The 66,934-nt window shown below is 40.1% G+C and overlaps 1 protein-coding gene across 4 annotated transcripts; it reads right to left on the bottom strand.

Annotated features, from left to right (window-relative positions):
* Positions 1–11,797: 11,797 nt before the first annotated feature.
* PHF6 (PHD finger protein 6) lies at positions 11,798–61,262 on the bottom strand. Of its 4 annotated transcripts, none has more exons than XM_053201705.1 (11): positions 61,117–61,262; positions 59,285–59,347; positions 54,137–54,320; positions 53,811–53,912; positions 39,898–40,031; positions 39,585–39,628; positions 26,907–27,076; positions 26,586–26,729; positions 25,120–25,224; positions 22,429–22,562; positions 11,798–15,438 (listed from the first exon to the last, which is right to left on the bottom strand). In XM_053201705.1, exons 3-11 carry the CDS (start codon positions 54,272–54,274, stop codon positions 15,309–15,311), a joined length of 1,101 nt encoding a protein of 366 aa, XP_053057680.1. In that variant the 5' UTR covers positions 54,275–54,320; positions 59,285–59,347; positions 61,117–61,262; the 3' UTR covers positions 11,798–15,308. The 4 variants fall into 4 exon arrangements, with proteins under 4 accessions (XP_053057680.1, XP_026910199.1, XP_026910198.1 ...); XM_027054398.2 differs by lacking the exons at positions 59,285–59,347; positions 61,117–61,262 and adding an exon at positions 58,265–58,475 and having other exon boundaries at positions 11,798–14,449; positions 15,309–15,438; XM_027054397.2 differs by lacking the exons at positions 59,285–59,347; positions 61,117–61,262 and adding an exon at positions 58,265–58,474 and having other exon boundaries at positions 11,798–14,981; positions 15,309–15,438.
* Positions 61,263–66,934: the final 5,672 nt, after the last annotated feature.

Genomic DNA, 66,934 nt, shown 5'->3' with positions numbered 1-66,934 from the left:
GGCTCAAACTCACCAACTGTGAGATCATGCCCTGAGCCAAAATCAAGAGTCTGACATTCAACCGACTGAGCCACCCAGGTGTCCCGAGCATGGGACTCTTGATCTCGGGGTTGGGAGTTGGAACCCCAAGTTGGGAGTAGAGATCACTTACAAAAGAGGGGAAAAAATTAAAAAATGTAAAAACTAAGGTTTAAAGCTTAAGTAATGCCACCTATCATTATTTACTATGTGTATGTATGTTTAAATTCATATATTCAAATATGTATATATTGAATTCTTTTTTGGAAACAGAACCTCATGTTCTGATCAGGTCATGATCTCCCGGTTCGTGAGTTCAAGCCCCACATTGGGCTCTGTGCTGACAGTTCAGAGCCTGGAGCCTGCTTCGGATTCTGTGTCTCCTTCTCTCTCTGCCCCTGGCCCGCTCACACTCTGTCTCTCTCAAAAGTCAATAAACATTAAGAAAATTAAAATACCAAGGCCTGGTGACTTTCATGCTTCTGTGCTGCATTTGAGTGTTTCTGCTAGAGCCAATGGTAGAAAAATCAGCAAATAAAACAGGATTTTATAAGGGTTCTTTGCTTCTAAAGAAGCTAGAAGTCCCTAAGGCGAGGTCACCTCGTGTCAGGGCTTTAAGGAAGCACTGTTACTCTGGTTATTAATATAGCTAAGGCCGTGGCTACTTGGGGTTCTCAGGTATCAGTATGCTGACGTCTCTTTCTTTTTTTCCCCCCAAGTTTTTATTTACACTCCAGTTAGTTAACACACACCACGTGGTCTCACAAGCAAAGGTGGGGGAGGGGTATGTTAGAAATAATTAGGTATAATAGGTATGCTTCATATATTTTTAATGAGATCAACAGTAAACTATCTTATAGTTGAGGCTCACGGTATAGGCAAAGTTGTCAAGTACAAAGCAGCTCAAGTGACTTTAGGTTACTTTTTATTAGTATAGGAAATTGTGCATCTTTTCAAGCAGAGTAGTGACAGGTTCCCATTCACGTGTGTAAGGGCTAATGAAGGGACTGTTAACAAGTTGACTTGTAACAAAGATTTTACTGCCCAGTTTAAAATAGCTCTATTGTTCCATAGCGATTGTAGCACACGACGTACTGGACAGATTTTAACACCCTGAACATTTACCCAACGCCTTCTCTTCATAAAGTGTTCTCGCCTCAGGGTTATTGTACACTAATAGTTACAAGCTGGTCCGTTCCCTCGTGTACCACTCCCTAATAAGATATTCCGCTTTCCTCCATTCTGACACTTTTGGTTACTGTAAGAAACGAACAGAACAATTTGGTCTTTCAACCTGTGGTCTCTGCTCTCCCTTCAGGCTTGCCTAAAGGTCCCTGCTATCATTGAAAATTTTCTTTTAGTGTATCTACTTTGGGGGGAGAGGAAGAGAGAAAAAGAGAGAGCATGTGGGGGGGGGGCAGAGAGAGAGGGAGAGAATCCCAAGCAGGCTCCATGCTGTCAGCGCAGAGCTCGAGACGGGGCTCAAACTCATGAACTGTGAGATCATAACGCGAGCCGAAATCTAGAGTCAGACGCTTAACTGACTGAGCCACCCCCCGGGCGCCCCAAGGTCCCTGCTGTAGTTTAGATAGAGATGTGCCATCCAATATAGTAGCCACCAACCACACGTGGCTATGTAAATCTAAGTTTAAGTGAATTAAAACTTGGGTGCCTCAGTCCTACTAGCCACATTTCAAATGCTCAATAGCCACTTGCAGCTGGTGGCTACTGTATGAGCACAAAGAACATTTGCAACACTGTAGAAAGTTCCGTAGATTAGCTCTGGGCTAGAGAGTGAGACTTCCAGAAGGAATGACAAAGAACAGTCTCAGGGCATCGGTGGGAAGGGCTCTAGTAACCGAAGCCGGCTTCTCTGTAAGCTGATACTGTGCATAAAACTGTCAGACTGTTCCAGTACTCCTAACTCTTAGGATTTCCAGGATTATCTTAGCCCGGAGGCAGATGACTTCATGAGGGTAGACTGCTACTCTGAGTAGAAAACGGAGTAGGACTGAGTGAAGGTGATGAGAAATCTAGTCGCGGTTTGTCTTAGAATCTTATCGGAATTGTTTTGAATGTTCCGTTTCTGGCAGGCATGGGCAAAGTCTCCTTTCTCTTCTCTCTCCTCTAACCCTGTTTAGCAAGCTGTATTGATGCCATTGGGGTGCACACATTTGCTCAAAGTTCATTACCAGTGGACTCCCGACCTAAACTTCTAAACCATGAGCATACCTCTTTCCTTGACTGGTAGGTTATTTCAATGATCTGATTTGTGGAGGGGTGCTTTTAAGGAAAACCTTGCAAGGGAGGAATCAAAGCAGGACAGGGACAGGGAGAGAGCGGAGCAAGGGTAGGGCCTCAGGTGAGGTCTAGCCCTGGTCAACTCCCAGGACCTACTCACGTTGGTCTCCTTTTGAGCTAGGGGACAGGGACTTGGTATCCTAGTACCATTGGTTCCCTGGGAAGGGGGAGAGTGTAGCCTCCCAGGCTCCCATAAGACAAGGGCGAGTAACCAGAGATCGCAGGCGTCAACCATACAGCAAGCAGATGTGGGATGAGGGCACTAGCTGGTAAAGGGACCCAGAGAGGGCACCAACACATCTACCACACCCATGTCCACAGGCTACACGAAATAGCTACTAGTGAAAAGGAGTTCTCATGAAATTTGTTGGAAACATTTTCCTAACCTAGGAATCAAGTTTAAAGGAATATTACATTATCACGAATATAAATAACTTTAATAATGACCTTGTGTGCTACAGAATTAAGACTATGTCTACTTTCCACCATTTGTGAAAAAATTTATTTTTTTACGTTTATTTATTTTGAGAGAGGGAGTGCACGCAAGCAGGGGAGGGACAGAGAGAATCCAAAGCAGGCTGCACTGTGAGCGTGCACCCTGATGCGAGGCTGGAACCCACAAATTGTGAGATCATGGCCTGAGCCAAAATCAAGAGTCAGGTGCTTAACCGACTGAACCGCCCAGGTGCCCCTATTTTTTTTTTAATGTTTGTTTTTTTGTTTGTTTGTTTATTTGAGAGAGAAGGAGAGAGCATAGGCGCATGCAGGAGGGGCAGAGACAGAGAACCCAGAGCAGGCTCTGCACTGACAGCAGAGAGCCTGATGCGGGGCTCGAACTCACAAACCGTGAGCTCATGAGCCAAAGTCGGATGCTTAACCCACCAAGCCACCCAGGCGATCCCATTTGTTAGAAATTTAAAAAGCAATTGATCAGGCAACAAATTAATTGAATTTTCTCTGGTAGCTGGTTAGTAATAATTTGTTTAGCTGAATCCAGGTAACATTCTGAAATTTACATGAGTATCTAGAAATGTTTCCACTCGACTTTGTGTGAGGACTTTTAAAGGCATACTATCTGCTGTGTGTTTGTAAAGATCATTTAGCAACAGTATTTTACCTCTATTTTATATCTCTTAATATTCTTAAGTGTCTTCGGGGAGTTCCAATCAGTATAAAACTACATTAATAAGCATCTAATTTTATACAGTCTACTAGGATTGCCCGGAATGTATGCCTGTATCACATATAATATAGAGACACTAATAATATATAAAGTGAGTGCTGAAATCAGGATTGTATTTTAGAGATATATAATTATCAATAAATACATAAAAATGCTATGTCTGTGATTTGCTTTAAAATTAATTATGGTGGGGGCGCCTGGGTGGCGCAGTCGGTTAAGCATCCGACTTCAGCCAGGTCACGATCTCGCGGTCCACGAGTTCGAGCCCCGCGTCGGGCTCTGGGCTGATGGCTCAGAGCCTGGAGTCTGTTTCCGATTCTGGGTCTCCCTCTGTCTCTGCCCCTCCCCCGTTCATGCTCTGTCTCTCTCTGTCCCCAAAATAAATAAACGTTGAAAAAAAAATTAAAAAAAAAATCAATTATGGTGTATGGGAGGGGAACAGGTAAGGGTATATATGAAACAAGTCTGGAAACTGGTTGACAACCGTTGAAGCTGGGTCATGTGTTCATGGTGAAATCTTTCTGCAGGGCATTTCGCAGTATGAATTAATGGACTTTTCGAAAAATGTGCCCAAAACTTTAACTTGGGAATCTCTGTTTAGAAATGTATCTTAAGGATACAATCAGACAAGGGCAGAAAGCTATATGTATAAGAATGTTCATCTCAGCATTATTTATTTTTAAATATTTGTTACCCATGCTTCCTATAAGAAGAAAGGAAATGTTACTTCAACAAAATGAAAAAGGAACCTAAGATAGACGAGGACATTGAAATATAAACAAAGCGGTGGTATCTGAAGGGTGAAAACAGCTTGAAAGGTCAATTTCCTGTATTTTGGGTGTACATCAGCAGAAAACATTGGGGATCACCCTGAGTCATGGGGAGGGAGAGAGTTCTGTCTAGGCCACTTGATCCAAATATAGTTCACGCTCTTTCCTCCAGAATGTGGTTCCTCTCCCCTCCCCAGACCGTTGTTCCGAGTTTGGACCTTCTTCAGGCTCCCTTAATAATTGCTGCTATTTCTGTTGGTGTACTTGAAGGCTTTTTTTCAAAATTATAGAAAAGTTGCAAAAATAGTACAAAGAGTTCTTGCTTTATCTCTTTACACACACACACACACGCACGCACACACACGCACACATTCTTTTCCTGAACCAGTTAAAAGGTAGACATGACCCTTTACTCCCAAACACTTCAGTGTATATTTTCTAACAAGAATATTCTCTTATATAACCACCATTATCAAAATTAACACTGACATAATAATATCTGATCTTCAATCCGTATTTACATTTACTCAATAGTTCCCCAAATGTCCTGCCCAGCAAGAATTCTGTTTTCCCGAACCAGTCCCCGATTCAGGATCACACATTACTTTTAGTTGTCACGTCTCCTTGTCACCTTTGCTCAGCGTGTCTTCGATCTTCAAGACATTCACTTCTTTGAAGAGTACCGGCCAGTTGTTCTGTAGAATATTCTTCTCTGCTGTTTCTTCACCATTGCATCAGCACCGTTTTTGCAAGAGCAAAGTAATAGCAACCACGAAACCTGGAAACGGAACTATCTAATGATAGGGAAATGGCTAACCTATCATACATCCACAAAAGGGAGTCTCATGCAACCAATGGAACTGTGAAGATATTTCCAACTTTTAAATGGAGACAGCAGGATACAACTTAGCAGGTATAACATGCGCCCATTTTATATAATTACACATACGCACAGAAATGTTCGAAGGTTTTACGGGAGAGAGAATGGTGCTTATGTGTATTTTCTCATTCTGGTATAATGAGCGTCAAGTCAGGTGTGAATAGTGAAAATCTAAAATGTTCCAAGTGACAGGATAGCTTTACTTTCATATCTGAAGGATCACGTGTGGAAAGGGGACTAGGCGTTTCCGTCTTGGTCCCTGTCATCTAATGCGTTACTCTTATTCCCGGGTTAGCTGCAAAAGCAGACTAGCAGAGGACCACGAGACAGGGCTTTGGCCACTCGGGGACGTTACAGTCAAGGGGTCAAGGAAATAAGAACCGAAGAGTAGCCGCAGGCTTTGGCAGTGGCCACGGGTGGGCTTTGCTGGAGCAATTCCAGGGTAGCTGAGAAAGCGGAGGGGCGTGGACAGAGGTGAGTGTGGCGAAGCTGGGGGAACGGGTCAGAACAATATGGAGGTGGAGACGCCACGTGGGGACTTGACTTTCGAGAACATCATATGAGAAGAGGAGAGAAACAGGTCAAACTAGAAGGGAACACAGGAACGAGGGCCGGCGTGTCAGGAGACGGGAGAGTCTCGAGTCTCTGTTCCCTCCTTTCATCGCCACGAGACTGTGCATGGGCTACTATCTTTACCTGCATTTTGGACACGGGATCACGGAGGCGGAGATCCCGTTCACTTAATCAAGGTCACGCAGGATCCGCGCCAAGGCCACCAGAACCGAGAGTCCCTACGCTTATGTGTGTCACAGTTTTCTAAGTATAAAAGGAAAGACAGTTAAGTAAAAAGGACTGAAGACCAATGTGGAGAACCTGAGATGAAACACCAATATCTGTCGTGGCACCGGTCCACGCTGTTGCCACCACCTCTAGTGGGTCACCTTTCCCAGATGGAACAGTAGACTGAACTCCAGGCACGGGAGAGGCGAAAGGATGGCCGAGAACTGAGAGAAGCAGGACGCTGAGGGAGCGAGGCCAAGAACTGCCCCCTCAAGAAAACGAAGGAACGAAGAGTCTGACGAACACGGGTGCACCGTGGAAACAGAAGTTAGGATTCTGGGCAAAGGGGGAAAGGGAAAAACCAACAAGCGAACGCCGAGTAAAATCCAAACTGGTGTGTCAGCAGCAAGAATGGAGAGGACGGATCCAAAAGGCAGAACGACAGATCGCGACGAACTTGGCAAGCTGACGTGGACCAACCGTAGCCCTATCGACTGAGGGCGTCGTTGACAAAGAGAGAAAACTCAGGTGAGGACAACTCAGGGGGGGACTCGCACCGAACGACAGATCGCGACGAACTTGGCAAGCTGACGTGGACCAACCGTAGCCCTATCGACTGAGGGCGTCGTTGACAAAGAGAGAAAACTCAGGTGAGGACAACTCAGGGGGGGACTCGCACCGAACGACAGATCGCGACGAACTTGGCAAGCTGACGTGGACCAACCGTAGCCCTATCGACTGAGGGCGTCGTTGACAAAGAGAGAAAACTCAGGTGAGGACAACTCAGGGGGGGACTCGCACCGAGCAGCCAGCAGATCGGGTAGACGTGTCCGGGAGAACACGGTGGAGGCTATTCAGCGGGTGGAGCCGACTGTGCTCCGGGATGGGGCCTCATCAGCAGAACACACGGCGGACAGCTGTAGCAGATCACGGTGATAAGTGAGAACAATACGAGAGGGCAAAGACTGGAACAGTGTGGAACACTCACATCAGGCTAGGGAGAATAGTCAGGAAAGGAGTAGCGTTCATGGGGCGGGGGGGGGGGGGGGAAGATCACGGGAATTAAGGGAAGAGCGTTTCCAGGAGGGCATCAAAGGAAGAAAATAAGGAAGCGGAATGTTCCAAGTTCTGTGTCGATCTTTCTAGGAAGTGGCCCACGGCTAGCTGCATTTCCAAGTTTCATGGAATGAAGTGACCCCGGTTATGAAATGCCGTGAAGGCTGCCAAGCCTTTCCCTTAAGCAACATATGTTTTCTTTAACCCCTCTCCCTGTGTCCCCACCCCCAACCCCCGCATACTGGATAGCCGCCCTGAGCGGTCTGGGCACACGGATAGGCTGAAATGCTTAAGAACAACTCTTCTAAGGGAGGTCCGGAAAGACTGTCCTATTTGAGGATAATGCCAAAATTCCAGCTCTGTGATGTGCAAACTTTCCAGAAACTGCTTATCTTTTGTGCTTGCTCTCTAACCGAGAACATATGAAACCAGGGTCCGGAGAATGATTGCTTCCTGGTAATACTAAATCAATACTAAATATAGAACATAAGCCTACTTGGGCTTTAGGATCAGGAATGTTTGAAAATAAGCCTTTGTGTTAAATTGTCTGGCTAACCTCTGAAATGAAAATAATAGCAGTCTCCATGACCACCGAAGTTCAAAGTTACAAGAAGAACTCTGTAATGCTACCCCTCTTTAAAGACTTCATTACTTCATACATATATGAATAAAAGGGTGGAAGGAAACATGATCAAAGGTTATTGGTAAAATATTGAAAAACTATTTGTGTAAGGTTACACATAGGATTAAATCCTTTTAAATAAAATGGTTGTTTGGCTAATATCATAAATACCCAATTAGCACAAAATGTGATTTTGAGAATTAGGAAAAACTAGTTTTCATGTGGTATCAATCATCTTTGACTACATTCAATTTATTCTTTACTTAGCAACCGGCATGTTGACTGACCGGCATAACTGAATACTTGTGTTATTTTTACCAACAATTTATTTTCAGACGTGCAGGTAACTTGCTTGAAATTCTTAAGTGAGAACAATCTTTTTTTTTTTTTTTTTGCAAATGAGCTGAAAGCATGATATAGATATCTATATACAGATATCTATAGATACATCTATATATCTATATACAGATATATCAAGTCAATTTTTCTGGTTTGTCTTACAGTTTATTCATCCAAGGACAAAACAACTAGTTGAAAAGTGAAAAGTTCAAATGGTTTCATCTTGTTTGTACATAATTGACTAGACATTAGACACGTTCATGATTTGGGGAGTAAGAACCATCACGACACATAAAGGTCATAGGAATTCTTCAACGAAACACTACACGACCCCTTCAAGTGCACTGAAGCAAGACACGCATGACCCCGGACATACAGAGAAGCAGATCCATCTGGCCAACAATGAACAGCTATGAACAATCTGTTACTTTTCAGAAAGCTGGAGGAAGGGAGAAGATTCACCAATTACTACTGTTACTAATACATATGAAACAAAACCTTTTGACTTAATCGATGGTTTCCCCCAAATAATCCATATTCTACTTTGAGATACAGTCTCTATGGGCTTTACCACAAAATCAAGACCCTACAGAATTTTCTATAAGGCATGTATCATGTTTTTTAAAAGAAGGTACCAGAACGCTTTCCATTAAAACGCATTCCTCGGGGCACCTGAGTGGCTCAGTCGGTTGAGTGGCCCACTTCAGCTCAGGTCACAATTTCGTAGTTCGTGAGTTTGAGCCCCGCGTCAGGCCCTGTGCGGACCCCTCGGAGCCTGGAGCCTGCTTCGGATTCTGTGTCTCCCTCTCTCTCTGCCCCTCCCCCACTCACGCTCTGTCTCTGCCTTTTTCTCTCTCAAAAATGAATAAATGTTAAAAAATATAAATAAAAACAAAAGGCATTCCTTTTGGAGTGGAAAAGCAGGGAAGCTTAATCCCTATAGATGACCTTTTTAATTGGTGCAAATTTTTTGGATGGCAATTTTTATTAAAACTGCTGGAAATTTGGCCTAATAAATGCGCCCCTCATAAGGGCATGAAGAAGTATGTGAGACCTGACGGAACAATTTCAGTCCAGCCACACACTGCAATGGAGCGGAGCCTCTAAACAGAACATGAGAAATCTAGTTGTTCAAAGGAAAAGGACAGGTGCAGAACTGCGTGTATAGCATGATCCTATTTACTCTAAGAAGTATGTAAGTTATATATGTACACAAGCATTTAGAGGGATACACGTCAAATACTGGGGAGTAGACTTGTGGAGAACGGGGATTTTCCCGTTTTGCCCTATAGATCTTTGTAGGTTTTAATTTTGTACGATGACTATGTATTATTTTTAAATGGAAGTAAAATTCATAAAATATAACTCACCCTTTCAAAGGGTAGAACTCATGGTTTTTAGTATATTCACAAAATTGTGTAACCACCACTGCTGCTTAATCCAGCCATTTGCATCCCCCCAAAAGAAACCCTGTAGCACCTGGTAACAGTCACTTCCCAGGGCCCCCTCTCCGCATCTCCCCCGTAACCACTAATCTGCATTCTGTCTCTGTGGATATGCCTCTTCTGGACATTTCATGTAAATGTCATCATACAATATGTGATCCTTTGTGCCGGGCTTGTTAGCATTATGTTTCCAAGGTTCGTCTACATTGTAGCAAGGGTCAGTATTTTCTTTTTAAGGTGATGTGTGACTTTAATAAATAAAAAAAAATTTGTAAATAGCTGATTTAAAAAAAAAAAAACTCAGAAAAGGAAAAGCCTCATCCTTTTGTACAAATCACTTTACAGAAAAACTCAGTACCTCTAAATCCAATGTCCATATTAAAGTTTACTTCTACCTTCCCGCCCCCACACGTCCTTGAATATGCACACTCTCGCACGCACGCGCTCTCTCTCTCTCTCTCTCTCTCTCTCGGGTCCCATTTCAAAGGTTTGTCCCTTCAAACAGTATTTTCGTTTCCATGTTAAGTCTGTTTAGTAGATCATTATCTTTCACACAGCAGACCTAGTTAGCTCTTTGCCCAGCTGCACCTTCCCGATCTCCCTGGCACTGCCTCCACCCACAGCATAAGAACACATTTATAGCCAGAGAGGTAGAGACGAAGGCATAATTTGGATGTATATGGACCTCCTATCTTTTGACAAAGATCCAGGTCTGAATGACTTCAGTCCACTAACCATGTTGCAGAACGTGTCTGCTACAGGGTCACACATTAAATGCTGTCATTAACTTTCATAAGTAACTGGCACTTTAGGTTTTTCATCTTCTGAATAAAAATCAAGAGTAAATTTTTACCTTATATCCTTATATATATATGTACGTATGTATATATATATAGATACATATATGTATAGACACATATATAGATATAGATACATATCTATATAGATCTGTATCTACAGATATATCCACAGATATATCTATATAGATATAGATCTATATAGATATCTATATAGATATATAGATAGATGTATAGATAGATATAGATATATAGATAGATACCTAGATAGATAGATATCTATATATACTGGGTAACTGCCCAGATATTTCATTATCTCAACATTGCAAAATTATGTAACATTGGTTTATATATAAAGCAGCATTGTCTCTGCAACCGAGGACTCTAATATACAAACATAGACGGTTTTCCCTTAAAAATATGGACCGGCCATAGAATTTTGCTGGCCATAGAATTTTCCTAGAAAATTCTACCAGGTTTACGCTTTGGAACGACCTGAGCAATTGCTGATGACTGCAGCTGGAAAAAGAAAACAGAACTCCCCCCACCAAAGTCCCCAGCTGTCAATAGTTTCAGTTAGCTAAAGAAAACCACATAACCCCCTTCTCCATATTTTTATGGTGGTAAAAAAGATAAAATCTTTTGTTAAAAAATTAAAAAAACAAAATGAGAGTAAAGAATGGATTTTAAACACACACACGTTGGCACATGGATGCATGTGTGATGAGTAATACCAGGTAACATTTGCAGTGAGGTACACTATCCCATAGTTCTAGCATTAACCAGACCTGTTACATAATGTGTAAAAGTTATTTATTTATTTTTGAGAGAGAAAGACAGAGAGAGTGGGGGAGGAGCAGAGAGAGAGACAGAGACAGAGACAGAGACAGAGACAGAGACAGAGGATCCAAAGCAGACGCCACGCTGACCGCAGACAGCCCGACGTGGGAGTCGAACTCAGGAAACATGAGATCATGACCTGAGCTGAAGTCGGACGCTTAACCGGCTGAGCCACCCAGGTGCCCCTAATTTATTTTTCCTCTAGAGTAGGAATGCAGGTTAGGAGTTGTGTGTATGGAATGAGCACATTCCACTAATTAAAACTTTCATTTCTGCCCTGGATACGACTACCTCAATCTCCAAGCACTGTACAAGAAGTAAGCCGTCCACGATAGAGGGAGTCAATTGAAACCTGTAAGGTGGAATGCCTTTATAAAAAATATTAATCCTCCTCCGTATGACCAAACAGATAAACCGCACTAGGAGTTTTGGCTTCTTTTCAAAATCCCCTTTGAACTAGCTTCCAGAGGACCCAATTCAAGCCAAAGGTACCCGAATCCTGTTACTAATAAAAGAACCAAGGGGTAACACAGTTCCGTTGTACTCGAAAGACGGATGTCTCGCTCCCTGATGAAACTCTGATGTTGTGAAATCTTGAACTGGACTCAAATGCACTTTTTGTTCTCTCTCATTCTCTTTATTAACAAGTTACTAAACAAACTGGGCATTTCGTCTTGAAGGAAGACTAAAGGGAACACAGTCTTGCTGCTGCTACAGATGATACCCTTCATTATACCCTTTGACAAAAAAGACATACATACAAACATGAAAGTCATAACTCATTTATTGAATGAATAGTATATGCAAGAATACCAATAAAAGGAAACTAATACTACAAACTACAATTTTGAAAATAAAGCCAATATAACAGGAACAAAATATACATAACATGAGAGGAATGTTTGATTTTGACCCATAATGCATTCCTTATCTTTACAGTTAACCTAAATGTCTGTTAGAACAAAACTGTATACCTTGGTCTAACCTTTAGTGCTTTTCAAAAAAGCAACAACATTCTAGAACACTTTTCTTTTTCTTTGAGATATTTAAGATTCACACATTTGTTCAAGTACATAGATTCTGATTCAACAGTAGATCTACATATCTTGTTATTCTCTTAATATCTTGAGTAGCACGTACTCCTGAGCAAGTACTATCTGATATTCTAAAATTGCTGATCTTTGAAATAAAATGTATTTCAGCTGTGGGTATTTAATAAATTGAGATGAAAAGTAAAATTCACACCCCCTCCCCCTCCCCCCAGGAACAAAGAGCTCTTATTAAAGTATAGAAACTCAAGTCTATCTTTCTACTCTAAAGAACATTTCTTACTAACAGTTCTGGTAAGGCAATAAATGCTCCAGAATAATCTTCAATATACGCTTGCAAAGATTACACTGTTGAATATCAATAACGAAAACAAAACAAAACAGAGGGGAAAAAAAAGGAAAGAAAAGACGCTTCAAAATTTCAAGCTAAAATATGCGTAGAAGACAGTCATGGCAGTATTTTTTGAAATGACGTACGTGTTATATACTTATCAAATAATGTCATGCTTATTAAAACTACGGTTAAGGACTTAAGAGATGAACAGTAAATACACTGCTGAGGTCCATTTTTCTAAATATTCATACCACAATGTAATTACTACCCAGAAGATGATGCTGCTACTTGGGAACATAAGTACTGTACAATTTTTACATTGTAAGGCACTTTTTACTCAGCATGTGACGAAGACATGGATGGAGAATCAAAGTATCGGAGGTTTACAACCAAAGGTGATTTTTCATGTGACTTCAATTTACATTTCATTTCAACTTTTAATGAAAGACTGTTTAGCCAATCACACCACAGTGAGAAAGATAGGTAGCCAGCCACTTATTCTAGCCAACCAAAAGGTAAAGTGCTATTCTGGTTGCTAGTGGCAGAGAAAGGGTTGAAGACACCCATACAAAGGTATACACTTGATTACATAGCAAATCCATCGACTGACAGCTAAGTATTTGAAGTCCATGATATGATCATCGACTGGCCATGTTTACCCCGGCACCTTCCATTTTTCCTAAGAACATCATTACAGTAGTTGTCCAAAAATGAAGGTGCTCTATTGTTCCGTGGGTAAGTGTATGGCACACCATGTAAAAATGATCAAGACACAGTGATTCAAAGATTTAAAATAACAGGTTTCAAGCTGTTGTAAGGAAATAAAGTACAGATCCTTTGGGAAAAGTCACATAGCTTGGTAAACAAACATCTAGATCTGTCGTTGCACTTCAAGTCATGGTGAATTTTGAAAATTCATCACATACACACAACATAAAAAAAAAAACAAAAACACCCAATGGCATATTTAGAGCAAAAGGAGAAAAACATATAGGGCAACCCCACTAAAGCTAGTTTCCTTCTAAAAATAATAAAAGATGGTTAAAATAAAGCAATCATCAAGTCCCTTGACTTAAGTGAATACACACTCGACAAATGTGACCTTAAGGGACTAGCGGTTAAAAAAAAAAAAATCAGTCATTAAGCACAGTGTAATTTTCCACCTGTTACATTTTAAAAATGCTTTTCCATAAGCTGCAGAATATCTCGATGCACAGTCAAGTTAACACGGTATTTCTTGTTTGCTAATTTGCTTTAATGTGGTAGGTTAACTAATAATTCAGAAATCAGAAGCCCTACCTTTGAATATTGAGGTGCTATGGTAATATTAGGCAGACCACAACTAAAGTTTTTTGGTTTTGCCATAAAGAAATATATAAATGTGCTTCAGCAGGTAAGTGGGAGAAAATATCACGAGCTGGGAATGCCAGTGTGAAAATCCTTTCTGAACAGCTGGGTTCTTAGGCTTCGAAAAACAACTTCAATGATTGAAAAAACAACACCAGGCCCTACCAGAAGAAAAGGAGGGCACGAAAGCCTATTTGATAGATGAGCAAAGCAATGAACGAAAACATTAAAAATATTAAATAATTTTTTTTTTAAAATAGTGGTCACAAAATTAAAAATAAATACTGTTTTCTGCAGGCTGTTTTTTGACTCCTACAGCACATGAGACCTCCTTACATACTCTGGGCCAGTATATGAAGTGTTCCACACCACACGGCACTTGAGAGGAACCGATTTCCGACATGGTGGCTGAAGTCCTTAGTGAGTGGTAACCCTTTACATCTTAAAGAGGTTCAATTTGCTGTTGCCAAATGTTAGTTTCAACTTGAGAGGATCCAATAATTTTGCTAGAAGTTCTTTGTATGACATAAGAGAAGAGGTTTACTGTCAAGAGAAGTTTGGCAGAGGCGCACCGGAGCTCATAACTTATCACCAGTTGCCCGAGTGCATGCTGGTCAGTGAGAACAACTTTAACAGGGACGAAATGAAAAGCTTTAGCACACTTCTTGGAAGAGATTTTTAGCATGTGCTGTCAAAGCCAAGAGAAAAAGAAGCTTCTCTTCATTTCTAGTATCCATTACTTGAGTGTGGGAAAAAAAAAAAAAAAAAAGCAAAACAAAAAAAAGCACAAATTCCCATGTGTCGCCACCAGAGGCGTGTTTGCACTGTAAAGTGAAATTTGCTTATGCTCTCCCTTGAGTATGAATCCACTAAACAAACTTAGACACTCTAAACAGTAGAACTTTGTTCAGTCCAGAAATACAGCTTACTTCATTTCAATGTCTGCTTTAACTGTCGACACTAAACACAGGGTTAATAGTGTTTCAATTGCTTCCCAGAAACTGCAAACTACAGCTACGTAATAGCAACATGTCAAATTCTGCCATCTAGTGAAGGCTCATAAAACAAACAAAAGACGTTTTTAGGCGGTTCAATGAAGGATCTAAGAGTTGGGCAGTAAAAAGTTACAAACCCTTTTTGATTTTAGAAAACAGTGAAAAAAGCATAGTAGTTATGGATGTCTTATTCAATTCCCAGTTTTCTAACTCTGTCCCATGAACCTGTTCAAAAGATGATAAAAAATTGTAAAATATGATGCTTGAGGGGAACACAATAAATATAATGTTATTGAGGAGCGAGAACATCTTATCGGTTTGACATTACAACTATACTTATGGATAAAGTGGAGAGCTTGGTTTTACTGGTACAAAATCAGCTAGTTAAAAAAAACTATGCAAGCCTACACAATCCTTTAGCATCCTAGGAACATGCTTAACTAAACATAATAGCATTAAAAAAATCATACTGCATATACCATTACTCCAACATGTTATTTATCAGTGAGTATTGTATCCTGACAACAGATCCGAGAGAAGTAACGTTCATACCTAGTTTCCATTAAGTTGCTGCTGAGTTAGTTGCTGCTGGTCAATTTCTACTTTTCCCCGGCTTTTACTCTCTCGTTCCTCATCTTCTTCATCTCTCTCATCATTTCCACTATGATTTTTACAATATAGTCTACAATGATGAAAGATAAAAATCTCAAAACGTTTTGTCACTGCTGATAATACATTTACACCATTAGCAGATGAGGTTGGTGCCCATTTAAAATAAAGGTTTCCTCATCCATGCTTTCTAAAAACTCTACAATTAGTTACGGGTCCATTTCTATCTGAAAGATAGGAAAGCACTCTATTAATGAGATAATGCAAGTTCATCGGAAATAAAACCTCTGGTTTAGGGTAAACGTTGTCACACATGCCCAAAGATGAGGCAAGTCCTCATTCTGCCCACCGAGATGAAAAATGAATCTTCCAGCCAACTTGAAAATACAAACTTGCAGGTATACAGATGAAATAATCAAACTCGAGGTTTCAGAAAGGTAGTAAGAGTACATTTTAGGAAACAATATAAACTCTATATATACTGTTGCTTTTTGCTCGTGTTTCATGAAACATTTTTATTCAAATTCCTCAAAATGTCTTCCCAGCACTCGTGTCCTGGCTTTCATTAGAACACCTTTGTGAGCCCCCTAACAGTTTTCCAGGCCCTGTGTTTGGCTAGGTCTCTCCTGATCTAGACTGGCTCTTCCAACCTCTCTTTCCCATGACACTCACTTTTTGGAAAGAGTTACACCAGCTACCTTTTCAACTACACCACTCTGGCCTTGTCTAACTGTGGCACTGCTTCAATTGGTTCTCTCTTACTCCAGATTCCTATAAAACTGGAAATAAGGTCCACGGGCTTGCTTAGCTGTAGGTTCAACTTTTTTCTTTGTTAGTCCAGGATATTTGATAGGTGACCCTGTGTACTTCAAGAGGAATGTTAATTTCAGAATGCCCCACTATCAGTGATGCTTTTCGATCACTTGGTTTAAGTGGTGGTGATGGCCAAATTTCTCCACTGGGATGGTAGGTTTTCCCCTTTCAAACCAGAGGATTTGTACCTCTGGAGTGATACTTTGACATTAGGCCGTTCTGACAACCTTTTATGTGGGTAATATACACCGTATACTTGACATTCATTGCTTTTAATAAATAGCAATGTGAGTTACTTAGGACAAGGGTTTAGGGAGGCCAACTAACATATAAGCACCAAATCTGTGTTTTATAGGTAACCGCCCCACTGTAATCAGTGGGTGAGCTGATATGAGCTCAGTTTTAAGTCAATTACATATACAAGATGACAAGATGGAACAATGCTTTAAAAATGTTCAGTGAGTGCCCTCTTGTGGTCAGCAACAGATAAGACATTCCTATAGGAATCCTTCTGACACAAAGGATCTAAAACTTGGTTTAACATGAGGAGTGTCTAACATGTGAGTAGAATTAAAGGCAGAGGGGAGGGTGGGGAGCAACTGACTTCTGACCTAGTTTTGCTTATTTTTTTATTCTTAAAATATTTTCAGTTACTTCCAAAGAACTACGGAGAATTTGTACTCTTCAAATGCTACCCACTGGGAATCACTTATAAATTATGGGAAATATGGAGGCGTAGAGAAACAAAGCAAATGGCATCATGAAAAAGCAAATAGCTAAATCTAGAATGTGGGACTCTACAAGACTTATCAGGCGGGGTGGAGTGGGGATTGCTCTATATCAAGAGAGACTTATGAGATATAGTCATTAAATGCAACGTAGGGACCTTGTAAGTATTGAGATTTGAACAAAGCAAGTCTAAAAAGACATTTCCAAGACAACTGGGGAAACGTAAACGTAGACTTGGTAGGACAGCATATTAAGAACTTACTGTTGATCTTACAAAGTGTGATAATGGCACCGTGATACCGATGTAGGGATAAAATGACAAAAGAGATGTCGGGTTCTGCTTTAACTAAATACATCAGAAAGAAAAACAATAGATGAAAACAAGTGTGGCAGTAACTTGGTAGCTGCTGAGATGGGGAGCTGTTATCCTATTCTATTTTTGTATACTTCTGAAATTTTTCCTAAGTTTTTTCTTTTTTTTTCCCTGTAAGAGTTTTTTCCTAAAGGGACGAGCCCTTTTTTGTTAAAACAGATCTTCATCTTTTTATGGGATTATTTTTCACCCCCACAGGCCCATTATATGTCCTTCACCAATCTAGACACCGAGATCACGGGTGTGAACGAGTCAAACAAGATCTCTACTGTCACAGAATTTATTTTATGGTGGGTGACTGACTTTTTAGAGACATTCATATTTCAAAGTTTAGTAATACAATAAAGACAATAAAACAGGATAAGCAGAATCACTATGTAATCTTCTCTTGCCTTCTTAATGAACACACTTCATTTAATGAATAGATTACTATAATAATCTAATGAGTATATTCAGGATCCAGAGCCAGTGAAGAAGGAAAGCACATACAGGAGAGGGAAACCCCTTCATTCAGAGGTATTCCTCCCATTTTCCATTCTTCTATCCCCAAACTACTTGCATACGGACTCTGATTTGAGCTCAATAGTCTCTATGAGAAAATCTGGAATCCACACTGTATGCAGACTTTAGAAACAAATTGCAATGTGAAAAAAATAGAAAGAGTAATTCAAATCACTGTGGACCCTGGTACAAATACTTTCGTTTAGAGATGGTCACTGGCAACATGGTTCTCTAACAGCTAGAGAGTAAAAACCATCTGAATGTCTAGAAAAGGAAGTGATTATGCAACCATTAAAATGGTGATGTAGAACTGTTTAATGTCACAGAAAAATACCCCAGATATTATAAGAGTATACATAAGAAAATCTTTTTATAAATATGTACATACACGATCACATGTCTAGAAAATATTCCAAAAGATTTCAAATTCTCTCTGCTGGTAAAATTATGGATGAGGTAACAACTGTTCAGCTGCTGAATATGCCCCTCAAAAATCTTTTATGTATACAGGTGTGCATCTGCACACACATGTGCATACGTGTACTTGTTACACGCTAAAGTAGATCATGCAACTTGGGTTTTTCACCTTACTTGATCACAGGTATAATACCTCTCCACGACTCTCCATATGGAGCTACTTCATTCTTTAATTGCTGCAGAGTATTCCACTAAACGCACGTACTAAAACTTAAGTCTTTTGACAGACCTTCTGGTTTTTGGGGGGTTGATTTTTGCTGGAATGGGTGAAAGGCTAAAAATCTTTTCCGATTTATCTTCAGTTAACTCTAGCTATTCCCCTGGCAGCTTCGCAAAACTTGGCATGACGTGCCCGCTTCTGCACTGAGCTGCTACCCCTCGGTGGGTGGACTGTAGCTGGAGCGGGAGAATTATACTCTGAGAAGAAGCTGTATCTCTGTTCCTGTGTGGTGTAACCCGACAATGACCTATGCCTATAGAACTACAGTGGACCAGGTGCTGGCTCCAAATGCGGTACGAGGCTTTTAAGCTCGGGTGGCTCCCCTCCCTGTGGACCTACCCAACATGAATCCAATCTTACTGGACCTGAGCCGCACTGTTACGCTGACTGATGCCATCTGTGGTCATCTCACCAATCCGAAGAACAGGTGAGTAAGATGCCTTAGCGGGTATCGCAGTGAGCACGAACAGTAATGCAACGAAACTTCTCGCATGTACATTTTTGTACTGTTTTCTGCTCACTTCCCTGGCATAAATCTCTACAAAGCAGACTAGTGGCAAAATATACACACCATTTCGTTAAAGGTTTTGGTCTCCAACGCTATATCGTTCTCCCAAATTGTACCAATTTATAGCCTAACTCAGTATCAAACACGAATGCCCAGGTTTCCAGAACCCAGCTGCCATGTGAATCCTACTAATCTTTGCCCATCAGATAGGCAAAAACTGGTAACATCTTGTTTTAATGTATGTTTTTTTCATTACAAATAAGGGAGAATAGCTTTTCACGTGCTTATAATCCACGGCCAGTCCTCTTATAAATTCCCTTTTCATGTCCTTTGCCCATTAAAAAAAAAAAAAACCAAAAAACCAAAAACAAAACCTGGGCTGTTTTTCTTAAGGATTTGAAGTTCTCTTTAGTCTAATTTCAATACAGTCAAAAATTCTGAGTTTCCTATCATGCTTAGAAAGGTCATCTGTACTCGACAGATTCTAGAAAATTTCTCCTACATTTTCTACTCAGTTTTACATACGATTAGGTTTTTAACCCACGAAGGATATATTCTGGGGTGCAGTCTGAGGTAAGGGATCCAACCCGTTTTCTAAATGGAGAGCCAGTTGTATAAGCTGTAGAGATACCAAGTATTGAATAATCCATCCTGTCTCCACAGATCTAGTACTACTGAAATTACCCTAACAGAGACATGGATTTCTTGTGGCCATTGTCACTGTGCCAGTACCAGGTTTAATTACTATGTCACTGGTTTTGAGATCTAATAGGGGATTTTCCCTCTTGATCTCATTTCAATTTCTTCTTGGCTGCTGCGATCAAGACGTGTTGACTACCCCCGTACCTACTTTCTCCCCTTCCCTTCGTAGTACTGAACCGGATTTGGGTAGCAATATGCCCACCAGGGGTATGTTCCCCTGTCTCCCTGGGACATGGTGACTCAATTCTGGCTAATGCGATGCTGAGCAGAAGAGCTTGTGGAACTTCCAGAAAGGCGGACTATAAAGCCACTCGGCTGGAGGAATGGCCACCTCACCCACTTTCCTTTGCTCCCACTCCCTCCTAACTGCCTGTGGAAGGGACGCCCCAAGGAGGAGAGAGCCGGAAGATGGTCATCTGAGTCCCCGAGGACACGCAGAACAGCCTACCACATCTGGACTGCTCTCCTTGGGACATATTTCAAGGGAAAACCAAATTTCTAGCTGGTTTAAGCTTTCAGTTGTTTCCTATTATATAAAGTAACTCAACCATTACCAAAAGTACCCCATTTACTCTTCTAGATAAAAGTCAAAACTCTGTACTTCATTACAATTGTATTTATCGTCTAGATTAATTTGAGGAAGACAGGTATCTTTCAAGGTCGAGTCTTTTCATCAAAAAACAATATATTTTACTTTTCATTTGGGTCCTGTGTAAAAACACTTAAAAAAAAAAAAAGGTTCACCTGTGGTGTGTGTAGGTGTATGGGGAAAGGGGCGGAGGGTGACATTTTTCATTTTTGATTTCTAGCTAGTTATTACTGGGATTGTTTCTAAAAATTCATCTAGTATTCAGCAACCCTGCTGAGCTCTTATTGATTTTAATAAATTGTGTTGATTCCTTGGGATTTTCTCGGTAGACGATGACACTTGTAACAAATATTGACAATTTTATTTTGCTCCTTCACAATATCTATTATACATTTTTCCTCTTTCTCGTGTTGCACTGGCTTAACCCTCCCGAAGAGCGCTGAAAAGTAACACCGGTAGTTGAAAGCGTACTGGTAGAGTGGTTCTCAATTCCAGATGAACATGAGAATAACCTGGGGTGTCATTAAAAAACATGGCTTGGGCTTCTACCTAGTGAATTTTAAATCTCTGATGGTGGAGCCCAGGCATGAACGTTTTTAAAGTGGGCCTTATCCATCCTCGGGGGGTTGTGAGGCTCAGCCCTGGTTACAAACTGCAGTCCCTTTCCTTTAATAAGGCTCTTTGCTGCCGTTTTCTCATAAATGCTCCATTAGGACTCCTCGCTGCCCGAGCGCACTCTTGGTTCCTTACTTTAAAATTCAGAAGTGGATGCTGAATGCCATCTAATGCCTTTTCACCATCCACCAGGAAGGCGATAGGATCTTTCTTTCTTCATTAGTTATAATGGTTCACACTAATATATTTTCTAATTTTGAACAGTCTTTAAATCGTTAGAATACAGATCTGGATTTGATTTTCTAACATTTAGGAATTTGGTGTATTGTTTATAAAAGCCAGATTTGGTCTGCGGTTTTCTTGTTTTTGTTTTACACGCCATCTCTGTCAGGTTTAGTGTCACAGTTAATGTAAGTTTCACAGAATGAATGAAGTTTTCCATCTTTCGCCATGTGCTGGACCTCTTTAAATATTAGAATTCCTGTTTCTTAAAGGCTTGACAGAATTCACTTGAAAAACATCTCCTGCCTTCCTTATTAAACAAAGTTTGGCAAACTTTATAATAGAGCATTAGCACCTCATCCAATCACCCAAATACGTGGTGACGGCTTACAATAAATTGCTTCGTATGCAAAATAGTAGGGTGTTTAGTCACTGGCTTATTGCATCCTGGGAATGGAAGGAAGTGCTTTACAACTTGCGAAGGCAAGTCAAAAATCCATGGACCCCCACCAACGTAGTCTCCATTCAGTTAAACGAATGGAACCATTATACACGTACATGGATATGGAAGACCGATAAAGCAGAGGATAGTAATTCCAAATCTCCAAGCCTTATGCTTTCCTCATTCCCCCAAGAGCGTCTCTTGGCTTCTATCTTCACAACCACATCCTATTCTAAGCTGCCAAGAATTCCCACCTGGACCCTGAGCAGCAGCCTCCTGACTCCCCTTCCCATTTGCACCCTTGCTTCGGTTCCACCTCAGGGTCTTGCACATGCTGTTCCTTCTGCCTAGAACACGGTCCCAACACCCACATCGATCTACGCCCTTCCTATCTCAGCTCAAGCTCTATTTCCTTAAGGAGATTCCTAAATATTCACTCACTACAGATTAAGTCAGCTCCTTCTCGTTACATGTTCTCATGGTGCTTTGTAACATATCCTTTCTAGCACTTAATGTAGTTTGTAATTGTACATTTACGTGGCCATTTAATTAACACGTCTCTCCCACTAGACTATAAGCTTCGCGAGGACTTAGTCCGTATGTGTACTGATCGCTACTGTATGCCCAGCTCCTATCACAACACCTGGCACTTAGTAAGCCTAACACACACTGGCTGAGTGACTGCTAATCCAGGGATGTATTGAAAGAGGAAAATGCCAATCATAGTACTTGTTTCTTTATATGGAGTCCTAAGTCTTCTATACTTGGCTAAATACCATCTAGGGACAGTGACCAAGTAAACTGATGTCATCTACTCACGGGCAGTTACTTAATGAGAAGTTAAGGAAAATGGACAATTGTTGTTCTCTTACTTGTAAATTCCTCGTGACATATTTTCAATGTATTTGGCTTTGTCTTGTACTCCACAGTGGTAATGGTAAGTCTTAACACAGGCTTTTATTTCACATCCAATAGTAGCACCGGGCTGACTGCAAAGTGTACATTTCTGTTTAAGGGAAGAGAAAGAATAATCATAAGCAGTATTTCAAAGTTTTTGCAACCTTATTTATTCTATTTTAGCCATATTTCAGCCAAACATTCCAGTTTACAAAGAAAACAGCCAGCTTTCTATGGAAAAAAAATACACCAAACTTACTGTTGAGCATCTAGATTAAATCACGCTGCAATTTAAACCACACTCTGATAGACTTTCTGATATTAAGTCACTCCCTGATGTTTCCATTATTTACCTATACTAACCTTCCAAGGTCTGACATCTAAACATAAACAAGATATTCCTGAATACTGCCAAACACACCAAAAAATGATACTCTAGATTTTAGTGGTTGGCTTCTCCTCCTCACGGGACTAGGTCCTTGGCTATTATGACTAAAGAATGAGAAGACAGGAAAGCGATTCCCCACGGAGGGACTGCTACCAAGTAGGTAAAAGGGCAGAGGGAGTCTAATGGGGCTGAAATCTTTTCAAGACATCACAAGTTGCCCTAGATCTGCCTTGCCTCAAGAATGTTCTGAGATTAAAAGGGTGATTGTTGACAAAAGAGTTTCATAGTCAAGTAAGTTGGAGGAATGCAACAGATTGCTTGATTGCAGAACTTCTCACAGCCTTTCGGCAAGAAGGAGGGTATAGGAAATAGCTCCCAAAGTATTGAACTCCAGATGCCCTTTTATTTTTGGAGGGGTGGGGGAGCATCTCGATGGACTAATTTCCTTTGGAGCACACTTGGGAAAATGTTAGGTTAGTGAGTACACCAACATTTCACTGTGCAGAGGTAAACAAATAAGTTGACCAGCACGGAACTGTTATCCTGGTCACCTATTTATAGCCGTACAACAACACTGCTCGGTGTGATACGTGGAAGAGATTTTTCCCTTACATATTTTTGTAGTATTATACATTCTGATTCCAAGGAGTTTTGCTTATAAAAGACTAATCAAAGTACCAATAAACTGAACTGGATTTAAACAGAATAGCTCACATCAACAATCTTCACACCTTCAAAGCTGCAGTTGCACAAAGAAAGGGTCGTTTCTAATGGATTCAGATAAAGCTCAGCAAAGCCTGAAACCACTGGATGAAAGGCTGAAGGCGGACTCACGACGGAGGGGCACGGATTACACTCGCCACCCGAATCCAAGGACCAGACATTAGGACTAGACTGATATTATAAAATGTGGATGACACAGTCCCACCTGTGAAGAATTCTTACCCCAAAAATCTTGATACCGAACCTAATCAAGCCTTTACATCTAACTTCCACTTTAAAGACAATCTGGCGAGTAGAGGGACAAGTTAAATGGCATCACAAATAAGCAAACCAACAAATAAAACATATGGGGTATTCTACAGGACAGTTAATTCATTTTCTTCAACAGGCCAATGGCACACGACAAAACAGAAAAAGAAACAACAAAGACAAGGGGTGGGGAAGTGCCCTAGGTTACGTAAAGGATAGAGAACAACCAAATGCAATGTGTGATCCTCCTTTGGATTCTGATTCACACAACTCAACGTTAAAAAGATAGTTTTGAGACAACTGGGGAAATACAAATACGAACTGGGTATTAAATGACACTGAGAACTCATTGTTAATCTATAAGGGGTAATGACACTGTGGTTAGCTAAGAGAATGTCCGACTTTTAAGAGATACATACTGAAATATGTAGAGGTGAAATGATATGAAGTCTCATCTCTGCTTTAAAACACTTCAAGCAACAAGAATAAAAGGCATAGATGAAACGAGTGCCGCAAATTCTTGATAACTGATGAGTCAAGGTGATGGACAGATGTGTGTTACTAGTCTTTCTAATTTTGATAGGTTCGAAAATTTTCACAATTAAAAAATGTTTAAAGTCATCTCTAGAGACAGTTGCTGTCTTAAAGAAAAGATTTTGCATTCCATTTACATTTTATGATATTCACCAACTGTAAAGGAGTAAGTGATCAATAAAGATGCCAATATTTCTTAAAGCTATTTATTAGTAATTCAGTGTGTTTAAGAACAGGAGACTTAGGCACATTTTATAAAGAAAACTTTAAAGCTATGATAAACATTTTAAGAGACATAACTGTTTATGTGAACTTTAACTAAACAGAAGGCTCTGAAAAAAATCTTTTCCTTTCATTAAAAAAAAAAAAGAAAAAAAAAAAAAAGAATGAGTAACAACACAGGGAAGTTCCCAATGCTCTATTAGGGTTATGGAGTTCTGTAAGCAAGCTTAAATAATATAACATTTTAAACTTAATTAGGTGTGTCACATTCACATCTTCATTTATTTTATTAAAAGACCCTCAGATACCCTGAAATGTAAATCTCAGTGTAATTCTCTGAAGTAATGAAGTTACATAGAAAGAGGAATAAGTTTCAGTAACATCAGCGTCCTTTATTATATTACAAATAAGTCCAATAGATACTTGCTTTAACATATGCACTACTTTGTATTAAATTTTTTGATGACTGGATAAATTTGAGATGTGTTCTAAGTTTAAAGGAGAGAGTCAGAAGAGTAACGTTGCATAGCATAAATATAAAACCACAGACCATTCTTTTTCCTCGCTTAATCTCCTGAAGTACAGTTTTAATATCAAAATCTCCAAATTCTGCCCTTGATGTCGTTGTGAGCTGGACTGTGCCAGAAGAAAACAGCTAGAAAAGAAAAATGCAGGAACATTTAACGTTCAGAATTCTTGTGAGAAAAAGATTAAACAACGTAATAACCAATGTGTTATGTTACTTCAATATCCTGAGAAAGAGGACTTTTCCATAATAATCAAGTACTGACTCAAATACTTTTAATACATTCATCTGTCGGACTAAACTATAACCCAAAATAAGGACAATGAAATGAAACTAATGCTGTCAGTGTGAAGTCAAGATTAGATATTTGATTCCACAATGCAGATTTCAACAACGTTACCCTGTCATCTCAATTGTTTTATTACGTTTCCACAAAGTTTTTTGGCTTTGTTTTCTTCAGTAGGCTTCAGGCACAGCACGAAGCCCAACCGAGGGCTTGAGGTCACAACCCTGAGATCAAGAGTTGGATGCTTAGCCAACTGAGCCACCCAGTACCCTGTTTCCACAAAGTTTTAAACAATAGTTTAAACTGGCAAATGTCAACCATAGATGTAGATCAAAATTACCTGGGGAATTTTTTTTTAAACTAGACATGTTTGGGATATACTGTAGGGTTGAGTATTTTGGAAAAAGCTCCCAAGGTAAATCTGATACACCTCTCTGGTCAAGAACCTCTGATATAAATAATCTAATTTTTTAAATGTTTATTTTAATTCTTTATTTTGACAGAGAGAGAGAACAAGCAAGCAGGGGAAGGGCAGAGAGAGGGAGAGAGAGAATCCCAAGCAGGCTCTGCACTGTCAGCACAGAGCCTAAAATGGGGCTTGGACTCACAAACCTCGAGATCACGACCTGAGCCGAAATCAAGAGTCAGACGCTTAACCGACTGAGCCACCCAGGCATCCCAATAATTTTTAAAACCTAATCACAAATGGGATGAATAATTCAATACAATCAAACTCAAAAATGTTTATGTACACTGTATGTGCAACCTGGATCCAAGGATGCAAAGATATAGTTCTTCTCTTCAAAGAGTTAAGAGTCTATTATTGAGGGAGAGAGGCTCACAAATGAGTAAGTGCAATACAGTGTGTGAAGCACAACAACACAGATATTTCCAAGGTTGTACTGGACACCGGACACCCCCCTCACGACAGGTTTATAAGCCGAAATTTGGACAGTTACGAAATAGTTAACTACCAATTATCCAGGATATGGTAACTATAATTAGGACCACTAAATCCTACTAAGTCATAAAGGCTGTATTTTTAAAACCCTAAAGTTAATGAAGATTTGGGGCTACAGGATATACTATTCATAATTCAAAACCACTAACGCTGGAGAGAAAAGTGCCATATTTGGTTACTAGCTAAATGCCTTTCAAAAAAAAAGCCTTGGGTTTAAAAGCACATAAAAAGAGCCACGCTTACCATGCACTTATAATGTGCAGCTGCCTTCTTGGCGTTAAATATATGCAGTTTTCCTCTGGCTTCGTTTTCTTCCTCCCCTACGTGACAAAATCCACATTTAGGCCTGGTGTCACTAGGGCTGCTTCTATGTGGAGACCTATCTCTCTGCAAATGTAAAAGGAAAAAAAAAAACCACTTAAAAAAAAAAGATCCATCAAAATATGCTATCAGTACCCTCAAGCTTAGTTAACATTTCCAATGATGAGCTTTACCTATAAACACAGTTTAAATGAAATATTCATGGTGCAACAAAAAGTAAAAATCTCACATTTTCCTACTTACATAGGAACTACTTTCCATTTCATCTGTTCCATGGGAGGATGTAGACCTGGTATCTTCCGACAGCCCTTTAAAATTGGTTTTTCGTGGCCTTCCTTTGCGACTTTTCTTTTTACTTTTAGGTGATGAGGGCTCCAGTTCATGTTCATTAAAACTTTCTTCTAAATCAGCTGCTTAGAAATGAACAAAAAGCTTTACATGGACCGATCTTAAAATGGGCATTAGTTCATGGGTCCTTAGAATACACATTTCTCCTTAGAATGAAATCCCCTCCAGAAATGAGGAGAAACAGTGTGTGGAATGCTCAATATAGGAACCTTAATGTTTCATATAAATGCAACCAAAATCAAATACCAAAAAAAAACAGTTTTAGGGGCACCTGGGTGGCTCAGTCGATTAAGCGTCCGACTCTTGGTCTCAGCTCACATCATGATCTCATGGTTCATGAGTTCAACCCCACATCAGGCTCCACACTGACAGTGCAAAGCCTGCATGGGATTCTCGTCTCCTTCTCTCTCTGCCCCTCCCCTGTTTGCGCTCTCTTTCTCTCTCTCAAAAAATTAAATAAACTTAAAAAAAAAAACAGAAGACTTCAAAAGTTTTATTATAATCCTTGTAATAATGATTTCTTTTGGATTTATAATTCTATAAAAATGAGTTTTGTGATCTTGACTGTGCACACAAGCCAGTAAACATTTTCAAACTCTAATTAAAGTCCATTTTTAGAATTAGCTCTTGTATTACTGTTTTTACCATAGGTTTCAAAGAGTTTTACCAAACACTGTTAGTGAAATCAGAACACTTACCTAAGAAAATAATCTTACTATAACTTGGAAAACTAAATGAAAATAAAGTAGGTGTATCTGTGCTGTCCAATATAGCAGCCACGAGCAACAAACAGGTGGTTTTTCACAATTTTAGTCGCTTGTAATTAAACACAATTAAAACTTCAGTTTCTCATTCACACTGACCACATTTCAAGGGCTTATAAGTCGCAGATGGTGAGCTGCATCTATACTGGCCATCGCAGATACAGAACGTTTCCACCATCACAAAAAAGTTCTATCAGGCAGCACTCTTCTAGGATAGCTCCTTAAACTATCATGAAAATCAAATGGGTCCTATTCCACAAGGAAGTCATCTATAAATGAACAACAGATCGAGTACTTAAACAAATATTAAGTATGCAAGGAATTTCTAACACAAATGGTAAGAAAGCTATGTTGCAAGTGAGGTATATACTTTAATGGATTAAATAACATTTATGTAGAAGTTTTAGAACTGCATTTCCCAGCAATTTGAAAAGCATTTCTATGATTAATGGAACGGTGTTTCATCCAGTTACTCACTACAAACACTTCCTTTATTGAGGGCCTACTGTACATGAGACAAAGTATTTAGTGTTAAAAAGGTATAAAAACCGAATGTTCACTTCTCTTAGGGTCAAACTAAAGACAGTTTTAGGCACAGTTCTAATGCCTTTGTTTTTTCTTTTAAGTTTTCAATTCCAGGGATTAATTTCTCAATGAGAAAGCATATCAACTTCTATTCATAGATATCAATGTTTCCCAATAAATACTTAAAATTTTTTTATTGTTTTAGAAATAAAAGCATAATCATTATGACAAGAAAAGGGTAATTCAATTAGTATACTTGAATATACAAATTCAAGGAACTGAAGGCATTAGATTGTTTGCAAAACAGTTCATAAAAATTTGTATCAATGCAACTTCACATAACTACAATAGGATATGAGGGAGGAAAAAGGGGGGAAAGGTAAAAGTTTTACCAGCAATAAGGTAAATTCATGTGAATAACTTCCTGTGAAGACCGAGAAGTCAAAGATATCTTCTGATCTTAACATTATAGCAAATTTCATATCAAAACACATCACCTACTTTAAACATTGAAACTGACAATTTTTAAGACACAGAATTTCATTAAAGCTGTTAGAATTACTTGCACTTGCCCCAAATTAAAAATTCTTTAAAAAATGAAAAATCATAAGCAAATCTGTCCATCATTCTGGTACATGTTATACAATACATATGATATACAGAATATTCTGTTACTTACAATGAAAACAAATAATCATTAACACTATAAGATTACATTATTAAACACCTTTAAAGAAATTACTTAACTAATTCCATTATCAGGCCAACATGAGTAGTTTTCTACATGGCTTTTTTTTTTTTTTTTTTTTGCACTAAATATGGAACCACTTGGTGTAAAATTTTAGGGGACTTTAACAGCAATAGTAAAAATCATAAAAGACTGACCGTTTTAACTATACTAAATTTTCAGATTTACACAGCAAAAAAAAGTGATAAAATAAAAAAGTAAACAAATTAGAAGAAACTCTGTTGTAATTGTGAAAAAGGATTAGTATCCTTATGATATAAGCTCATAAGAGATTAAGGCCCCAATTGAAAAATGGACCAAGCAAATGACCAAATAATTCACAGAGTATAAGTAGTTAAACACACTTATAGAAAATATGACTTTTCTACAATCCAAGTGTAAATTAAGTGATCTATCATTTTCATGAATCATAATAGCAGAGTTTAGTTATAAAAAGCTAGAATAACTGAACACAAGATGTGTTAGAAATAAACATCAAAAAGAAGCCTCACAAAAATATTGAGCTTCTGGAGGAAGAGGGTCAACTTTGGAATGTCAGCTCTCACTAACTTAATTTAATGCAACTCTGATAAAATGGTTGATTCCACGGTTTTCTGGAAGAGTAAGTTTATGATATACAACAAGATTTTTTTAAAAAAGACATCAAAATATACAGTAAAGAGACAGCAGTTAAAATACTGGCACAGGAAGAGACTTTTATCAGCAGAAGAGAAAGCAAGGTTGAAAATAGACCCATAAGCATATGGGAATTCTGAGTATAATGGTAGCATTTCAAATTGAGTGGGGAAAAGACATGATGGCATAATTGCTTATCCATTTTTTTAAAACTGAGATTCCTTTCCTCATACCATATAAAAAAATCTAATCATAAAGTAACAAACAATAAATGTAATAGAAGGAAATGGAGGAGAGTAGCTTTTATAATGTTGGGTCAAACACCTAAGAAGTCATAAAGGGAAAGACTGAGATGTGACTAAAAATTAGAAACCTTTGCATGGCACATGCACCATAATCCAAGTTAGAAGACAAATGATAAACTGGGAAATCATTTGCATTTAGTGACGGAGAATTAATACTTCCATTACAGAAATCACTCGCTACAAATCAATTTCAAAAGGACAAACCTCAAGAGAAAAATGCACAAAGGATAGCTGGCAATTCACAGAAAAAAGAAACATGACTAAAAGAAAAAAAAATGAACAGAAGCCCAATCTTACTAGAGATGAGAGAAATGGAAATTTAATGTGATAATCAGATTTGCAAAAATTAAAAACTGGTAATGTCCCAGCACAGAGGCAGAAAACTGGACACCCTCATACACTGTTGGTGGGACCATAAACTGGGTACATGAGACAGTACTTTCCCCAATGTTAAAAGCAAACCAAATTTTAAAACTTTACCCTACGGAATCACTTGCATAAGTATACAAGCATATATGTACAAGGAAGATAAATACAGTTTTATCCATGAAACAAATAGACGTAAATGATTTTTGATAGAGAAATCCTTAAGTAAACTATGGTTCTATTTATTCTATGGGATATAACGTAACAGTTAAAAAGAAAGAGGTCAAATGGGGCACTTGGGTGGCTCAGTCGGTTAAGTGTCCGACTCTTGATTTCGGCTCAGGTCATGGTCTCACGGCTCATGAGTTCAAGCCCCGCGTCAGGCTCTGCACTGACAGTATAGAGCCTGCTTGGGATATTCTCTCTCATTCTCTCTCTCTCTCTCTCTCTCTCTCTCTCTCTCTCTCTCTCTCCCCCCTCCCTCCCTCCTTCCTTCCTTCCTTCCCTCCTCACTTGTGCTCTCTCAAAATAAATAAATAAACATGAAAAAAATCAATGGGAAAAAAGACAAACAAAATGCTTCAGTGGACGAAAATAAAAAGAATGATGTCAATCTGTAAACAACAGTGAAGGAGGTCTGTGATAAATCAGAGAATAAAAAAAGCAAGTAGCATAATAGTATCTATATATACTATGATGCCACTGTATTTAATAAGTGTGCATATACACTAAATATTTGTATGTAGGTAAACAAGGTTCTGGGAAGATATACATCAAACTGTTATTACTAGGTACTCCTAGAGAATGTAACCTTTTTGAGGCCTTTTTGAACTGTTTTAATGTAACAGTATTATTGTACTATTTTATTTCATTTTATTTTTTTATATAATTTATTGTCAAATTGGTCTCCATACAACACCCATTGCTCATCCCAGCAGGTGCCCTCCTCAATGCCCATCACCCATTATTGTACAATTTTAATTTTTAAGCAATGGATAATATACTACTTTTGTAATTAAAAGAACGTCTCACATCCAATGTGGTGAAAAGAGGGGTAAACTCATCCACCCCTGATGGGAATACAATCTAGCAAAATCTTTCCAGAAAGTAACACGGCAACATGTGTCAGGAACCTCAAAAAGACTGAACCCTTTGACCCGGTGATCATACTTTGTGGAATTTACCCAAAAAGATAACTGAAAATGCACATGAAAAAAATGAGTATGAGGCTAGTCATGGCACCTTCATTTAAATTTTTCATGGCTACATGGTTACAGTAGGGTTTTCTTCCCCAATTCAAAACTGTGAAGATGTTTTAACATTTTAACATAAAAAGTGTTTTTTTCTCCTTCAGTGATAATTATAAAAGAACTCTGCATCAAAGAAGTAAAAATCTTCCTTCCCACCTTTTAATTCTGCCTGCGCGGCGCTCCCAGCTGGCGCCTGCCCTAGCTTTCCTGCTTCCCTTCCTTCTGCCTCCCTCCTTCCCTCTCTCTCCTTCTGCCTCCCTCCTTCCCTCTCTCAAGTAACCACCATTAAGGGCTTTTCTTCTCAACCTCAAGGGTTGAGAGCCTGGTTTTGAACCCTGGAACTGCCATAGACTGTGTGTCCCTGTGTGTCTTCTTACCCGAGACCTACCCCCCAGGGTCCATGAATGAACTAAATGAATTAGTGTAAAGTTACTTAATTTAGAACAGCGCCTGGCACCTAAGACCCTCTCAATAAATGTCAGCTGTTACTTCCTCTGCGCATGCAAACGTGGTTTTTAAAAGGATACACACACAAATGGCATTCTGAGCACACTATTCTGCATCTTGCCCTTTTCTACTTAATTTATAAATTGGAAACACGCCAAATCTCAGAGCTAACATCTGACTTTTGGAGTTCTGACTATGCCAGATGGGCCATGCGGTTTATACGCGCGATCTCACTTGAGCCTCACGACCACCACACGAGCTTGTATCTGTCAGCATCCCCATCCCTCATTTTACAGATAAGGAAAAGTTCAGAAAGGTTAAATAAGTTTAGCCAAGGTCACCAAGCTAAGAAGTGGCAGAACTGGGACCAACCTATGCTAGTGAGAAACCATATGCTTTTAAAGTGGCAACACCCACTGTCGTGGAAATACACAATGTCAAGTGCTCCTGAAGTCAGAAAAAGGACAGTTTCACGTTTGCTCATGTCTGCAGAGAAATGCTCTGAAAGGAAACTTAAGAAACTGACAGCAGTGGCTGCTTTCAGAGAAGGAATCTGGAAACAGACATAAGGGTGGGAGGAAAGCTCACGAACAACGTACACTCATCGGTACTGCTGATTTCTGTACAATGTTCACACACCTAATCAAACAAATGAATGCGATAAGAAAACAAAACCTTACCTTCGTACTCACAGCTCTTATTTCTACAAATCCAGGCTGATAAGGTGACAAAGTGCCACCAAGCATTCCCAACCCTTATGAGCACCGCCCCCTGGATGTCTATGTCACCTCAGAAAGGCCAGGTCCTTCTGTCACCCTTCTGATTGCCACTATGAGGCACAGGAGTGACCACCTTACCAGCACACCAACTCTCCTCCTCCTAGTACTGGAAAGCCCTATCTGTTCCGTTACCAATTCTCTTCTAATCACTATTTTTCTCATCTTCCACCTTCCTGGGTTAAGCTCCATTTCCTTTCCTCCCCAAAGTCTCACATCAGTTAACAGTGTGAAGTAGAAAGGACCCCTGGACAGAAAGTTTCAAAACTGCCACCTACTAGGTCTTAAAACTTGGTGAAGCTAGTTAACACTCACAAGGCAAAGTCTCCTGGCGTATCAAATGGAACTGAGGAGAACACCTTCCTGAAAAGGAAGCCTTAAGAAAATGTGAAAAATGCTTTGTAAACTAGAAAATTCTATTCACTTGTTAGTTATTTCTCTTGTCATACCTTGTGTAGATGGTAAGCTCTCTGTCAAGGGGCTTTTTTTATTGGGGAATTGACAATTCTTCCACGTGCCCACACCGAGGAGGCACTCAATAAATGTGTGTTAGGATTATTTTTAAAACAGAAGCAAAATGACAAGCATTAAGGTTGCAGTAAGCGTCACTGCCTCTGCTGGGCGCCTGGAGTGCTGCAACGAAAGGAAGATTGGACGCCCTTCGCCCCGCCTCCTCCAAGGGAAGCGCGATGTGCGTTTGCCCTGCACGCTCCAGGTCACACACAAACCTGCTTTCTTTTTCGGTAAAGGTATCAGATAAATGATTTATTTTATGCATATTTATATGTGTATGCACATATAAACAACACAACATGCCTCAAAAATAGTCTTTTTTTTTCCAAAATATGTATTTATTTTTGAGAGAGCACAAGTGGGAGAGGGGCACAGAGACGGGGACAGAGGATCCAAAGCAGGCTCTGCACTGACAGGCCGATGGCAGCGAGCCTGATGTGGGGCTCGAACCCACAAACCGCGAGACCACGACCTGAGCTGAAGTCTGACACTCAACTGAATAAACCACCTAGGCGCCCCCAAAATATTAATTCTTAATTAAGTGTGCTAAAATGAAATATGGCTGCGATTTAGTTCAAAATAATCCAGGTAGAGGAAGCAGGTGAGGGGTGCAGATGAAACAAGACTGGCCAGGAGCTGATGATTGTTAACCCAGGTAATGGGGCTTTTTTTCAAACATGTTTTCATGTATGTTTGATACTTCCTGTAGTCAGTTTGAAAAGTGTGCTAAATGAAAGATGAACGCAAACAGTGCCTAGCGCAGTACTTTTTGCACATGGGTAGTCAACAAATCTGCTGAATCAAAGAAAAAATAAGGAGTCAGTTCTAGCAAAGGGCACAACGTGAACACGTTACTCAAATTTCCCAAGTTAAATCACAAATACAATTTAAGTTCTATTATCTTCCAAGGAAGACCACATGAATGTAGTATTTAGTGAGCACTGAACTATGTGCCCGGAATGTTGCTGAGACCCTTACAGACATTATTCCATCTAATCCTTACAATAATTCCATGAGGTAGAGTTTTTTTTTTTAATTTTTTTTAATGTTTATTTATTTTTAAGAGAAAGAGACAGCACACAAGCAGGGAGGGGCAGAGAGAGAGGGAGACCCAGAATCCGAAGCAGGCTCCAGGCTCTGAGCCGGCAGCACAGAGGCCGACGTGGGGCTCGCACTCACAAGCCACGAGATCATGACCTGAGCCGAAATCGGACAGTCAACCGACTGAGCCACCCTCGCCCCTAGGTAGGGTTTTATTTTAATTCCCATTTTACAAATGCAGCATCCAAGGCTCCAGAGATACTAAATGGCTTGCCCAAGACCATGTACGAGTAAGTAGCAGAGCTAAGATTCAAATACGGATCTGATTTCAGAGCCCATGTTCAACCAGTGCACAAAACCGCCTTTCCAGTACTTCATAAATCTATTCAATGCCACAAAACTTAAAAGGGTTTCAAGGACACTGATGTCACATAAAAATCTCCCCATCTTCCACTTAACAAAAGTAATGAAGACTGAAGGTGTAACACATTGTAGAGAAACAAAGGGAATGAGCATACTAAGGTAATATTAAAGCAGAATGCACACAGAGGACAGCACACTTTCAACACACCTCTAACAGAACTACAGTGACTCTAGTTCTTGAAACACAAATGGAGTTGTATGATTTGATAAGCAATCTCTAATACAAAGTTTCCAGAAAGTCTGTTAGGGGATCCACCAGGTCCCTGAATAAAATCAAGAGTAGGTCTTCCAAGGTTAGGCACAAAAGATTCCTTTATATACTGTCTTTTACAGTCACCGTAATCGTGGCACTTCTCACTAAGCTATTTTTAAGAAATTTCAGACTTATAAAAAATCCCGTTCTATTAATTCATCATGCTCTACTAACACCCGGTACAAGACAAGCCACAGGACACAGAAAGGTCACACCCAAATAAGGGATACATTCAAAACCATGCTCTGTTTCAAGCCAAAGAAAAGACATTACAAACATTTCTTGAGCACCCATACCATGCAAAACATTCTATACTGGGTAGCTTAACAAAAATAATAAGCCACAAGTTTGGCTACTTACAATTTCAAGAACCTAAACTGAGCTGAGGTTATGTTTGTAATCACGACTTACAATCTACACATTCTTGCCGCAAATAGCTAACACTCAGCATCTACTCTAAATACTGTTCTCTATCTCATCACAGATTACTTTGCTCCATATACATTATTAAACAGAAAAGCCTTAAGCTCTTAATGAAAATGATTTTAAAAGAACCACAAGACATAATCACAGTTCCTTGTAGGTACTCAACTGTTTATCAATGACAACCTATCATGTTAAGGTACGTCTACAATACAGAAGCTAGCATCAGCTACAAACTAGACCTATCTGTTATTGCCAATGTTGGGTATTTTAAAAATACTGCTTTAAAAAAAAAGGTGAAGAATATATCTATTATCTAAACACATGGGCCAAAGGATAGGGCACGTAAGTTGCGGGATTTAATTCTAGGCTTTTCCTGCCCATTTTTAATGTATAAATTCCTATTAAGAGTAAGGGCAGGGGTGCCTGGGTGGCTCAGTTGGTTAAACGTCTGACTTTGGCTCATGATCTCGCGGTTCATGGGTTTGAGCCCTGAGTCAGGCTCTGTGCTGACAGCTCTGAGTCTGGAGCCTGCTTCGGATTCTGTGTCTCCCTCTCCCTCTCTCTCCCTCCCTCCCTCTCTCTCTCTCTCCCTCCCTCTCTCTCTCTCTCTCTCTCTCTCTCTCTCTCCCTGCTCTTCCCCAACTCATGCTCTGTCTCTCTCAAAAATAAACATTAAAAAAAAAAAGAGTAGAAGGGCACTATACCATTTTAAGTGCTCAACGACCACATGTGGCTGGAGGCTATCATAATAGACGGTGCAAATATAGAACACTTCGTTGTCACAATAAGTCCTACTAGACAGCCTTGTTGAACCATTTGTTCTATAGCCACTTGTAAAAGCCCTGCACCTGAGGTCCACGTCATCCAGCTAAAACCACTGCTTCTCAAACTTTCATGTGCAAACAAGTCACCTGGGATCTAGTTAAAGTGGCGATTCCTATTTAGTAGGTCAGGGGTGGGGCTCGAGATTAGGCATTTCTAACCAACTCCCAGATGATGCCAATTTTGCTGGTACACTGATTATGCTACTTTCCTCCCCTCCTTGTTGCTAACAGTTACCAGCTCCCAATCATTCCACCCCATGCATCAGATTCTCCTTAGCACATAGCTTACTGCTCTTTCCTCTTTCCAGCCCCTGCTGCATCCTGGGTGATTTCAAAGGCCCATGGGACAATCCAAGCAAGTTCCCTGACCTTCAGTGATGTCCTCCATCAACTACCCAATCCCTATAATCACACCCGGACACCTTTATAATCACCTAAGAAGGGTTCTAACCTCTGAACTCACTATAAATCACACATACTTTGGGACCACAAAATGACCGCTTTCCCAAGCACTTTCCTTCTCACTTATCTTCAATCACGCCCCTCCCATCTATTACTTCCTTCCTGTTTCTTATTTTCCTGCCTTCACTTCCCTATCTAACTTAGATTTCTAACTAGCCACTTTCTCTGTGCTACACACAGGATCCTGAATTGCCGGAAGTCACACAAACTGAGGGTATCATTACATAAATGGTTAGCAACCTTAACTGAACCCTCTACCTGGTCTGGAGCCCTTACATTTCTCCAAACTTCCTTTCCCATCTTCACAACTATTCCTGCAAGCTTTCTCCTCTCTCCTTCAACGTCCAGCCCTCCTGCCTCCCCTACATTGTCCCTCACAGAGCAAACAGACGAGAGAGGAACTACCTATCTTCTTCCTTCTCTATTACAATGGAAGTGTCCTCCCATCACAGGGCAATTCTGGTTGTGCACGGAGTCTCCCTCCTTCCTGGAGCTTCAATCTCCTTTTGCCTAACAGATCGTTCTCATAAGCATGTATTTATCAACTAATCCACTCCCCCACCCCACTCCACCCCCCCACACCGCCTCCAAAAAAAAAAAAAAAAAGGCCACTAAGTGAAAGAAGCCAAAGTGAAAAGGCTACATACTATGTGATTCCAACTATATGACATTCTGGAAAAGGCAAAACTATGGAGACGGTAAAGAGATTTTGAATTTAATATTTCAAAACAGTTCATATTAGATCAAACTAACATGAACAGACTGAATTATGGCGTATTTATTATTTTAAGTATTAGCAAACTAGGTTATTGAGCCATGATGGCAAATAATCAAGACACTGCCACAGGTAATCAATTCCTCTTTGCTATACAAACTACTGCGGTATAATTCTCAAAGATAGTCCCTGAAATACAATCCTATAAACCCCAATCATAAATTACAATCATAAAGTAGAACATATGTTTCCCATTAGAACAATGAAGTAATTGGAAGTTCTGCTTCTGACAAAGCACTCAATGTCAAATACAAGCTAGATAAAAGTGATAAATTGTAAAATTATATTTCAAGTTCTACAATATGAGTATATACACACTACGTATATATCAATAATACAAGGGGCCCCAAAGTGCTACAAAAATATACAACGAACCCCAAATTCAAGACAATTGTATTACAAATTTGAGTAATTTAGGAATTTAGGAATCCTTCCAGTTACATGAAAAAAGTCATCTTGAAAAGCAGTAATTTAGATCTTTCTCAATAAATTTCTCAAAGCAAAAAGGTGGCCAAAATTTACTTTACAGTCTGCAGTGACTTTTCTCTACCACTAGATGGTACTATCAGCTTCAGAAATCTACCGAATAAAAGGGGAGCTGCCTACATTAATCACTGTTGCCACCCTCAAGTATTCTGCCCCAGGGTGTTCATATACTCATCTTCATCAGATCCCAGCTCTTAATCCTTGGTTTACCATACATATATGGTCACTACAATTTTAAAGAGAATCCAGGGCACCTGGGTGGCTCAGTCGGTTAAGCATCCAACTGTGGCGCACGCAGGTCGTGATCTTGCAGCCTGTGAGTTTGAGTCCCCCGTCAGGCTCTGTGCTGGCAGCTCCGAGCCTGGAGCCTGCGTCAGATTCCGTGTCTCCCTCTCTTTCTGCCCCTCCCCCACTCTCTCCTGTCTCTCTCTCTCTCTCAAAAATAAACATTAAAAATTTTAAAAAACACACCGTTAAAATCTGAACCAATGAAAGGTGGGAAAGCTTCCTCCTAACCTTTGAACAAAAGGTTTTTGAACTGAATTCTAGAACTAAATGAGGAAAAAACCAAGGAAAACATAAAGGTTTTTTTCAGTTGTACTTCATCACCTCCGAAATGTTCTCTTGTTAACAGCTATGGAATCTGTTTACCTTAAAGACAAGTTTTTGCTGAAGATTATATAACCAGCACTATCCTAAAGTAATGGAACCAATCTGGAGTCCCAAAGGGTAGGATACAGCCAAGATCTAAGATATCAAAAAGGGCCACAAACTTTAATATGCTAACACTGATAACTAGGTAAGTCTTTATAAAAGAAACCACTTCCTAAATCAACAGGCTGAAACCATTCTACTGCTAAGCAACGCATTCTCAGAGGCTAACAAAAACTAAAGATCTCTAATCTAAATAGAAGGACAAAACAATCTCAGGTTAAATCCAAGCCTTTTTATATTGCTAGTGACAGTATCAAAACCATCTGTTTGTAAAGGTACGAAATAAGAATTCAATTTAAGAACTTTTCCATACCGTTTAAAGACCAGGTACAACTGGGCTAACTATATATAAACATCCCTGACCTTGTTTTATCTAAATTTAAGGAGAGATAAACTATAATTTCAAAAGTTAATATATTTTAAAGTTAATTACTTCTTATGAACATGTCTGTATTTTTAAAACAGTACTACCACATGAAAATCTAACAGAAAGCCTGGTGATCACAAAATGTAGTACCAGTGTCCTTCGTTCACACTTTGCGTATCTGACAGCAGCACAGATCCCAATTATGACCTTTGCAATCTACTACCACTTTCATGATCACAGAAATCCCAAACCCCCAGCGTCATGTGTTTCCTCAAGATAAATACATTCTCAACGTACTCCTTACAAGAACTAAATTTAGGGGTAAAATTTTCCTTAAAACTTCAGATCATTTCCACTATGTATATTAGTTTGTCCTAACACTTTTCTTCATTCTTTGAAATGTATTCAATACCGAGATACATCTTATGGCAAAAATCGGTACAGAATTCACTCACATTTCTTCCTGATACTGAGAAGCGGCTGAATGACTCACCTTCAGAGTTATGTGCGGTTTTCTTGTGTTTTCGGCAATACACCCTACAAAAAAATGAAGAAATCAAAAATTATGAAGTAAACAAACGACATTCGTTTTTCAAATTAAGAAAATGAGCAGTACCCTTCACCCCATTCATAAGCTGGATTCCACAAATCTTATTAAAAGTCCTATGCCATCTCTCTAACCATTAGATTCCTTACCAAAAACACCCTTTACAATGATGATGAAATGCTTCGAAACGGGAAAAACTTTTACAAAAGCCTAAAGTAGGACTGTGAAAAAAAAAAACTTAAAGAAGTTAAATAATTACATGTAAATTCCTTGTGAAGGTTTCTCTCGTATTTGAGCTTTATCATGCAACGCACAGTGGTAGTGGTACGTCCTGTGACAGGTTTTCACATCACAACCAATTGTGGCTCCAGGACAATGGCACAAAGAACACATCTACAGCAAAACAATAAGACGATTATTACTAGCATGCGATTTTCCTAAGGCCGTGATGTCAGGTTAGAGGCATAGCCATCTCTGTCAAGGAAAACAAACTGGTTACTGAAGTTCTGTAACTAATAATGCCATTTTTCTTGTGTTCTCGCCTAGAAATAATTGGAATAAAATTCTACCAGGGGTATTTTCCCCCATGTTAAACATTGCCAAAATTAATGGAACATTATTAACGTCTATTGTTTCACTGTGGCCAAGAGAAAACTTGAAATGTTGCATAGCAGGAATGTAAGCTGTATATAACTTAGCCCTTTCCACAATCCAGATGTTCCTGGAAATGAGTAACTGCAGAAAATGTCTCATACCAGAAACAACTTGTCCTTCACATCTCCACTTAATGAGACTCTCTGGGGAGAAAAACCTCACATACTATTGGGGAACTTGGTAAAATCAATTTCAAGTGAGGGAAGAAGGATAAAAGAATTAAAGTAGATTTTGAAATATCTCAAGCTCTAAAAATAATTTGTGATGTTGATTCTGAAAACATGCTCATCTATTTTAATCTAATCTGTTACTTACCTCCTGCATTATGAATTCAGGCAAATAGATAAAAGAACATATTCTTAAACAGATTTTAATGCATTTACCTTCTAACTTTATTGGATAATTCCTACTGTTGAACTAGCTCGTGCTCTCAATTTAGGAAAAAGCTCTTTTTTAAAAAAGTACATAAGAATTGGGGCACCGAGGTGGCTCAGTCGGTTGAGCGACCGACTTCAGCTCAGGTCATGATCTCACGGTTTGTGAGTTCAAGCCCCGAGTCGGGCTCTGTGCTGCCAGCGGAGAGCCTGGAGCCTGCTTCGGATTCTGCGGTTCCCTCTCTCTCTCTCTCTCTCTGCCCCTCCCCCACTCATGCTCGGTTTCTCTCTGTCTCAGAAATAAACATTAAAAAAGAATTTTTTTTTAAAGTACATAACAATGATTGCTAGTGGTTTTGATTAACATATCATAGTATACTGGACTGAGCGGACTTTCAATGAGGCTATCTCCGAAGCTACAAATGCCATGCCAAAACAAATTCACTAGAAGGTAAATCTTAAAAACTGCTGGTTTCTACATACCTCATTTGGAACCGTTCTCACTCCTCTATTGATTTTAACATAAAGAACACTTACACTTACCATCCTAACTTTGGGATCACTTGGCCCCTAAGCATTTTTGGTATACGGAGAGTCTAATATAAATTCCAATAAAATTCCTTATACTTCTTTAAGCAAGTCAGAGCCTCAACCTCTCAATCAAGCTATCATTTAAGAAATACTCCTATTAAGTCAGAAGTAGAAACGTTCTCAAGGCAGGTACACCCCAGAAAGCAGGAAGGCCAGTGCCCATTACTAATACTAGAGAAATACTCCATTTCCTTAAATACAGAAACTTCAGAGTATTACTGTTAAAAAGAAATACTGTGCCAAGTTATCAGGCAGGAAAAGCTGTTAAATACTTTGGGGTGGCTTATAAATTCTTGAGGAAGTGCAGCATTTGTAGTGCAGCTTAATTATGAAGTTTTATTATTTTAGCAAATTGTATCTTTCATCAAAAAACACAATTAGAGAAATTTTGGAAAAGACAAGGGCACAAAGGAAATTTAAAAATCACTCATGCTTACCAAGTAGAGATGCCCTGATGGTGCGTTACAGTGTTTGCATGGCAGTATTTCTCTACATAATTCCACACGTACTACTTTACAACCAGTTTTTCTTAACAAGTCAAACATACGCCATCTCATTAGAACTCTACTGCAAGTAGTTCATCTTGAAATTTCATCAAAAATGGGCTTACAGGCACATTTTGAAAAACATTATTGAATTCAATTAGCAAGTAAAAGTGAAAGGAGGGAAGGTGTTGTTAAAAATACTGTACTTGGCTCAACACTGGCAAAAATAGTGAGATGGGCGTGCTCATATCCTGCTAGAAATCACTATACTCTGGACAGCAGCTTGCCTTATTTATCAAAGAGCTTTTAAAAAGTTCTTATTTCCTGATCCACTAATTTTACTTCTATTACTCTAGTCTTAAAAAAAATGAGATTCAGGGGCACCTGGGTGGCTCAGTCAGTTGAGCGTCTGACTTCAGCTCAGGTCATGATCTCGCAGTCTGTGAGTTCGAGCCCCACATCAGGCCCTGTGCTGACCGCTCGGAGCCTAGAGCCTGCTTCAGATTCTGTGTCACTGGGGGATGGTTTTGTTTGTACTTTCCCGTATCTTCTGATTTTTCTACAATGGACAAAAATACTTTCATATACAAAAAATTATTTTAGGGGCACCTGGGTGGCTCAGTTGGTTGGACACCTGACTCTTGATTTTGGCTCAGGTCATGATCCCAGGGTCATGGGATTGAGGCCCGCCTCAGATTCCACACTGAGCATGGAGCCTGCTTAAGATCTTGTCCCTCTCTCTCACTCTCTCAAAATAAAGAAATAAAATGGGGCGCATGGGTGGCTCAGTCGGTTAAGCATCTGACTCTTGGTTTTGGCTCAGGTCATGATTTCATGGTTCGTGGGTTCGAGCACAACGTTGGGCTCCGCAGCTGGCAGTGCACAGCCTGCTTGGGATTCTCTCTCTCCCTGTCTCTGCCCCTCCCCTACTCACGCTGCCTCTCTCTCAAAATAAACAAACAAACTTAAAAATAAATACAGGCGCCTGGGTGACTCAGTCAGTTAAGCATCCAACTTCGGCTCAGGTCATGATCTCACGATTCGTGAGTTCAAGCCCCAGATCAGGTTCTGTGCTGATAGCTCGAAGCCTGGGGCCTGCTTCAGACTCTGTGTCTCCCTCTCTTTCTGCCTCTTCCCCATTTGCGCTCTCTCTCTCTAAAATAAACAAACATTAAAAAAAAAATTAAAATAAACTAAAAAATCAACAGTATTGGGAATACTCCAGCAAATGCTTTTAATACCCATCTCTCAGTTTATTGAGAATAAGAAGGAAACCAAATGTCCAAAGTATATCAAAATTTGTTTTAGCTGGTTCTCAATTTAAATCCACCCAAAGTATAACCAGTTAACTACAGCAATTTAGGACAGATAAAATTTTTAAGTGAGGAAATGCTTATTCTCACTTTTGTTATTTCCTCTCAAGGAAGAAAAAAGATATACCAATAAAAATGGTTTCAAAGAGTGGAAAATTCTTTTCAAGGTTAGGAGTAGGAATTTTTCTCAATTAGAATTTACTGGATCTATTTTAAGCAGCATTCATATAAAAGCAGAAATACCCGCTTGTATATGAAGCTTTGGCAAGGTGCTAACAAAATAGCAAAAATTATCCATAAGGCTAAATATAAAATTTAAATGTGTTTGTGTACCTATGAGCACAAAACAGAAACGTAACTGTCACCTTGAAGTGCAGCAGACTACAACACCCCAGCCCCTAAATAATCCTTTCTGCCCTGAACTCCTATGGGACTTAAGATATAGCATTCATTTTGGCTCTTACCATTTGACTTCTTTGTCTGGCTAATTATATTTATAAATGTATAGATTTTATCCATCAATTGTTTCTAGACTGAGTTTTTGGGAAGATAAACACTGCTTTACAAAGCAGTGTTCAATAAATGTATTGACTTTAAGCTTACTCTGTTACTGAAGATTTTAATATCTTCTGGTGTATTTTTTTTCTCACTCATGGTTCTAATACCTGCAGATTTAACATAATAATCTTCAAGTATGCCTAAAAATTTAAACAGTCTGATCTAGAATTTGGAGAGGTAAAATTGAGGAGAACATTGTAGTTGAAGGGGCACAGAATGAACAGGCAAGAATATTTGGGAGGAAAAGATTCGCCCTGTTAGATACAAGGTCGAGAATCAAAAAGAGATAAAAAGAAAAAAATGAAAGAAGATGGGAAACTAGATAGATGGCTGGTACACTTTCCTTAAGAAAAGCTATGGAAAAGAAGACAAAAGATGCCCTCTCTTGAAAAAGTGGAGTAATAGGAAAATGGGACCCCAACACAGCTGGCACCAGTTGGCCAGACCCGGGTAACGTTATCCTGTATTCGTCTTGACATAAAACATTTGCCCTCAAACTTGTCAGTCCCTCCTGGGCTCTTAGCAGAATGCCTGTCAGCTGCCATTGAACATCAAGTTTGTACTACCTGTAACTCTTTCCAACGTGGGAAAATGAAAGAGAATCTGACAGGAACATGGTCAACTGTGGACCCCTTCCCCCTGCAAAAATGTCGGTCTGTCCCACGTATCAAATATTCAGTTGAGGGCTCATTTTCGGCCCCCAAAGAAGTATAAATGTTAACTGTCACCTTATCCTGTTCATACCCTGATGTCAAGTTCTTTATGTAGAGGTGAAAATTTGGTAAGAATCATTTTTCTTTTACTTCTACTCCTCTCTTCAGTTTGCTCCCTAGTACACCTAGTACGCCTCAAAACTCAAACACCTCTTCTGACATGGGGAGACTGGAAAAAAAGGCCCTATCCTATTACAGACATTTGCACATCATCTTTACAGTGTGGTTAGAAGCTACACTAGCTCCTAAATTTTTAAAATACAAGTTATGCATATTTAGAATGCATGGCATATTTTAATATTAGTGAAGTGGTTACTACAGTTGAGCTGATTAGCATAGCCACGTATTCATATGCTTACCATTTTCATGTCTTCATACGCTTACCATTTTGTGTGTGTGTGTGTGTGTGCATATGTGTGTGGTGAAAGCACCAGAAATCTACTCTGAAACAAATTTCCAGTATACAACGTAGCATTAACTCTAGTCATTGTGCCGTACACCAGGCTTCTAGACTTCTTCACCCTCCCAATTGCAACTTCTTACTCGTTAACCAACACCTCCCCACCGTCCTGCCTGTGGTAACCACTCTTCTACTATCAGTGAAACTCTACTATGTTAAGGTTAAGCTGTACCCCACAAGCTTAGTCTCAACGAGCTGACCTAGACTAAAGAGGAACTAAATCACACATGAGTGCCGATAAAGGGAACCGAAAGGGCTATGACTTAGCTAAAGTCCTGCGGGAGCCAGAAGCTGGGATGTACCTGCTCCTCAGTCAATTAAACCAGGCAAGGGCTGAGTTCAGTTTGTGAAAGGAAGAAATCCTAAGGAATAAAAGGCGAAATACTGCTTTCTCGGGAGCTATGGGCGAAGCTCAGGGAAAACTCAACGAAGACCACAGAGAGACACAAAGTAAAACTAAAATAAGACTGCCAACTTCTAGGACAGGCAGAAAGGAAAGCTGGAATCTGATGGCTAGACAGAGCCATATGGAACCAAGTGACAAAGGGCTCACTTGCTAAGACTTCGCTTTGCCCAGTTTAACTGCTGTGTATGTACCAGTATCTATCACCAACCACCACCGTATAGATATAAATCCTCACAGCCAAGTGGTTAACTACTCTCAAGACACCTGCTCTAAGAAAAGGGCTACAAATGTATGAGAATGCAAAAGAGGTTCCAAAACGAGGCCATATTCTTGAGTCTGCAGGCCAGGGAAACATAAAAAGCACTGGAGTTGGGGACAGGGTACCAGGGATATCTGCACAGGAGACAGGAGACAAAACTAAAGTGAGGGCAGTTCACCTTACACTGGTGTCTGGTTTTTTGTGTTGTTTTTAATAACGGATAACACTGCCTTCGATAAAAATGAATGCGGGACAAGGCAGTTAGGGTAAGTTTTCAGAGCTGCCTAAAACATGCTCCTAAACTCCAGGTTCACAGCTTTATTTACGGTAATACCTTACATATCCAACACTGTTAGAAAACAAGAGTGACCTCTGACTTATCTGTTTAAATGACAGCTATCCAATTTACCTGTTAAAAATTCCTAAGAAGAATACCACTGTGTGGTAGGGTGAAACATGAACACATAACTGTATCTGGTTTATACTACAGCTACAGTTAAAAAAAAACAAAACAAAACAGTTCAGCGTTTTGAAGAGGGTCTCACAAAAACACCAAGTTAACAACAGAATATTATTAATAATAAACTTTATGTAATAATTAGGTCTAAATGGAAAGCTGGAAAGCAAAAAAGAAATCCGAAAACCATCAAAGTTATTAAAAAAGGACAAAACTGATAGGTTAGGACCTTAAAATTCCAAGTGCTTCTAAAAAACAGAGCCATTGAAAAGTACTTGTTTTCATTAGAGTAACAGACTAAATCTAAGCAGTTACTGAATAAATGAGTTCAGAAAGCTTTTTGAAATTGGAGGGCCATGAACTAATTAAGCCTATCAAGTTCTTACTTAACCTGGTCTCCTGACCTTGGTCTGAATATCACAAACTCCAACTCTATCAGACTTTGTGAGTCATCACTGATGAGGAATATAAATTCTCACTGTAGCGTTTGAAGGTTTGTTTTTTTTTTTCATCTGAAACATTCAGATAGTTTTTCTGAGCGCAGCTCTATAGTTCAGGCTGAGGGTCCTTTAAACTGCCGTGTTGCCCACTATATATACTCACTCAGTGGGAAATGTCAAACACATATCCGTACTCAAGTGAGTACCAACACATCCCCCAAAACCAAACATAGATTATTTTACATTACTGGTTTGGGTGCTCCTCCATTAGCACAAATAGATAAGAGGTAGTTACGTAATGACATAAATTTACATTATTCTCAATTACAAAGAAGTAGTATGTGAAGGCAAATGAAAAAAATAATTTATTCAGTAAGAGTCAAAGAGCTGATTTTCTCCAGCAGTGGACTTGAAGTTTCTCTTTTACCTTATTCTTTCTCCTTAATCATCTCCAAAGTAAAGCAAAATTCATTTCAATACAAATGACACGTAAAATACCTACACACATTAATCTGCATGCCGTCACCTGAGCTTTTTAAAAAAGTACATATTAAGATGAATATACTCGTGATGCACGTACACTCAGTTACACAGATGACCACGAGGCCAGTGACTCAGGAAGAATTTACCTGTTTTTCCACAAAAATACCCTAAGGCAGGGGTCCTGCAAGCCGGACCCAGCCCACCAGCCATTTTAGTGAATAAAGTTTTATTGGAACATAGACATGCTCATTTCTTTGTGTGTTATCTGTGACTACAATGGAGACAATAAGGCTGGCAAATCCTTAAATATTTATTACCTGGTCCTATAATCAAAGTTGGTCAACCCATCTTCTAAGGCACTGGTCCACAGCCAGGAGTGTTCATCCAAAATCATCTAGGAATCTTTTTCAAAAGATACATGCCTGTAATGCCCTGCCCACTCCTCTTCTGATGTAAAAGTTGGCTAAGGACCACTGCTCTAAGGATTTCGTAGCACCACTAATCACCTGGCATCTTCTGCTTCTTTGTATGCAGCAAGCAAACAAGCAGCAGTAGCATTCTGTGCACTGTGGGCACCCCATTTCGCCCTTACCGAATGCTAAACGAGCCACTGACTCTGCTTTAAATAGCACTGCCATTTAATACTTACCTAATACTTTTGACCACTTCCTCCTCCTTGAAACTCTTCCCCCTTTGACTTCTACAGCATCACTTTCCCAGTGGAACACATTTCAAATGTCACTCTCTGTGAAGCCTTCTGACTTCCCAAATAGAATTCATGATGGTCCTATATCCCACCTCTCTTGTGGCATTCTTTACATACTCCTAAGGCTAAACTAGACGCATTCGTGGTTGTACCCAAAGTGTCTAAGCATCCTGCTTTGGTACAAAGTAGGCACTAAATTAAGTAACTGATAAATGGACAGACAGATGAATTCTAGACTCCAGACGGAGGACTTGACAAATACAACGCCTAAGGAAACAACAAAAATAACACCACACCAGGCCAGGGAATGTTGAAGAAACACGACAACCCTCCGGTGTGATGCATACATAGCGCTCTACCATCCTGAACAAGTAACCAACCTGAGTTTTCCCTTTCGATTTCTCTCCTTCCTTTTCAAACTGCTAGAGTTGCAAACAGCACTAAAATTTTGATTAACCAAAAAAGAGGAGTTTTATGCTACACCATCACCTCCCTAGCCAATTTATACTTAGCCGTTAAGGTTTCACACTATTATCCGATTGAAGCTCTTCTCTCCTTCCAATTCAACAATGAATGAGTGCCCATTTATTAAAATGCTATTGAGCACAAATGAGACATCAAGTACCCTGCTAAGTGCCTTCCATGCACTGTCCCCACTGAATCCTGCGCTAGGCAAAGAGAATCGTCTCTACCCTCCCAGAGTTCACGATATAGTAGGGAAGAAACTTGCACAGGTGTAACAATTACAGTGCACAGCATGTTAAACTCAGTGGCAGAGGTAAGGTTGAGCTGAACTCAAAAACAGAACTGACAGACAGCTAGGATAATGTCAGTGCCTGCACAACATTGGGGACAAACAGGATGTATGGGAAACCAAGAGGAGAGAGAAGGAGATCAAGAATGGGAAAGGTGGATTATGACTTCTGAGGGGCAGGCTGAGGCCTATGGGTATTATTTCATACACAGTAAGGCACCAGTAAAGGTTTGGAGGCAGGGAAGCAGAGATCAAGTGATTACCAGCAGTTATGTTGGAAGGATGGGAAGAGGAAGACTGGATGCAGAGGAGCATTAAGAAAGAAAAGGAAGCAGAGACATCCCAGAAGGAGAGTCAATGTGACAGATGTGGAAGAAGGAAGACTTGAAGGTAAAGGATTTAGAAAGAGAATCAAGGTTCAGTGGAGGGAGATGATGAATAATGCTTTAGACAGGATGCATTTTAAGATGCCCTTGCAGAACATCTATGTATAGCAGACAAAAATGCTGCTGTTATTAGGTTTCATTCTCCATAGTGACCACTGTATATCCCTTTTCTCCTGAAAAATCCTGCTTTCCCCATCCCCATCCCCTTACTATCCAAGTTGAAATTCCTGTCTAAGGTTTAAAGACCCGGCAACTATCCCACCTTACTCAACTGAACCATTACTGCTGGTCTCAATGACCTGTTCTGGTAGTTAACCTCTTTCCTGGACTCATCCCCCCGCTCCCTCTTTTAAACCTTACCATCTCTAGGAAGCAGTCTTACTTACCTGAATAGGCAAGGCTCCTCCCACACACAATAAAAAGGTGTATGTATAAATTGTCATAGATGCAGATTCATGGCATGCCCGATATCTAGATCATAAACTCAAAATCAGATGCCCCATTTCTCTAGGGCGCCAGACATTCCACTGGTACTGAGGAAATAACAAAGTAAAGACCACCTAAAATTGGTCTTTTCATTTTCAGAGGCCACAAAAGATATCTTGAGGGTAACAGAATCAGAATATTCTCACATAGTATGTATGTAAGATTTTTGTCCCCCAAACTAACAATGCTGTGAAGAGAATATATTAACAGGAGTTAGATTATGTCCTAAATTCAGAAGTATTTCCATATTTATTAGAAAACTCCTAAGCCCTAATAATTACGTTTCTTAAAATATGATTTGGGATTGAGTAGCGTAAAAGGCAGTCTAGTATAACCTAGGGTGATGAAGAGTTCCAGCTCTGGAGTCGCCTGGACCTAAAGTCAAGCACCAGCTCTGCCGCTTACTAGCTACAGGACCTTAGTCAGGTTCCTGCACTGAGCCTCAGTTTCCTCATCCATAAAGTGAGATTTAACCTCCTATCTCACATTATGACTGTCAGGATTAAAAAGAATCATGTATTTAAGGTACTCTGCCCACATCTTAAGTGTTCAATAAATGTTATCTATTTCTACCACTGGAAAAAGCAGGAAAAACGTTCAGAGGATTTCTTTAGACATGGGAGTAAAATTTAGTTTGTAAAGGGGAAAGTTCAGGAGTGACCTGAGGATAGTCATCAAGTATATGAAAGACTGTCCATTTTTAGTAAAGAAAAAACCCAAATACTTCCTTTAATAAGGAGAGAGACCTAAAATAAATGGTTTTAAATTAAGTGAGATAATTAAATTACAAAGAAAGATGGATTCCTCAATTCTGAAGAGTGTAATACAATGACGGTCATGATTCACGTTGCTTGGGTAGAATCACAACTCCTTGATATATTTAATAGCGGAGACAAGGGGTGCCCAGGTGGCTCGGTCAGATGAGAGTCCGGCTCAGGTCACGATCTCATAGTTCGTGAGTTTGAGCCCCACATCAAGCTCGCTGCTGTCAGCACAGAGCCTAATTTGGATCCTCTGTCCCCTTCTCTCTCTGTCCCTCCCCCCACTTGTGCTCTCTAAATAATAAATAAAACATTAAAAAAACAGCAGGGAAAAATCTTATGTTGGATGGCTTGTAGGCAATCTTGCATGGGGGTGAGGGAAGAGGAACTAAAGGACCTTCTGAACTCCTGTCCTTAGAGTGATATATCTGACACAGTTACCAATTGTAACAGTAACTATCCAACGTAGAACTCTTAAGGATTTCACCACCTAGCTTCCTCCAGAAAGAGTATGTTCTTCAAATATACTCAAGCATCTCCTCAAAGAGAATGAAAACAGTCATGATGATTCATAATTTTACTTGGAAGTATGCATTTCTGTGCTAGATGGCTGGAGGGTAAGAGTAGATGGTACAGATGTGGTGTCTTCATATGGCTTCAATAGGAACTGGGAAACCATTCTGGAAAAATATGTATCTGTCTCAACTGCAAAAACAGAGACTCAAATGATAAAATTCTTAGTACTCTGGCTATTCCTGGTCCATCTGGGCGCTCAAAGGTGATGAAAAAGAGATGATTTTGTTTATACAGAATAGCTTTCCTCCCTCATCTTTGTGACTGACATGAAAACCTTGGAAAACTGCCTATGGCAGCAAGAACATAAAAACCACATTCCTGTAACTCCTGCTCTGTGACCTCCCATTCTCTCAGACTCTGACCCCATTTGGTCACCTATACACTTTCATCACAGGTCCCAGCCTCTTCTCTCGAAACTTCTCTTTGGTGCCAGGGAGCACCTGTTAAGCCAATACCAGGTACCGGCTGGAACCTCACTTGGAAGCACCTGTCTATTTTCAGTGGGTATTCACGACCTACCTTCCCTGCACAGATCAAAGTTAAATATACGAATGCCACTCGAGTCCTATCCCCCATGTAACTTATTTAAATTCTGACATTTGGGAGGAAGAAAAGGAACACAACTATAGGCTCAAATTCTTTCCTTCTGCCCCTATTCCTTACTAATAGATGCCCAGGGCCTCAAAATAGCTTTTGAAACACCTTTCCTAAGGCAACTCTTTCGATCTTTTATAGAACTTTTTAGTCATGTAACATCACCGTCTAGTAAGCAGTGATGCAGCATTATCTGTTTACCACTGGCAAAAAGACAAATAAGTTAACGACCTGTCTAAAGTTACATAATGTGTCAGTGACAGAGTTATTAAAAAAACCAGCCTCATGACTTCCCAGCCCAGCATGCTTTTCATTAGCCTACAATGACATGAGCGGGTTATTATTATTTGTAAACACTGGCTACCAGGGTGGCTACCATTTACCAAGTCCTAGCCACGTGCCAGGCACCATGCTAAATCCCAGACAGTCTCTCTTTGAATTCTCACAGTATCCCTGGGAGACAAGCACTGCCACTGTCTCCTTTTGGCAGGTGAGGAAAACATGGTGTACACAAGTAAATAACTTGTCCAGGGTCACCCAGCCAGCCAGCGACAGGGCTGCGATTCAAATCCAAGTCTGTTACTATAGTTTGTGGTCTTAACCTCTGATGCTCTTCCATCCCTAGTTTGAGGGACAAATGCCGTTCTTTACAACGCGCTACGCTTGGGAAAAAATTAACTCCCTATACTATACCATTAAAAAGTAATCAAAATAATTTATATTAGTGAAACGTGTACAAAATTCAGATGCTCTCTTCACAAACACGTCCCAATAAATGAAATCTCCACTGGATTTAGCAATACTGCTTCATGTAAAACGAGGCACTGCATTTGTTAATAATCAGTAACACTGAGACCAAAACTGCTCCCGTTCTGACTAGAGCAGCCACGCCAAGGGAGCAAAATGCTCACGAGTCAGGATGTAGAGCATTTTCCAGACATATTCATAATGCCAAGGAATAAATAATGGGGTAATAAGGTTTACAGCACAACCACTTGCAAGTAAATAGTATTCTTTCTGTGCATCTGAATTTGTTTTTAAGGACTAGGAAATAAAAACATACTGCTCTGGTTCTCAAAAATCAGCAAGCCATAAAAACATGAAGAAATCTAAAACCAGCAAATAAAAATCACGATAAAAAAAAAACATGAGGGGCGCCTGGGTGGCTCAGTGGGTTAAGCATCCAACTTCGGTTCAGGTCATGATCTCACAGTTCGTGAGTTCAAGCCCCGCATCGGGCTCTGTGCTGACAGTTCAGAGCCCAGAGCCTGCTTCGGATTTTGCGTCTCCCTTTCTCTCTGCTCCTGCCCTGCTCACGCTCTGTCTCTGTCTCTCGAAAAGTGAATAAACATTAAAAAAATATATTAAAAAAAACCCACAAAGCATTCTATTACTACAACAGTTTTGGGTGTGGGGGAATACAAATGCTTTCACAGTTAAGGCCTCACTACCACAAAAACTGACCTCTGAATTCCCACCTGTGCCAATAATGATTCTAGGGTTTGAGATTATTTATCCTAAAGCAAGTCTCAAATCCTTCCTTCAATTTCTTCATATTGCTTTTTTTTCCTAATACTACAAGACTGACAACTTACAAAATATGGATTATTTCTGATCATCAAAATGACAGTTCCTACCTCTGCTCATCCTATTCTTCGCGAAATAGGAGATTATCCAGTGCCCAAGAACATACATATATGTTCTGCCAAACCCATCTTTAAAATAATGAAACATCTGAGGGGTGCCTGGGTGGCTCAGTCGGTTAATCGTCTGACTTTCGGCTCAGGTCCTGATCTCACAGTTCGTGAGTTTGAGCGCCACGTCGGGCTCGCTGCTGTCAGCATAGAGCCTCTGTCTCCCTCTCTCTCTGCCCCTCTCCTGTGCCCGCATGTGTACTCAGGTGCATGTTCTCTCTCTCTCAAAAATAAATAAACATTAAAAAAATAAAATAACAGCACACTTGAGAGTGAAGCTACCGAAGGTACATTTACAGATGTAATTTCAATAAAGGGCTCAAAGGAGAAATACAATAGCCAAACGAGGGAAAATTGTTTCAATGTAAACCCTACTGCATCATAAGTACAGAGAGCACTTTTCTAAGTCCCGAGAGGAGACAATATTACTTTTCCAAAACAGCAATATAGTATCTTGTCAATCCGGTTACCAGTAGTGAAGACAACTACAGGAAGTTACTGTAGCATACATACCTTCAGAAAAAACAGTAAAATCCATCAAAAGTTACACAAAGTCATAAATGCTGTTACATGGCTGAACGACAATAAAATGCAGCAAGTGGTAACATTGTTTTGCCGAAAGGGTACTGTCACCTTCATTTATAATCACCACAATTACTTGATGACGGAAGAGGAAAACACATCTGAGTTATGAAAATTCCCTTGAATGAACCCTTTAACACGTGATCTATTCAAATTAAGCAAACTGCTTGTTTTCTAAGTCAACACAGCCTCCAAGAAGATTTTAATTCTTTTTGAAAAGAAAAAAAATCGGAACAACATAAATATTGATTCCCTCCTTTTTTGTCAAGTGATAAATAGGTTAAACCCAGCCTTGGAATTTCTGGTTCGGGGGGGGGGGGGAAGACTGCAATTTAAAATTATACTGTTAATAATAATGCAATACACTCTAAAATAAGCAATTTCCTCTTTAATGAACTTAAAGTAAGTTTTATTCTCAAGAGGCAGAAATACCAACTTACCAGCTTCGTGCCTCTTTTAATTTCCTTTTGGACATCTTCAATAGAAAATCCACCAAGACTTTCATTATCAGAGTGTGATGATACCAAAGCAGATGAAAAGAGCTATAAATTACATTTAAAAACAATTAAGATTCATATTTAAAGACATTACAGTGAAACAGTCAACAAGATGTTAACTTTAAAAGGAACTTTTCTAGTACAAATGGCATAGCATTAGTGAGAAACCAGATCTTAAAAATTTAACTGACTTTCATCCTGTTCGGGAACAGTCAGTCACTGTCGGGTCCTCCCGGTTTCGGGTCTCTCTGCTGCCGGCCTCTACTTACCATGCACTTATGGTGCGCTGCCACCTTCTGGTTTGCAGATATTAGTAACTGTCCGCATTCCTTGTCTCTATTTGACTTACAAAAGCCACATTTGCGCTGTCTTGTGGGCCCTTTTTTCTGTTCAACTGAGCTTGACATGATTTTTAAATTGCTTTTAGAATGCCACTTTAAGCCTCAAGAAATGCTACAGAGAATGAGAAGGGCAACAAAATGGTTAATTGCGCTTTAATATCCATTTACACAGTCATGTACTTGTTTAATATTTAACCTAAGTTTTAATATATGCATTTTTAAGCGGGTATTTAGACAAATGAACATTAAAACCTGAAATGCCTCCATAATGAAAAAACCAAATGTATGCATAAAGATAAGTTACTGAAATAATTCGGAAAAATCAAACTGCTCCCAAATTAGAGGATATGTGAAATAACTAAAACGATTTCTGTGTGGATAAATTAAAAATGTGTAATGTGTGACACTAAAACAATCATCTGCTCACAATATTAATGAAAAATATTTTTCATGTATAGCTAGATTCCCCTTCAAGGAGACCAAGAATTATATATCTGAGAACAGAGCAGGAACTTGTAAGAGAACTACACAATATCCAGAGTGAACAGAATTCTACAATTGCACAACTCGTTCAAGTTCACATATTCATAAACCAACAAAGGAGAAATGAATGCACTTAACCGTGACTCTAGAACACTTATTTTTAAAATGTGAATTATTTTCAAGTTTAGAAAAAAATCACGTATATATCTTTAATAAATTTTTGCTATTGTATCCCTCTTTAGAGTAAAGAAAAAATTAAGCTTATAAGTCTATTTGTAAAAACCATACTTTAGGAACCGATTATTTATAAAAAAACAACTATATTATCTGACTCTGAGGCTTATTCCAAAAGTCTGCAGGTTAAAGTTACAAACAGAGAGTGGTGTTCTAAATGCAGTAACGTTCACATTAAATTAGCAATATTGTATAAAGGAAGCAGAATTTTTCTGTGTGACCCTTAAATCTAGTCAAATTATAATTCTAGGTAGTAAAGTCAAACACAAAGAAAGGGAAGAAAAGCTCTAAGATAGAAGGTTTCAGATTTAGATCATCAATCTCAACATGGATTCTTAAGAAGAATCTAAACAAGTGTAAAATCAGTTATGTGATTTGTGTAGCTTTCCCAAAGCAACCGAACTAAGCGGTCCAGGATCCAGGCTGCCACAACAGAAGTCACAATCAATAAAATTTGCAATGTTCATCTTAAAATTTAGTAAAATTCTTCCCATTTTTCCATATACTTGAGTATTTTCATAATACTATGTTGAAAAATGGACTCACTGACACCACATTGTAGCTTTGTGAGAAGCACTTCATTCACCAGCAAGAACAGTAGCAGCTGGTGCCAGGAAGGTGTTAGCTGCAAACCACTCAGTGCTTTATAATATAAAACTGCAGATACTTAATCAAAATTTAACATGAAGCCACAAAGAAACAGGTCTTTTTATCAATTTATACCTAGGGCTGTTTTGTTTTGTTTTTTAAACAAACCTTCAAAGGCCTTGGCAGTCTCTGCGTTGATGGGTTTAACAAACCCTTAATGCTATCTACAATTTTAAATACCTCAGTCTTCCAAACGCCATCGGATACTTTACAACAGTACTGTATTCACAGCACTGCCTATAAACCATGAAACTGATTGAAAACAGGCAGCAAATACTTTTAGGATTAAAGAAAAAAAAGGACATAACAGAGAAACAAAAGAAACAAAAGGGGAAGTGTGTTTGCATTTGTACAGGCAAATATGTGTTCAGTTGCTTTATCAAGAATATAGCTGCCAAAATCTTTAGAATTAACCATGCAAAACAGCAAAATTCAAACAGCACCAAAATCTGCTATTTGAGTTCTAAATTAGCTTTCTTTACGACTATGCAATGAATAGTAGACACTCTGAAACCACTGTAACATATTCAGCATTTCTCCCCGGTCATCCTTGGCCAGTTCAAAGGATAGCACATTATGAATCTAATCTGTACAGTCATCTTTAATGTGTAATTTCTGCACAACCCTAGCATAGGCTATAAAACCGGGTTGTAAGGTTCTAAAAAGTCCTAGAGTAGAAAAGCACTTTTTACTCTTGAAATTGATTCTGAAAATGGTGTCCCTCAAATTGTATCCGTACAGAATTCTGCCTGTTTTGAATTTATAAACAGGTAAATTTGTCATCCTAATTTTGAGAATTCCCTTTTCTAAGATATCAAATACCCAAAAATCTAAGAGAGAAAAAAGGTACGCTTTATTTTGCACTCAAAAATATTCTAGTGTTTTCATCAGTTTAAATTGGTAAAGTGAACAGAAAACACAACAAAGTGCACCAAACCAATTAAAAACTTTCCCCAATGTGCAATGACTAAATGGATTTTTCCACTAAAATTAAAATAATGTATCTGTGCATATCTTGCTAATTTTTTACAGCCTCCTTGTGAAACATGAAGTGGGGAACATCATGGAAACAATGACTCCTCATAAAAATGTCTTTATCATAAAAATACAGATTTTTATCTAATGCTGTCTCACTTGTGGTCTCTGGTTAAGGAGAATAAGGGCATTCCAAGGACCAATATTAAGGGGTTCATAACCATCCACGCAGGTATGTGGCATTTTAATTTCAGCGTAAAAGGTTTTTCAGGGCACGCAGAGATCAAACTTTGATGCTTTCGCCCAACAATGAAACCTTTTCCTTAAAAGAACCATAACATTATGGATCATGTTATAAAGCAGAAAAAAAGAGGCAAAGATAACAGCGTGAGAAACATAATTGAAATGTCTGAAAAAATATAAAAGGTCGATTAGTTAGGCTGAGTCAATCAATTCGTTCCTGATTTTACAAGATGCTGTAAAGCACCAAGGTGGAAATAACCTGAAACATCAAGGAGAGCATTCAAGAACCAAGTCGAGAGCTCATTCAACGTCTCGTATCTGAAAGACCATTTCCACAGAAAAACAAAACAAAACAAAACAAAAACTGCCGTTCCGGAAGATCAAACAATCCCACACGCAATCAAGCTGAAACATACAGTTGAAAATACATAAACGTGATCCCCAAACAAGCAGTATTTCGGTCAGGAAAGTTACAGTGGAGAGAAATAAACGATCGAGATGAACCGGAAGGGCACCTGAATTTGGTTGCACGATATTATTACATGCTTCGCACTGCTTTTTGCGGTTATTCAAAAGGAAACTGAAGGAATTTTCCAGTTGTTTCAAACCCAAGGGTAAGAAAGAATTTGAAATGTCTGAATAAGACCCGATATTACGTCGTAAGCCGATGAAAAGAAAAGGGGGTTTCAAAAAGAAAGGATTTTTCAACTTCCAGGCAGAATATCGAAACGAACAAATTTCAAAAGAATGCCGTGCTGTTCGTGCATATAATAAAAGGATGGTACACATAACGTACCGGATCCTCTCTCCGTTATTTATTCCTCAATACACACTAGACTCCAAGACCTCCCTCTAATCAAGCGCTAGATAAACTCGCAAAACTATCTTCCTCTAAAACACTTTAGCAGGTCCTTTCGGTCGTCAAGTCAGGGTCCCCTAATCGTCCTTTTCCAATCCTCCCGAATCCAGGAAGATATCCCACCACTTTCTTTAACCGTCCTTCCCCAGGAGTTCGCTCTCAAATAGTCTTCGTTTCAGATCTCAGTTTCACCCCTCATTCCCCCCACCCCAGAGTTTTTCCTCATTCCGCAAAGCCAACCCTCTTGCCATCCTGACCATTCTTCCTCTTACGCTTCCCAAACTGGGAGTCTCCCTCCTTCCCAAATATGTCCTAAGCGATGGCAAAGACTAAAAATTCCCAGTATTTTTTCCTCCCTAAATGCTGCGCCCCTTCCCCCGAAGTCTACGCTGGAGCCTAACCGCTCCCTTAGCTCCTCCGAAGCACTTTTCTCAGCCACCTCTCTGCCAAGCGCCTTCAACGAGCGGCGCTTCTGGGGTCCTTGACAATAAAGCGAGACCACCGAGAGTCCCCCTTAACAACGGGCAGGGGCGGCGGCCTGGCCACCGCCATCCTCCTTGTCTTCTCCCGCCGGGCAGAGAATGGGGGGCCCCCGAGCTACCGTGGGGACTCACCGGCGGGGCCCAGAGGCGAACGGCAGGGGAGAAGCGCCAATGAGGGGAAAGAGAAAGAAGTCGGTGTCGGTTCTCCGGCAGCGCCTGGGAGCGGGGCTCTGTCGCCGGAGGTTGTTTCCTTTCATTCGAGGAGAGACGGGCTCGCGGAGCGCCCTTACGTCGCCCCCCTCGCACGCAACGACTCAACACAGCGTTAATACGTCTCCAGCGCGCCGCGAGCCCCGGTTGGCTGCACGGCCGGGGCAACTGAAGCCACAGAACCACGGCGCATGTGCCGAGGCCGCCCCCAGTACGGATCGGGGCGGCAAGCTCCGCCTCCTGCTCGCGCGCGTACCTTCTATTCTCCGGTCCGCTGCTCAGCCAAGTGTTTGGGGGCAGGCTCCGAGGAGATAGAGAAAGAGATTCAAAGATCTCGCCGTGGGTCGGGCGGAGAAGGGGCAGGGTTGGGACTAGAAACCGTTGGGCGGGAGCCCCGGGTAACCAGTTTTCAACAGGGATTCAAGTGGGTAGGCCTGATCCCTTGCACTTGTTCACCGAGGCCTTTTCACATCCATTATTTCATTGTACTCTCGTGGCATCCCTTTGAGGTCCTCCGTTCTCTCATTTTACTGCCAGGAAAGACTGAGAAGCTCATAGTGGAGTAGGTCGGCCTGGATTTCAATCCTTGGGCAAAGCATTTTCGTCTCTGTATCTGAGAGTTGGGTTTTTTTGTTTTTTTGGTTTTTTTTTTTTTTTGTCTTTAAGATGGGGATTAAAAATACTATCTCACGGGTTTATCGTGAAGAAGAAATGAGATAATGCAAGTTAAACGTCTATGAGCGTCCCTGGCATATAACAGGCCCTCTGTAAATACGGAGATTACCATAATCAACAAAGATAAGTGATTTCCTTTATAACTCACACAGGTAAACCCGACACCTAACCGAGCGCTTTCCTCTTTGATGTATGGAGCCTGACTGCTTGGGTTTGAATTCCAGCTCCCCCACTTCTAGCTCTATGACCTTGAGCACGTTGCATTACCTCTCCGTCCCTCAGTTTCAGCACGTCCAAAATGGAGATCACAATGGTATCCATCTCAAAGAGCTGTTAAGAGAAAGGAGTTCATACACGTAAATCACATAGAATAACACTTGGACACATACTATGCCCTATGTAAGGACCAGCTTTTGTCATTTTCTCCTACGCTCATAGACTGCCAGCAAGTGGTTAAAAAAAAAAAAAAAAGCCCTAGCAAACCAATGAAAATTTAAAGATAACCTTTTTGTAGCTATTTTTCCTGTAAAAGGGAAGGAGGGGGGTCGCGGCGGTGCATTTTCATTGTTGCGATCCTATATTGTTACTACCCTGTTTCAACATTGTTTTTATTTCTCCCTGCAAGGTCAAACTTAAATTGTTATTCTAAAGGAAACAGTAACTGCGTTCATGTAACATTGCATCCCATACAAGCAGGTAACTAATGTTGGACAAAGCACTCATTTAGCTGCACGGGACCCTTAGGGCTTTCACCCAGGCCCTCTACAGTGAAAGGAGAGGCTGGCAATTTACATAAGAAGATCCAGAACGTGTGTTCCAAACATTAACTTCGTATTTTAAAACGGTCCCCCAGCATTATTTTCACCAGCGTTTACACACTTACTGATTGATGTCAGAATGACATTGATGATAGGGAAAGTAACAAAACGTACTCTGTGCAGTGTATTGTCTTTTTAGATTTCTCCCCAACTCCCCACATTTTGCTATCTTTTATTCAGTCTCTCAACCGTGCACTCATTTCAACAATTTGATTCAATAAACATCTGTAAAACTACAAAGTTCCAAACACAAGAGAGACATACATCAACTCCATCCCTAACCTCAAGCTCGTGGTCTAAAAAGGGAGACAAAGAAGCAAACAAATATGGTATGGTGTGATAAATGCTATAGAGAGGTGTGTGCCTGGTACAGACATCCTCTGCCTGTTGTGTACAAAGCGCTATGCTTAAGGTACAGCACCACAGTGAATAAGACACAGCCTTCTCCCTCAACTATTTACAGTCTAACAAGGAAAAGACAAGTATCTATGATAGGAGATGGACCGCAGCATGCCTTAAGAGGTGGTAAGGAAGCACAGGGGATGTTCCAGAGAGGAAGAGCTCTGCGACCCTTGTGAGTTTCAGGCCCCAGGTCTGCTAGCCAGCTCCAATTAGCATGGCTGATAGATGCAGCCTGTTATTTCAACGGCTACGAAAGGGAGTCATCTTGTAACAACACTCTATTAACAATGCCTGAGGATATAGCATAGGATCTCTTAATGTCTTATGGAACCACCAACCACCAGCACACTCCCACTAACAGCCTTCCCATCTTTCTTCGGGCTCTAGATCCTGCTTTCTGTACCTCATTCTCAGCAAAGGCCTTAGCTTTCTGACTTATTGAGAGTTGGGCCATCTGGGCTAAGTGACTTTATCTCGTACACCCATCCTTTGTGGCTTCCTTCAAGACTCAGAAAGAATTGCCCGTCCAGTTCTTTAAAGCTAAGGCTGTGGTTTTAATCACATCTTCTTCATGGTCTCCAGGAACTGATTCTCTAATTATTCCCTGCTCTCATTTGCCTTCGAACACTTAGGATTCTTCTTCCTTCACTCCCAGACTGTGTTCTCAGCCCCCAGTTCCTTCCCAATCAGCAGGCATTTGCACATATTCTCTATATGCCAGGTATTATGGCAGACACTGGAGATTTGAAAAGAAATGAGAAGCAGCTCCTGCCTTCAAGGAATTCTCAGTCTAATGAGGAGGAAAAACCGGTATTTCTAATGAGGAAGAAGACGAGAATTTCACTACAATAGATGAAATGCTATAATGCAATTACATACCGCAACGATGGATGGACTCTGTCCAGCGGAGCAGGAAATACATCCTTGGGGAGGAAATGTTTTGAGTTGGATCTTGAAGGACAGGTCCGGGCCCAGAAAAATCTGGATTCCATCTTCACGACTTTTCTCCATCTTCATTCTTGACATCTCTGTTACATTTGACACTTTGGGCAGTTGACTTGTTCTTAAACTTTCACCCTCTTTGGCTCTTAACAGGGACTCTGGACTCTGGCTCTCTGGCTGCTATTTCAGTCTCTCGTGTAAGGTTTCCCTTCTTTCTTACCTTATAACGCAGACTTTCCCCTAGTCACAGTCTTAGACCTGCTGCAGATCTATTGTTATTCTGGCCCAGCAATTCTCAAAATTTGGAAGTGAGAATTAGCTGGGGAGGTTGCTAAAAATGCAAATTTTCTTGGCACCACCCCTCTTCAGGGATTCTGAACGGGGTTCAGGAATCCGCCCTCTTAAACTGCCCACATATTCTGATGCGGATCTATTGAGGACCACACATTAAGAAACTGCCTTCTACTCTTTTTCGTAGAATTGAGACAAGTCTCTGACTTTATACCCAGTAAACAACCGCTTAGCAACTGCATCTGCTCTGCCTAGATCAGTCCTGTCCTTGAGCTCAATCACTGAATCCAGTACAAGCCAATTCATCCTTTCCAGCAACTAAAATGTAATTCCTTTTCCCATCTTCAGTGTAAGATACCTCTAGCATTTCTGCTCCTGCCTGAACCAAAGGCTAAATTCAACTCATGCCTATGACCTCCCTTCTAGCTATAATCAACACCAGTGGATCATTCATTCATTCATCAAGTTCATATTGATCACCTATGACATGTTAGATAAAAATGGACACGGTCCATTTTGGTGTAGTGACAGACCGACCTTAATCTTGATTACTTGTGATATAAACAAATGTTAAATTGCAATCACGTCTTGTGCAAAAAGTCGTAAATGTTGCTTATGTGTAACTGAAGCCTATTTGCATTGTGTATATTGGATACATTTTACATTTCTTACTTTTTTATTTTTAAAGTGGACAGATTTTGCATTTTATTTATTTTTTGGAAAGGGAGAGAACGAGCAGGGGAGGGGCAAGGAGGGAGGGGGACGGAGGATCTGAAACGGGTTCTGCACTGACAGAGTGACAGCAACGAGCCCGATGTGGGGCTTGAACTCACAAACTGCGAAACCATGGCCTGGGCAGAAGTCAGATGCTCAACCAACTGAGCCACCCAGGTGCCCTGGCTTCTGCATTTTAAATGTCTTTGTGAAGGGGTGCCTGGCTGGCTCAGCCAGTGGAGCATGTGACTCTTGATCTCGGGGATATAAATTTGAGCCCCCCATTGGGCATAGAGATTACTTAAAATAAAACCTTTTGAAAAATAAATGCTTCTGTGAAAAAAAAAAAGCTATTTATTTGTGTGAGGTGCTGCGTAAGAGTCAGAAGACCTGTGTTTGAGTTGCTGGCCTGCCACTAACTTAGCAGAGTGAACTTGGACTATTCGTTTGACTTCTCTGAGCCTTAGTTTACACATCAGTCTAATGAGATTGCTATTAGTTGCAAAGTTGTTATGGGACACAAGGACAGAGAATGATGTATGTGAATTTTCTTGCCTCAACAAGTATGAAGGACAGTTAGTTTTTTCTGTATCCCTTAACTGCCATATCACCTCATTGATCTACCTGCTAAGTTGGCTGCCGGAATTTGACCCCATGCCATTCTGCATAGTCTTTGTTGTTGTTTATTTAACGTCCACTTAGCGTATTGGTGATGTTTTAGAACACCCTTTACTTTATCCAGGGTACGGAACTACTCTGGTACCTCACCGAAGAGCTAAGAGCCTTGGTGGACTTTCATGTCTCCCCTTGTGAAGCAGTGTGATGCTGGGTATGGTACAGAAACTCCCCAGGAAACTAGCAACTGTGACAGAGGGAAATGCTTTAGAGGCGCGTGGACATCTCTAAGACATCGTTTGTTTGTTTGTTTGTTTGTTGTTTTTAAAGAATTTTTTTTTTTTAGTAATCTCTATACCCAACATGGGGCCCAAACCCACACCCCCCAAGATCAAGAGTCACATACTCCACTGACGGAGCCAGCCAGGCACCCCTAAGACGTTGTTTATTGGATATTAAATACAGAAGCTGAACTTAATATATTGATGGCAATATCGGAGAAGTAATTCAACTTTACAGTGCTGATGCTGGAGTTAACTGACTTCGGACAATGTACTAGGCACCCTGCTAAGTACTTTATGTGCATTATCTTACTTACTCTTTACAACAGCCCTGAGGGGCAGGGAATGTTATTAGTCCCATTTTACAGAGGAAGAGACTGTTGAGCAATTAAGTAACTTGCCCAAGGTCACACAGCTAGGAAGAAGAAGAACCATGTGTCAAGCTCATACTTGTTTTGACTCCAGAAGCCAAACTGCTTCCTATTTATTTGCTTATGTGTTTATTATCTGTCTCCACCAGTGCAGGGACTTCGTTTTGTCATGTTCACTGATCCATCCCTAGCCCGTAGAACTCTGTGCCTGGCCTATAGTAGATATTCAATAAATATTTAATAAGGGAGAACCATGGAGAATGGGAAATGGAAAGGAGTAGAAAACAGAGGATGGGGGCGAGAATATAATGAAGAATTGGGGACAAGTAAATTTGGAATGGAATGAAAATATCTCAAGAATTGGTTAATAATGCAGCAGCCCAAGCCCTACCACACTGATTCTGGCGTAGATGTGAAATGGGGCCCAGCAACTACATTTTTAACAAGCTCCCCAGGTTAGACTGTGATTTGCACAAAAGTTTGAGAACAATTAACCTACCTCCTTCCAGCCAAAAACAAAAACACTCCCCTACTGGGCATTTTGTCAGTTATATCTGCAGGCCTGAAAGGCTTCGTTCTGATCAATATCATTCTTAGGCATACATCTTAGTGAAGACACTTGCTTATAACTGGCTTTGCCATCGAGTTCTGGGTGATCTTCAGCATCTTTGTTCCTTTTGCCCCTATCTGGCTATAGGTTAAATAACATAATCAGAAAATTCTACACTCATCTCAAATGGTATAATAATTAGTCTAAAAGCTAAAAGCATTATATATGAATAAGATTTGTGGGAGCTATTAATCACAATGAGACGGAACTAGACTGGGAGGCAAAAACCCAAATGGCCTGGACGCAAATCCTGATTTCAGATTAACTTCTTAGTGCCTTAATTTCCTCATCTATAAACTGAGAATGATGGAAGTACCTTCTCAAGGATTTTTTTGGGGGGGAGGGGGGCGGAAATTGCATGATTACATAATCCACGTAGAGCACTTAGCACAGTTCCTGGCCCACAGAGCTCAATCAATATTAACTACAAGAGCTAGTTTCTTTTTTTTTATTATTATATTTTTTTTTTAGTGTTTATTTTTGAGAGAGAGAGAGAGAGAGAGAGAGTCCAAGCTGAGGAGGGGCAGAGAGAGAGGGAGACACAGAATCTGATGCAGGCTCCGAGCTGCCACCACAGAGCCCGACGCGGGGCTCAAACTCACAAACCGTGAGATCATGACCTGAGCCAAAGTGGGACGCTTAACCGACTGAGCCACCCAGATGCCCCGACAAGAGCTAGTTTCATAGGTGGTAACATGGAGTACTTTTTATCTTACACCAGTTAAGAGTAGTTTATAATGATCTCCAGTTTTTCTTTCTTTTTTTACATTTTTTAAAGTTTGTTTATTTTAGAGACAAAAAAAAGCGCGGGGGGGGGGGGCGGGGAGAGACAGAGAGAGAGAGAGAGAGAGAGAGAGAGAGAGGAGAGTGAATCCCAAGCAGGCTCTGCATTGTGAGTGCAGAGCCCCATGTGGGGCTTAAGATCACGACCTGAGCTGAAACCGAGAGTCAGTATTTGTGATGAGTGGAATAGAGAGACAAAAGGCCTTTCCTTTTTATTATTTCAATAAGCTTGTCTTTATTTGTTTGTCTGTTTTTTTTGAAGTAGAGTTGACACCCAATGTTACATTAGATTCAGGTGTCTGACCTAGCGATTTGACAAATCTATACATTATGCTGCGCTCACCGCAAGTGTAGCTCCCATCTGTCCCCATGAAGCACTATTGCAATACCGCTGACTACGTTCCCTATGCTGTACCTTCTATCCCTATAACATTCATTCCATAACTGGAAGCCTGTACCTCCCACCCCCATTCACCCATGTTGCCCGTCCCCCCAACTCCGTCCCCCCGGCAATACCAGTTTGTTCCATGAATTCACGGGTCTGTTTTTGCTTTGTTTGTTTGTTTTGTTTTTTAGATTCCACGTGTAAGTGAAATCATATGCTATTTGTCTTTCTCTGACTTACTTCACTCAGCATAATACCCTCTGGGTCCATCCCCTGTTTCTTTATTTATGCTGTTCTTGCTCCCAAAACTCCTTTACAACTCCTTTTGGACTAGCCAGGACCTAGCAGGCTTCAAGATGCCATTCAGGTGTCTGCCCTTAGCTTCCCAGAAGTTTTACTCACCCTTCCACTGGATAAAGGTCACCTCCAGCGCTTCCAGTGCCTGCCCAGTAAGTATTTGCCGAACTTTCTCAAAGGAACTTGCCAGGGAACCAGCAGTTAGTACTGTTGGAAGGCTTTTTCCTATCTGAGATTGCTCTCTCGTCCTCTGGGCCTTGGCTCCTGTACGTCTCTGTGGCACTTAGCATCATGCAATGCAATTTACCAGCTAATTATATACTGTATACCATATATGATTCTCTAATTGCTTCATATGTTAATGTGCCACTTCTTCCCTCTTCCCTCAAGCATTGAGAAGAAAGGATTATGAATTGAAAGTGAATGGTACAGCTGTAGGCCACACCCAGCTGTCAGTCAACTCTGCCCATTCAACGCCCAGGGCATTGTGTGTCCTGCCATTTATCACCAGAGGCAAATGCAGGTGAAAAAGGGGCACCATTTACCATAAAGGCCTAGAACAGCACCTTCACATAGTAGGCGCTCAGTTAATATTTGTTGAATAAATGAATGCTTTAGTGAAAAAAAAAAAAAGTAGTATACTTGGCTAGGCTAGAAATCAGGAGGCCTGGCTTCTAATCAGATCTCTATCGCTTCATTTTGAACTTCAAAAGTCACTTCATCTTTCTGGGACGCACTTTTATATTCTGGAAAACATGACAGAATCAGACCAGATGACCTTTAAGGTCTCTTCCAATTTTAATATGCAATTCTTCCTGCCAATAGTCTGACAATCCCTCGAGAATAAGCAGAGTCGATGTCTCTTATCTTCTCCATAGCATTGAGCACAGCGCTAAGCACACAGGACTTGATAAATACTTAAAAAGTTAGAACCGTCATCCTGCATAGTCACTATTAAGCACAATTAACAACAACAACAGAAAGGCACGGGCGCCTGGGTGACTCAGTCGGTTAAGCATCCAACTTTGGCTCAGGTCATGATCTCACGGTTTGTGAGTTCGAGCCCCGTGCCCAGCTCACTGCAATCAGCACAGAGCCCACTTTGGATCCTCTGTCCCCCTCTCTCTCTGCCCACCCCCGACTCTTGTGTGCTCTCTCTCTCTCAAAAATAAATAAACATTTAAAAAATTAAAAGGAAAACAAAGTACAACCAATGGACGTGAAACACACCTCGGCTCTAAAAATAGGACCTAAAAGAAAAGTAGGAGAAAACCCGGAAATCTATGTGTTGCATTTCAAAGTCTTTAAAAGATTTATGTTTTGAAATCCTAACTTAGGTGCCAGTCGCCGCTCAAGCAATTTCATGAATCCCAGTGAAAACTTGAGTGCGGTGGGTGTACAACTGCAG

The sequence above is a fragment of the Acinonyx jubatus genome, chromosome X (genome assembly GCF_027475565.1).
Source record: "Acinonyx jubatus isolate Ajub_Pintada_27869175 chromosome X, VMU_Ajub_asm_v1.0, whole genome shotgun sequence".
NCBI classification, from domain to species: Eukaryota; Metazoa; Chordata; class Mammalia; order Carnivora; family Felidae; genus Acinonyx; species Acinonyx jubatus.
Note: the sequence above shows the minus strand (reverse complement) of the source record. Positions and strands in the feature narration are given on the sequence as shown.

Bases quoted from the DNA above. Each gene is read 5' to 3' on its own strand.
- PHF6 (XM_053201705.1), bottom strand. From the start codon at position 54,274: ATGTCAAGCTCAGTTGAACAGAAAAAAGGGCCCACAAGACAGCGCAAA. The intron at 40,032-53,810 runs GTAAGTTGGTAT...GTTTTGCTGTAG, and splicing joins TTAAAAGAGGCACGAAGCTG to ATGTGTTCTTTGTGCCATTG. The intron at 26,730-26,906 runs GTAAGTAGGAAA...TTACATTTGCAG, and splicing joins AAATGGAAAGTAGTTCCTAT to AGAGATAGGTCTCCACATAG.